Below are 72,089 nucleotides of genomic sequence, written 5' to 3'. Positions count from 1 at the left end.
GCAAGATATAAGTGAAGATCACAACGGCAGTAAAGATAATGAGGTGAAACAACAGCCAAGCAGGATATATCAACAACTTTGTCTCCAACTTTCCTCTGAAAAAGTTTGTGCCGATTTTTTTGTTTTTTTTTCTTCTCTCTTTTTTTTCCTCACACTTTTTTTCTTTCTCTCCTTTTTTTTTTCTCTGACTTTTTTTCTCCTTTTTTTTCTCTCGTTTTTTTTTCTCTCTTTTTTTCTCCCTCTTTCCAAAACAAACTAGATAAGATGCAGATTGGATCAAGTGAAGATGTGAACGATCTCAACTATTATTATGACAATGAATGGTGGGTAGCACGTGGTGGAAATTGATGGATGGGTGGTGGACAGCGGAAGAGATAATGATGCAGCGGTGGCGTGACTAAGGTGAACAGAACTCGAAACTCTAAACGAACTAGACACTAAGACCAGCAACTCGACACGACGATGCAACCGATAATTCAACTATGCAAGCAATGAAAAGAAAATTGCAAAGGCTCAGACTGGCTTGGACCAAGGATGAATAGATCTAACTCTTTTTTGTGGCTTTTTCTTGGACAATAGGTAATAAAATAAATCTAATCTAGGAAAACTGGAAATTCTCACCGAGCAACCTGAAAACTGATACCACTTGGTAGAGGTGAGGGTGTCCCGATCTTTCGATGAGATGATAACTATCGATTTGGTGGACACGACTTTGATACCACTTGATAGAGGCAAAGGTGTCCCGATGTTTCGATGAGATGGTGGCTATCGTTTTCTGTGGGAGTCGACCTTGACGATCCGACTACGAACGTGCGAGATGTCGCGCCTTAGCAATCGCTAAACCAACTTCCGAGGGGTTATTGACCACGCCGGAGCACGATCAACCTGACCACGAGGGCCTGTTTCCTGCGAGCAAACGAAGAACAAGCAAGAAACTGAGATTGCAATCTGGATATTGCGAATATAAGATGAAAGCTTTATTGATCAAGGTGGGGTTCTGTGACGTCTTGGTCTGGTCGTTGGACACAAACGAAGTACGCGAAGTTGCAGCTATGGCGAACTTTTAATCTAAACAAAACCCAAGGAAAAAGCTACTAGATGGATCTGCTTATATAGGAGCAAGGGGTGGCGGCCAAGGAGGTGGGAGGACGTCCCAAGGCAGCCTAAAACTAACCCTAGGTCGTACAAGGCTCATGGGCCCAAGTGGAGGTGATGCAACACCTTCGGGCTTGTAGTTTGACTCGGATTCTGCTGCAACGTCAGATTGTTTCGTCCGTAACTCAACGCTCTGGACGAATTTGAAGGTGAGTCCAATTGGGTTGGAAAGAGCACGAAATCTAGTTTCCAACAAAAAAAGAATCACCCAATTCGGAGTCCGTATGAAAAAGTTGTTGGCGTTTTGAGTCAGGTATGTCTGTGCAGTCCGAATCTGAATCCAGAACGTGAGAGACTTGGACTCTATCTTCTCTTGGCCCAAAAGTGACGTGAGAGGACTTTTTGAACACAACCTAAACTTCTCCTTTTCCCTTATCTTCATATGTGGATTGTACAAATGTCCCATACACCTGCAATTAGACAAAACACAAAAGTGTGTGAAGTATTTTTTGTTCTGGATAACATAAATAGATTATTGAATAGTTTGCATTAGAAATCACCTGACAAATATGCATGTATGCAATATTTTTGGTCGTATCCAAGGTATTCATGTCCTCATCAAGTAAGCATGAACATTGTTACTGCCTTGTTTTAATTGCTCGAATTTGCAACGCAATTCACGACGATAGTAAGGAGGAAAAAATTGTTGTCTCATTACAGCTTTCAAAACTTTCCAAGTTGTGGGTTGGTTATCAATGTTTTTCTTACAATGTATACTCCACCAAACAGAAGCAAAACAGTAAATGCTCTAATGGTAGCTCGTACTCTCTCAAGTTCAGAAAAATCATGGTGACTAAAAACTTGTTCTACTTCAAGCTCCCAAGCTAGATAAATAGCAGGATTAAATCTACCCTCAAATGATGGTAAAGAGATAACCTGACCATATGCTTGTGTGTGTTGTCCCAACTCTCGTGATGGTGAAGATGTGTCCGTCGTCCAAGAACTTCTATCTCTGGAACCTGTCATGATTAGTAGACACAAGAACCAAAATTCGAGAATAATGTTCCTATGAACTACTAGGATGTGGTTGTAAAGTGCTCACAGTAAATCAAATATCAATATCTTACAAGTTCTTACCATGCAGCAGGTGGTGAGAGGCAACTAGCGGTGTCAAATAACTCCGAAGATTGTGTAAAGCGACTGCCAGGGGAAGATGCGTATACACGATGTAGAAATATGTGGAGCTGGGTTGGCTATATATGGTAGCAAAAGATTAGCAATAATCAATCCAGAGATACAATGTTGAATAAACGCTCAACGACGGTATTGTGCTGATCCTAGGCTAGACCGAACTAGTGACGCGAGCCTAGAACACTAATGAGGTCACGTCGTAGCACAACTAGCATCAATGAAGGATACTAAGTAGCTCTGGACAGCAAGATATAAGTGAAGATCACAACGGCAGTAAAGATAATGATGTGAAACAACAGCCAAGCTGTTTTACTGAACAGTGCACAAAACAGATTCCAATCCGAATTCAACTACGAGATTGAGTCTAAAAAGATCCGAATTTTGTTTTTTTTTCTCTTTTTTTTCCTCACACTTTTTTTTTCTTTCTCTCCTTTTTTTCTCTGACTTTTTTTTCTCTTTTTTTTCTCTCGTTTTTTCTCTCTTTTTTTCTCCCTCTTTCCAAAACAAACTAGATAAGATGCAGATTGGATCAAGTGAAGATGTGAACGATCTCAACTATTATTATGACAATGAACGGTGGGTAGCACGTGGTGGAAATTGATGGATGGGTGGTGGACAGCGGAAGAGATAATGATGCAGCGGTGGCGTGACTAATGTGAACAGAACTCGAAACTCTAAACGAACTAGACACTAAGACCAGCAACTCAACACGACGATACAACCGATAATTCAACTATGCAAGCAATGAAAAGAAAATTGCAAAGGCTCAGACTGGCTTGGACCAAGGATGAATAGATCTAACTCTTTTTTGTGGCTTTTTCTTGGACAATAGGTAAGAAAATAAATCTAGTCTAGGAAAACTGGAAATTCTCACCGAGCAACCTGAAAACTGATACCACTTGATAGAGGCGAGGGTCCCGATCTTTCGATGAGATGATAACCATTGATTTGGTGGAGACGACTTTGACGATCCGACTACAAACGTGCATGACGTTGCGCCTTAGCAATCGCTAAACCAATCTCCTGAGGTTACCGACGATGCCGGAAGCACGGTCAGCCTGACCACGAAGGTCTATTCCTGCAAGCAATCGAAGAACGAGCAAGAATATGATAAAGCAATCTGAATATTGCAAATATATATGAGGTATTGATAATGGTGGGGATCCGTAAGCGGTCTTGGTCTGGTCGTTGGACACAAACGAAGTACACGAAGTTGCAATGGCTAACTTTTAACTAAACAAATCCCAAGGAAAAAGCTACTAGATGGATCTACTTATATAGATGCAAGGGGTGGCGGCCAAGGAGGTGGGAGGACGTCCCAAGGCAGCCTAAAACTAACCCTAGGTCGTACAAGGCTCATGGGCCCAAGTGGAGGTGATGCAACACCTTTGGGCTTATAGTTTGACTCGGATTCTGCTGCAACGTCAGATTGTTTCGTCCGTAAATCAACGCTCCGAACGAATTTGAAGGTGAATCCAATTGGGTTGGAAAGAGCACGAAATCTAGTTTCCAACAAAAAAAGAATCATCCAATTCGGAGTCCGTATGAAAAAGTTGTTGGCGTTTTGAGTCAGGTATGTCTGTGCAGTCCGAATCTGAATCCAGAACGTGAAAGACTTGGACTCTATCTTCTCTTGGCCCAAAAGTGACGTGAGAGGACTTTTTGAACACAACATAAACTTCTCCTTTTCCCTTATATTCATATGTGGATTATACAAATGTTCCATACACCTGCAATTAGACAAAACACAAAAGTGTGTGAAGTATTTTTGTTCCGGATAACATAAATAGATTATTGAATAGTTTGCATTAGAAATCACCTGAAAAATATGCATGTATGCAATATTTTTGGTCGTATCCAAGGTAGTCATGTCCTCATCATCCTCCCCTTTTTGAAAACAAAGCCGTCCTCGGCGTTGCTTAATCTGAAATGTGGCTAACAAAAGAGACAAGGTGTACATGTTGTATATGTATATGTCATCCAGTTTAACTTCCTTTGATTTTTGCACGTATGACACATGTATACATGAGTAACTTTCATAGTTCATAAAAACTAAAGCCAAAAACTTATCACAAGAAGTAGAAGGCATGAAAATATTAGAACTCGGTTTGCACATATAAGTGAAGCTCTTATTCATTTCAAAAGATTCGCAATGTTCATCATTAAACCATCCCAACTTTGGTGAATAAACCTTACTTGCATCAAATTTACATGCTACGACATGCTTAAATAAGCAAACATGCAATAAGTCATTGGACACAGAATCACCACCAAGATTGGAGGCCATATCAAAATGATTAAACATTAGTTCTTTTGCATCAACAGTTAATTCAATGGGTGCACTCAAAATTATTGATATTTCAGTTGTTTGATCACATGACGCATTCATGACAGTAACAAGATTCTCTAAAATAGGTGGTGTGCTCAAATCAATAGGTAACTCAATACATGACGCATTCAAGTTAACTAGACATGCATCATTCTCATGTGAAGTTATATCATCAATACCTTTACTGTTACCTTGTGGCAAAGATGTAGCTGATGTAGGTATGGACGTTGACAATGTACCATACCCTTGAGATGATGCCGCGCTCATAATCTGAGGTGCAATGATGGAGGAACCCACCGGCGGTGGTGAGTATGAACTGGAATAGTAGTTGTCGTAGTCACCTAATGCATCCTCCTGTATCTGTCTCTCAAAGGTACAGGCACGGACACACATACCAGTAATGCAACGAGGAATATACTGAAATCTTGCCTGAATATTATGGTTCAAACCACCAAAAAATCTATTCATTGTATCATTCTCAGATTCTTCTATGTCACAATGATGCATATAAGATTTGAACTCTTGGTAGTAAGCATGAACAGTGTTGTTGCCTTGTTTAAATTGTTCAAATTTGCGAAGCAATTCACGACGATAATAAGGAGGGAAAAATTGTTGTCTCATTACAGCTTTCAAAACTTTCCAAGTTGTGGGTTGGTTATCAATGTTTTTCTTACAATGTACACTCCACCAAACAGAAGCAAAACCAGTAAATGCTCTAATGGTAGCTCGTACTCTCTCAAGTTCAGAAAAATCATGGTGACTAAAAACTTGTTCTACTTCAAGCTCCCAAGCTAGATAAATAGCAGGATTAAATCTACCCTCAAATGATGGTAAAGAGATAACCTGACCATATGCTTGTGTGTGTTGTCCCAACTCTCCTGATGGTGAAGGTGTGTCCGTCGTCCAAGAACTTCTATCTCTGGAACCTGTCATGATTAGTAGAAACAAGAACCAAAATTCGAGAATAATGTTCCTATGAACTACTAGGATGTGGTTGTAAAGTGCTCACAGTAAAGCAAATATCAATATCTTACAAGTTCTTACCATGCAGCAGGTGGTGACAGGCAACCAGCGGTGTCAAATAACTCCGAAGATTGTGTAAAGCGATTGCCAGGGGAACATGCGTATACACGGTGTAGAAATATGTGGAGCTGGGTTGGCTATATATGGTAGCAAAAGATTAGCAATAATCAATTCAGAGATGCAATGCTGAATAAACGCTCAACGACGGTACTGTGCTGGTCCTAGGCTAGACCGAACTAGAGACGTGAGCCTAGAACACTAATGAGGTCACGTCGTAGCACAACCAGCATCAATGAAGGATACTAAGTAGCTCTGGACAGCAAGATATAAGTGAAGATCACAACGGCAGTAAAGATAATGATGTGAAACAACAGCCAAGCTGTTTTACTGAACAGTGCACAAAACAGATTGCAATCCGAATTCAACTACGAGATTGAGTCTAAAAAGATCCGAATTTTGTTTTTTTTCTCTTTTTTTTCCTCACACTTTTTTTTCTTTCTCTCCTTTTTTTCTCTGACTTTTTTTTCTCTTTTTTTCCTCTCGTTTTTTTTCTCTCTTTTTTTTCTCCCTCTTTCCAAAACAAACTAGATAAGATGCAGATTAGATCAAGTGAAGATGTGAATGATCTCAACTATTATTATGACAATGAATGGTGGGTAGCACGTGGTGGAAATTGATGGATGGGTGGTGGACAGCGGAAGAGATAATGATGCAGCGGTGGCGTGACTAATGTGAACAGAACTCGAAACTCTAAACGAACTAGACACTAAGACCAGCAACTCGACACGACGATGCAACCGATAATTCAACTATGCAAGCAATGAAAAGAAAATTGCAAAGGCTCAGACTGGCTTGGACCAAGGATGAATAGACCTAACTCTTTTTTGTGGCTTTTTCTTGGACAATAGGTAAGAAAATAAATCTAATCTAGGAAAACTGGAAATTCTCACCGAGCAACCTGAAAACTGATACCACTTGATAGAGACGAGGGTCCCGATCTTTCGATGAGATGATAACTATCGATTTGGTGGAGACGACTTTGACGATCCGACTACAAACGTGCACGACGTTGCGCCTTAGCAATCGCTAAACCAATCTTCTGAGGTTACTGACGATGCTGGAAGCACGGTCAGCCTGACCACGAAGGTCTATTCCTGCAAGCAATCAAAGAACGAGCAAGAATATGATAAAGCAATCTGAATATTGCAAATATATATGAAGTATTGATAATCGTGGGGATCCGGGAGCGGTCTTGGTCTGGTCGTTGGACACAAACGAAGTACACGAAGTTGCAATGGCTAACTTTTAACTAAACAAATCCCAAGGAAAAAGCTACTAGATGGATCTAATTATATAGATGCAAGGGGTGGCGGCCAAGGAGGTGGGAGGACGTCCCAAGGCAGCCTAAAACTAACCCTAGGTCGTACAAGGCTCATGGGCCCAAGTGGAGGTGATGCAACACCTTTGGGCTTATAGTTTGACTCGGATTCTGCTGCAACGTCAGATTGTTTCGTCCGTAAATCAACGCTCCGGACGAATTTGAAGGTGAATCCAATTGGGTTGGAAAGATCACGAAATCTAGTTTCCAACAAAAAAAGAATCACCCAATTCGGAGTCCGTATGAAAAAGTTGTTAGCGTTTTGAATCAGGTATGTCTTTGCAGTCCGAATCTGAATCCAGAACGTGAAAGACTTGGACTCTATCTTCTCTTGGCCCAAAAATGACGTGAGAGGACTTTTTGAACACAACATAAACTTCTCCTTTTCCCTTATCTTCATATGTGGATTATACAAATGTCCCATACACCTGCAATTAGACAAAACACAAAAGTGTGTGAAGTATTTTTGTTCCGGATAACATAAATAGATTATTGAATAGTTTGCATTAGAAATCACCTAAAAAATATGCATGTATGCAATATTTTTGGTCGTATCCAAGGTAGTCATGTCCTCATCAAGAGTGGTTACTATCAAATCAGCATACAAGAGGGTGATGAATGGAAAACCGCCTTCAAAACCAAGTTTGGTTTGTATGAGTGGTTAGTCATGCCTATGGGTCTCTCGGAAGCACCGGGCACTTTTATGCGTCTTATGAATCATGTCTTTCGCCCTTACATTGGTATATTTGTTGTGGTTTACTTCGATGACATTCTTGTGTTGAGCAAATCTCTCAAAGAGCATGTCACCCATGTCCGCACCATTTTGCAAACTCTTAGAAAAGAGCGCCTCTATGCTAATATGGAGAAATGCCTTTTTGGTGTTGATAAACTTGTTTTCTTGGGTTTTGTTGTTTCCTCTAAGGGTGTTCATGTTGATGAGTCCAAGATCAATGCTATTAAGACTTGGCCACAACCAACCAACTTGCATCAAGTGCGTAGTTTTCTTGGCCTTGCGGGTTTCTATCGTCGCTTTGTGAAGGATTTTAGCACCATTGCTTCGCCTTTACATGCTTTGAGCAAGAAGAATGCGCCTTTTGTTTGGGGACCATCCCAAGATACTGCATTCAATGAGCTTAAGAATTTGCTTACTCATGCTCCCGTGCTTGCTTTACCCAACTTCGACAAGCCTTTTGAGATTCATTGCGATGCTAGTGGTAATGGCATAGGAGGTGTGCTAACGCAAGAGAAGCGCCCCATAGCTTATTTTAGTGAGAAACTTTCCGGAGCACAACTCAATTATCCCATCTATGACAAAGAGCTAGATGCTTTAGTGTGAGTCTTGCATGAATGGGAACATTACCTTCGTCCCCATGAGTTTATCATTCATACCGATCATAAGACTCTCAAGTATCTTAAGGGACAAACCGAGTTGAACAAGCGTCATGCTAAATGGAGTGAATTTATTGAGTCTTTTCCTTATGTCATCAAGTACATCAAGGGTAAAGAAAATGTTGTAGCAGATGCTCTTTCCCGCATATGCATGCTTGTGACTCAACTTGAATGGGATGTCATTGGTTTTGAGCATATCAAAGACTTGTATGAGCATGACCCTACTTTTGCTACTCCTTATGCCAAGTGTTTGATGCATACTTCTTGGGAACGCTATTACATCAAAGATGGATATCTTATGAGAGCTACCAAAATTTGCATCCCCGAGTCTTCTCTTTGTTTGTTGCTTTTGCAGGAATCTCATGGAGGAGGCTTAATGGGACACTTTGGACAAGACAAGATGTTCGCCACGCTCTTGAAGAACTACTTTTGGCTAAAGATGTTCCACGACGTCAATCACTTCACCAACCGTTTCTCTACATGTCGCAAAGCTAAGTCAAAAGCTCAATCTCATGGCCTCTATATGCCTCTCCCCATTCCATTCCAACCATGGGAAGATATTAGCATGGACTTTGTGCTTGGTTTGCCTAGGACTAGAAATGGGAAGGATTCAGTATTTGTCGTTGTGGACCGTTTCTCTAAAATGGCACATTTCATTCCTTGCAACAAGATAGACGATGCTTCACATGATGCTAATATCTTTTGTAGGGAAATATTGCATCTACATGGAGTGCCAAAGATAATTGTCTCGGACCGCGACGTCAAGTTCCTAAGCTTCTTTTGGAAGACCCTATGCGCCAAGCTCGGAATCGAGCTACTCTTCTCCACGGCATACCATCCTCAAACCGATGGCCAAACGGAGGTGACCAACCGCACACTCTCCGCTCTACTTCGAGTACTCATCAAGAAGAACATCAAGGAGTGGGAGGAGTGCCTACCTATCGCCGAGTTCGCCTACAACCGAGCAAGACACTCAACAACTGGCAAGTCCCCCTTCGAGGTCGTCTACGGATTCAACCCATTGTCACCATTGGACATTCTTCCTCTACCACTCCAAGAGCGCATCAATTTGGACGCAAGTGCACGAGCGACCCATCTCAAGAAGGTGCATGAAGATACAAGAAACACTATCGGGCGCCAAGTACAACGCCTTGCGACCAAGCTCAACGTCAACAAGCACCCTATGATATTCAACATTGGAGACCTCGTGTGGCTAGACCTTCGCAAGGACCGCTTTCCCCAAGAACGCAAGTCCAAACTTCGACCACGCGCGGATGGACCCTTCAAGGTGCTTACACGGTACAACAACAACGCATACAAGATCGGCATCCCTCGCGACAAGTACTCCGTGGGCGACACCTTCAACCCCAAAGATCTTTCTCCATACCATGGTGATGAAGAATTTGATCCGAGGACGGATCTTCCCCAAGGGAGGGGAGATGATGTGGAGCATCCCATGATCATCCACATGGACGCACCTACACCTCCAACGACACCACTTGGACCAATGACACGAGCCCGAGCCAAGGCTATCGAAGATAAGGTGAACTCACTCCTCTCCGAACTTCCACTTTCTATGCATGAGACATGGCTACTACCTAAGTCCGAGGTGTTGTGCATGATTAGGTACCAAGAGAACCCTCCCGAAGATGTGCACGAAGATGTACAAGTCCCCAAGTTCATTGATGAAGAGAACCAATGGAAGGAGTCAAGAACATCTCCCAGGCCCCGGACATCCGGCCAAGACCCCGGACATCTGGCCCATGGAGCTCCTCCCACCACAACAGCTCTGCCGCCAGAAGCTACAGGCCCCGGACATCCGGCCTCGACAGCCCGGACATCCGTCCTCTCCCGAGCCCCCGGACATCCGGTCACCAGCCCGGAAATCCGGCCCCTCCGAACCCGAGAGCAACAAATGCCATCACTCCAGCCCGGACATCCGGCATCGCCTGAAAGCACGGATATCCGGCCCGACCAGCCCAGACATCCGGCCTCCCCTATCTGCGCACAGTGAAGGGCCGAGGCCCATGTATCCCTTCTCCCCCTAGACTATATATACTCCACCTCGCCCAACTTTCTAGGGTTAGCATTGGTTTAGCTCATTTTGGAGATAGATCATTGCTCATCCACATCGGATCTACTCCATGAGAGAGATCGCGGCCTCTACGGAGAAGATCCCTTTGGATTCAAGACCTCCTTGCGGAGAAGATCATCAAGACCCCCTCTTGGGCGGCCCCATCAAGACCTCCTCACGGAGAAGACCGTTACCTTTTGTATCATCCATTGTTGATTGTGGATCGTGTATCTTCTCTTATGTACTCGAGGATCTAGCACATGTGTGACTATTTCTTGTTGGTTGAGTGATTCTCTCGTGTTTCCCCTCGTGATTTCCCTCGTTCCCCCCCTGTTCCTCGTGTTCTTTGCGGGATCCGCTCCTTTCGTGAAAGATCGGCCACTAGGGTTCCACCTTACATCAGTTCATTCGAGTTCATGTGCGAGTCAAGTAGGAAAGATGTCACCTTGGTTTCCACGGCGCGTGTTCGAGCTCTTGTCATAGGTCCGCGTGGGGCTCGATGTGTTGGTATGGAATCCATGGGGTTGATGGAAGGATGCTTCTCATCATCTTCCCCCCCCCCTTGGGAGAGATCCATCCACAGATCGTGATCTTCATCACCATGGTACTTGGCCAAGTCTTTCACGTTGAAGATGTCGCTTGCGTTGTACTTGTCGCGTGTGATGTCAATCTTGTAAGCGTTGTCGTTGTAGCGCGCTAGCACCTTGAAAGGTCCATCGGCCCGTGGTAGTTGCTTTGACTTGCGCTCGTTGGGGAAATGGTCCTTGCAAAAGTGAAGCCATACAAGATCGCCCGGTTGGAACACCGTTGGTGTCTTGTTGATGTTGAGCTTTGTGGCGATGTGGTGTACTTGACGCTCGATTGTTGCCCTTGTATCTTCATGCATCTTCTTGAGAAAACTTGCCCTTGCACTTTCATCCATGTTTGTGTGTTCTTGGAGCGGAAGAGGTAGAATGTCCAATGGGGACAATGGGTTGAAGCCATAGACAAACTCGAAGGGGGACTTGCCGGTAGTGATCTGTCGGGCTTGATTGTAGGCGTACTCGGTGATGGGTAAGCACTCCTCCCACTCCTTGATGTTCTTCTTGATTAACACACGTAGGAGAGTAGATAGCATCCGGTTAGTAGCTTTCATTTGGCCATCGGTTTGAGGATGATATGCCGTTGAGAATAGAAGCTTGATGCCGAGCTTGGCGCAAATGATCTTCCAAAAGTAGCATAAGAACTTGACGTCCCGATCCAGACAATGGTCCTTGGCACTCCATGCAACCTCAAGATATCCCTACAAAAAAGATTAGCAACATGTGAAGCATCGTCTATCTTGTTGCATGGTATGAAATGTGCCATTTTTGAAAATCGGTCCACAACAACAAAAATGAAATCCTTTCCGTTTCTAGTTCGAGGCAAACCAAGCACGAAATCCACACTCATATCTTCCCATGATTGATATGGAATTGGAAGTGGCATATGTACACCATGAGATTGGGCTTTGGACTTAGCTTTGCGTCAAGTAGAACATTTGTTGGTGAAGCGTGCCACGTCGTGGAACATCTTTGGTCAAAAGTACTTGAAGGACAGTGTGGCAAAGTGTAACGCTCCGAGACCGATGTGCCAGGTGTCCTCCAGTTATTCGCTGGTGTTGCCGTGTCATTGCTTGCGTGTCATGCATTGCATACCATGTCATCATGTGCATTTCATTTGCATACATGTTCGTCTCATGCATCCGAGCATTTTCCCTGTTGTCCATTTTGCATTCCGGCGCTCCGTTCTCCTCCGGTGGTCATTCTACCTTTCTTTCATGTGTGGGGGTTAAACATTTCCGGATTGGACCGAGACTTGCCAAGCGGCCTTGGTTTACTACCGGTAGACCGCCTGTCAAGTTTCGTACTATTTGGACTTCGTTTGATACTCCAACGGTTAACCGAGGCACCAAGAAGGCCTCATGTGTGTTGCAGCCCAACACCCTTCCAAAGTGGCCCAAAACCCACCTAAACCTCCTCCATCATCTCGGTCGTTCGATCACGATCGCGTGGCCGAAAACCGCACCTTATTTGGACTCTCCTAGATCCCTCTACCTATATATATGTGATCCCCTCCCCAAAAATCGCGGATCAAACCCTAGCCTCCCTCTTCCTCGTGCCGCCGGACATGTCCGCCCGGGGACCGGACGTGTCCGCCCTCACCCTAAGCCAATCGTGCCTCACCACCTCACCCCGCCGCCCTCTCTCTCCTCCAGCCCCGCCGCCGGCCCGCGCGGCCCAGATCGGGCCCGCGAGGCCCATCTCCTCGCGCCGCCGCCCGGTTGCATCTCCGGCACCGCGACCCTTCGTCCGAGCCGCCTCCCGCACCGCTCCGGCCGCCATCATGCGCCGCCGCGCCTCACCACCATCCCGCCGACGCCGCCCTTCACCGGCATGGCCCCGCCGGCCGCCGCCATGCCTCCGACGCCGGCGCCGCCCTCCGCCGCTTCCCCAGCGTTCTCCGCCCACCGGAGCTCCGCGCCACCGCGTCCTCGTCGTCGGCCATCGCCGGAGTTCACCGCCCGCGTCGCCGGCGTGCACACCGGCCAGATCTACCCCGGTGGATGAGATCCACCGGGAGATGAACCAAACGGCCCCGTCCAGATCTGGATCCCTCCGTCCCGCACCACCTCGTCCGCCCGTTGACTTTTCCGGAGGTATAATTTCACTAAGTCCCCGAAATTTCCATGTTTCATATGCTCATCTTCATCGTGCCATAACTTTGCATCCGTAGGTCCGTTTTGGGCATATAGCATATCAAAATGTTCATCTCAGAGAGCACATCATTTCATCTCATTGCATCATTTTCATTTGAGTTCATCTTGATGCCCGAAATGCTATTGGAAGAATGCTATTTGAGTTAATTGTCAGATCTGCTGCTCCAATTAGATATTTGTCATTTTTGCCATGATTATTGTGTGCATGATATGCCCTTGAGCTCTACATATGTTTTGTTAAGTCCTTTGTCATCTTTCCAGAGGTGCCATCCATGTATTTTTGTGATATGTGTGTTGACTAGCACAAGCTTGCAAAGTGGTGCATTCGTTAATACTGATTTCAGGGACTTAGCATTTCCACAAAGTCCTTGATCTGTTTGTCTCAATATGCCATATGTTCATGTTGTTTCCTAGTGATCCGTGCCTCTTTTGAGGATGATCAGTAAGGATGTTTTGTTAATCTTGTAGTGATCTATCCATCCATGTCCTTTTTTGCAAGTATAGAGCAACCTAGCTTGAGCCAACCGAGCTCTACTTTTGCTATTTCGTGAATCTGGGCAGATTGTCTACTTAGCGATTTTGCCGAGGATGTTGTAGTTGATCCGTGCATGCTATGTTATTGTTCTTGCCATGTCTAGCTTGTATAATGTGTATTCTTAATGGGTGTATGCTTAGATTGTCATGACTTGCTCTATAGTGAGTGCATCGAGCTCGTAAACATGCCTACTTGACATCTGTTTTCAGCATGCTCCAGTTTTCACTAAGTCTGGGAACTGATTATGCTTTTGCCATGTTCACATGCTTGCAATTGTATTTTCTGATCCCTTTTGGCTCAAGGTCACTAAGGGACTTTTGTTAAGCTCTTTGAGTAGCTCCATGCCATGCCTTGCTTTGCCATGTTAAGTTTCCGTAGCATATAGTTTTCTTGCTTCAAAGTGTGCTACCTGATCTGAAATTCCAGACAAGTGTTAATTTCACTACGTCTGAAATCTGTTTGTCAAATGCATTTTTGCCATGCTTGTTTGAACCTGTTAATGGATGATTTGGCCGTAGCTCAGTGTTCATCTTTCGTTAAGCATCATGAATGGATCCCTGCCATGTATTTTGTTGCCATGTTTGAGTGCTGTAGCATATTTAACTTGTTGCATTTAGTTGGCTACTTGCTGTAAATCGCAGACCGGTGTCATATTTGAATCGCTTGCCATTTCCAAACCGTAACTCCGATTCCGGTGATCTTTATATCGATTTCAACCGAAATCACCTCACCTTTCCAGTGGCACTCTTGGTTTTCCAAGTTGAGGCCAGGTTCATTCATTCCTTGTCAAATCATGCATATGCATCGCATACCGCATCCCGCATATCATACCATGTTCATGCGTTGGTTGTTTACTATGTTGTGTGTTTCTTTTCCGGTGTTGCTTCTTCGGGTTGGTTCCTTAACGTCGTGATTGTGAGGACCCGTTCGTCTACGTCCGTTTGTCTTCTTCATGGACTCGTTCTTCTTCCTTGCGGGATCTCAGGCAAGATGATCATACCCTCGAAATCACTTCTATCTTTGCTTGCTAGTTGCTCGCTCTTTTGCTATGCCTATGCTGCGATACCTACCACTTGCTTATCATGCCTCCCATATTGTTGAACCAAGCCTCTAACCCACCTTATCCTAGCAAACCGTTGATTGGCTATGTTACCGCTTTGCTCAGCCCCTCTTATAGCGTTGTTAGTTGCAGGTGAAGATTGAAGTTTGTTCCTTGTTGGAACATGGCTATGTTGTTCCTTGCTGGAACATGTTTACTTGTTGGGATATCACAATATATCTTATTTAATTAATGCATCTATATACTTGGTAAAGGGTGGAAGGCTCGGCCTTATGCCTGGTGTTTTGTTCCACTCTTGCCGCCCTAGTTTCCGTCATATCGGTGTTATGTTCCTGGATTTTTGCGTTCCTTACGCGGTTGGGCTATAATGGGAACCCCTTGACAGTTCGCCTTGAATAAAACTCCTCTAGCAATGCCCAACCTTGGTTTTACCATTTGCACTAACAACCTACCACCTACCCTTGGGTTCTGCAAACTCAAGGGTCATCTTGATAAAGGCAAATGTGTCCCGATGTTTCGATGAGATGGTGGCTATCGTTTTCTGTGGGAGTCGACCTTGACGATCCGACTACGAACGTGCGAGACGTCGCGCCTTAGCAATCGCTAAACCAACTTCCGAGGGGTTATTGACCACGCCGGAGCACGATCAACCTGACCACGAGGGCCTGTTTCCTGCGAGCAAACGAAGAACAAGCAAGAAACTGAGATTGCAATCGGGATATTGCGAATATAAGATGAAAGCTTTATTGATCAAGGTGGGGTTCTGTGACGTCTTGGTCTGGTCGTTGGACACAAACGAAGTACGAGAAGTTGCAGCTATGGCGAACTTTTAATCTAAACAAAACCCAAAGTCTAAACGACGCCCTAAGGGCTGTATATATGGAGGAAGAGAGGGGAATTTCGTGGCCCTTGAGGGTGGGGTCCGAAACCAACCCTAACTCTTGTTTCCCCACACATACGGACTCTAAAAATAGCCTATACTTAAGTATTTCGAAATTACATGGGCCTGGCCCATTAATAAGGTGATGCAGCACCTAGCATAGCGTATGGACGAATATTATGAAGTGGCATCTTGTATATTTCGTCCATGGCTTCATGCACTCCTTATGGCGGCTTCAAAGTCCTGAAATCATCACTTGTAACTCCGTTCTTGATCCCCTTGCGCATGCCATCAACTCCATGCGTGTTCTTGCTCCAATGTTCATCCTTCTCCAAGCTAGGCCCTTGATTTGAAAGCAAAACAAATGTATCCAATTTAGGCAGCATCATAATCTCATGAATATTAGAATCATTACCAAGAAACGAAAGTACCTGGTAATTTAATTGGCGTGCGCGAGCTCTAGTAATTGGTCCAGTATATGTAACAGTAGGGGCTGTGGGTGTAACAATGGTATTGATGTCCTCATCACATCTTTATTCTAACCCCCCTGGGCCAGTGCTCCTCTGAGTGTTGGTCCGAACCGAGCTGCCTGCGGGGCCACCTCGGGGAAACTTGAGGGTTGGTTTTACTCGTAACTAGTCTCATCTGAGTGTGCCCTGAGAACGAGATATGTGCAGCTCCTATCGGGATTTGTCGGCACATTCGGGCGGTGTTGCTGGATTTGTTTTAACTTGTCGAAGTGTCTTGTAGAACCGGGATACCGAGTCTGATCGGAATGTCTCGGGAGAAGGTCTATTCCTTCGTTGACCGTGAGAGCTGGTCATGGGCTAAGTTGGGACACCCCTGCAGGGATTTGAACTTTTGAAAGCCGTGCCCATGGTTATGGGCAGATGGGAATTTGTTAATGTCCGGTTGTAGAAAACCTGAAGTTGACCTTAATTAAAATGAATCAACCGTGTGTGTAACCGTGATGGTCTCTTTCCGGCGGAGTCCGAGAAGTGAACACGGTGTTGGAGTTATGCTTGACGTAGGTTGTTCTAGGATCACTTCTTGATCATAGTTTCTCGATCGTGCTTTGCCTTCTCTTCTCGCTCTCATTTGCATATGTTAGCCACCATATATGCTAGTCGCTTGCTGCAGCTCCACCTCATACCTTTACCTTACCCATAAGCTTAAATAGTCTTGATCGCGAGGGTGCGAGATTGCTGAGTCCCCCGTGACTCACAGATACTTCCAAAACCAGCTTGCAGGTGTCGATGAGTCCACGCAGATGACGCAACCAAGCTCAGGAGGAGCTCGATGAAGATCTTGTTCTTGGTGTTGTTTCGTTCTAGTTGATCAGTAGTGGAGCCCAGTTGGGGTCGATCGGGGACCGTGTCGCGTTTGGGGTTCTTCTTTTATTTTGGTTCCATAGTTGGACCTTGATTGTATTTGGATGTTGTAATGCTTTATTCATGTAATTGTGTGAAGTGGCGAATGTAAGCCAACTATGTATCTCTTTCCCTTATGTATTACATGGGTTGTGTGAAGATTACCTCACTTGCGACATTGCTTTCAATGCGGTTATGCCTCTAAGTCGTGCTTCGACACGTGGGAGATATAGCCGCATCGAGGGCGTTACACAAAGGTTTTGTCATGTCCGAAATGTCCCATGAGTCCACCTCCATGAGCCTCTTGCAAAAGCAACAAATGAAGAGAAGACTCGGGTATACAAAGTTTGTTAGCACGCATAAGATAGGCATCTTTGAGATAAAAGTTCTCCCAACAAGTATGAGTAAGACATTTGGCATAAGTGCAAAAGAAGGATCATTCGTATAAAGATCTTTAATATGCTGAAAGCCAATAACATTTAACTCAAGTTGAGTAACAAGTGTGCATACGTGGGAAAGAGCATCCGCCACAACATTTTCTTTGCCCTTAATGTACTTGATCACATAAGGAAAAGACTCAATAAATTCACTCCATTTAGCATGCCATTTATTCAACTTAGTTTGACCTTTTAGGTACTTAAGTGTCTCAAGATCGGTATGTATGAAAAATTCATGTGGGCGAAGATAATGCTCCCAAACATGTAATACACACACTAAAGCATATAATTCTTTGTCATATATAGGATAGTTAATTTGAGCACAAGAAAGTGTTTCGCTAAGATATGCAACGGCTCGCTTTCTTGCATCCAAACTCCACAATCCCATTACCGCTAGCATCACAATGAACCTCAAATGTTTTGGTGAAATCGGGTAATGCATGAATTGGGTCATGTTTAAGGAAAGATTTGAGCTCATCAAATGTGGTAGATTGAGATGGTCCCCAAACAAAAGGTGCACTTTTCTTACTCAAAGCAGGCAACAGTGTGGCAATAGTGCTAAAGTCTTTCACAAAGCGACGATAAAACCCCGCTAGACTAAGGAAACTACGCACTTGTTGCAAATTGGTGGGTTGGAGTGATAGAGGCAAAGGTGTCTCATCTTTCGATGAGAGGGTGGCTATCGTTTATGGTGGAGTAGACTTTGACGATCCAACTACGACCGTGCGAGGACGTCGCGCCTTAGCAATCGCTAAACCAACTCCGAGAGGACCATGCCGGAGCACGATCAACCTGACCACAAGGGTCTATTTCCTGCAAGCAAATGAAGAACAAGGAAAAAACTAAAATTGCAATCTGGATATTGCGAATAAAAGAGGAAGCTTTATTGATCATGTGGGGTTCTGTGACGCCTTGGTCTGGTTATTGAACGCAAACGAAGTACGCGAAGTTGCAGCTATGGCGAACTTTTTATCTAAAAAAAACCCAAAGTCTAAACGACGCCCTAAGGGTTGTATATATGGAGGAAGAGGCGGGATTTCGTGGCCATTGGAGGAGGGGTCTGAAACCAACCCTAACTCTTGTTTCCCCACACATACTGAGTCTAAAAACAGCCTATACTTGAGTATTTCGAAATTACATGGGCCTGGCCCAATAATAAGGTGACGCATCACCTAGAATAGCCTCTGGACGAAATTTATGAAGTGGCATTTTGTATATTTCGTCCAAGGCTTCATGCACTCCTTATGGTGGCTTCAAAGTCCTGAAATCATCACTAGTAACTGATGAGGACATCAATACCATTGTTACACCCACAAGCCCTACTGCTATACATACTAGACCAATTACTAGAGCTCGCGCACGCCAATTAAATTATCAGGTACTTGCGTTTCTTGGTAATGATTCTAATGTTCATGAGAATATGATGCTGCCTAAATTGGATACATTTGTTTTGCTTACAAATGAAGGGCCTAACTTGGAGAAGGATGAACATTGGAGCAAGAACAAGCATGGACATGATGGCATGCGCAAGGGAAACAAGAACGGAGTTTCAAGTGATGATTTCAGGACTTTAAAGCCACCATAATGAGTGCACGAAGCCTTGGACGAAATATACAAGATGCCACTTCATAATTTTCGTCCAGAGGCTACACTAGGTACTGCGTCACTTTGTTATTGGGCCAGCCCATGTATTTTCGAAATACTTAAGTATAGGCAGTTTTTAGAGTCCGTATGTGTGGGGAAACAAGAGTTAGGGTTTGTTTCGGACCCCTTCTCCAAGGGCCACAAAATTCCTCCCTCTCTCCTCCATATATACAACCCTTAAGGCATCGTTTAGACTTTGGGTTTTGTTTAGATCAAAAGTTCGCCATATCTGCAACTTCGCGTACTTCGTTTGTGTTCAATGACCAGACCAAGACGTCGCAGAACCCCACCTTGACCAATAAAGCTTTCATCTTATATTCACAATATCCAGATTGCAATCTCAGTTTCTTGCTTGTTCTTTGTTTGCTCGCAGGAAACAGACCCTCGTGGTCAGGTTGATCATGCTCCAGCGTGGTCAATAACCCCTCGGAAGTTGGTTTAGGGATTGCCAAGGCGCGACATCTCGCACGTTCATAGTCGGATCGTCAAGGTCGACTCCCACAGAAAACGATAGCTGCCATCTCATCGAAATACCGGGACACCTTTGCCTCTATCAAGTGGTATTAGATTTTCAGGTTGCTCGGTGAGATTTTAATGTTTTTCATAGTTTAGATCGAGTCTGTTCTTCATACCTACAATCCATGAAAAAGCCACAAAAAGATTAGGGTTAGTTCATCATATCCGAACCAATCTGAGCCTTTGCATAATCTTTTTAGGGTTTTGCATTGTTGAGTTTGCGGTTGCATCGTCGTGTCTAGTTGCTGGTCTTAGTGTCTAGTCCTTTAGAGTTTCGAGTTCGGTTCACAAGTAGTCATGCCACCGCCGCATCATTATCATCACCACTACCATATACCACCATCATCGTCACCGCTGCCATGTACCACCATCGTCATCACCGCTGCCATATACCACCATCGTCATCGCCGCTGCCATATACCACCATCGTCATCGCCGCTGCCATATACTACATATCCACCGCCATCACGATAACCCAAGTCCACCTCCATCACAGATTTGCCACCAGTATGTGTTCCACCGCCCTACATATATTCGCCATCAGTCCAAGTTCTACCAGATTCATCTCCGCCACCAGTCCGAGTCCAGTATTTGTTGCCTTGCTTTCGAGTTCTAGATCACGCGATACTTCAAGTCGTGATAGAGTAGGACTCCCAAGATTCCGTGCTACCCGCAGTAGAAAAAATAGTTCCAGGTTCAAAAAATAATAATTTCTAGCTAGGCAGTTTTTAGACCACTTGTAGACTTTTTCGAAAAAAATTGTTGCAGAGGAAAAAAGAGGAAAAAAGTGAAAAACAATCAGAGCATGCTCCTCTCTTGTTTTCCATGCAGCGTCGTGATTTTGTTAGTGTTCTAGGCTCGCGTCTCTAGCACGGTCTAGCCTAGGACCAGCACAGTACTGTCGTTGAGCATTTATTCAACTTTGCATCTCTGAATTGATTATTTCTAACCCTTTTGGCTACCATATTATAAGCCTTCCCAGCTCCACATACATCTACGTCGTGCGTTTGACTCTCCCTGGTAATCGCTCTATCCAAGCTTTGAGAGTTTTGACTATGACGGTTGCGGATCACCGCCTGCTGCTGGGTAAGAACTGGTAAGAATTTGAGATTTGCTTGACGGATTTGTGACACCCACCACCACTTCTTGTTAGTAGTCTGTAGGATCATATTCTTGTGTGTTTCTATTGCTGCTAACCATGGCAGGATCACAAGCCGACGAGACTGAATGGGAGAACATGACGAATAAGGAGTTGCATGATAAGTTTCAGCAAATGATGAGTGGACAGGTGGAAGATGTGCTAAATAGATTTGAGGAGGCCATGGAGAAGATAGATGGCATTGAGAAGGCGTTCGAAACAAAGCTCGATAACAAGTTTAATGAATTGCTCGCGCGTTTTCCACCGCCCGCTGCACCTGTCGCACCTCTACAACAACAACACCATGGTCTTCCAAATCAAGTGGGACGAGCAAAGCGCATTCCAATTGAGCCTGGTCAAACTTCTGTTGCTATTGTACCTACTGTTGGTGCTTCTATAGCTGCTGCTGCTACTGCAGAGGTGGAGGACCATTACGAGGATGAGGTCGATCAAAATCAGAACTACATGAGACCACCAGCACTACAACCACCAGGTCGTCCACATGCAAATAATGGCAATGGTAGGGCTCCCCCTCAGGTACGAGATCATGACCATCTCCCTAAACTGAAATTGAATATTCCACCATTTGACGGTAGATATGTTCCTGATATATATCTTACTTGGGAGTTAGAAATTGAACAACGATTTACATGTTCACAATATCCTGAGGAGAGACGTGTTCCTGCTGCTGTTTGTGCTTTCACTAGCTTTGCATGTGTTTGGTGGTCTGAACATTGTAGATTATATCCTATTCCAGCTACTTGGGCTGCTTTGAAAACTGCTATGCGTACTCGTTGGGTTCCACCATATTATCAACATGAATTACTTCAAAAATTGTAGTGTTTAAGACAAGGAAAAAATTCTGTAGAAGAATATTATCAGGAATTACAAACTGGCATGATTAGATGTGGTATTGTTGAGGAGAATGAAGCTATGCTTTCATGTTTTATGGGTGGATTAAATAGAGAGATTCAGACCATTCTAGAGTATAAGGAGTATACTAATATCACTCGTTTATTCCATCTTGATTGTAAAGCTGAACGTGAAGTGTAGGATCGACAGGCAATGGTGCAAAGTAACTTTTCTGCAGGTCGATCTTCATCATGGACACCACGTGCATCCTCTACTTAGACTGGACCAGCCCCTCCATCAGGTGCCACCTCCATCCGTGATACAAGAAAGCAGGCACAACCACCACTATCTGTCAAGAGCACACCTGCTGGGCCTACGCAGAGCTCTTCTTCTTCCATGGCATCAACAGGGCACATAAGTGATATTATTTGTCGTCGTTGTAAGGGAAGAGGACATTTTGCGAGAGAATGCACATCTCAGCGTGTGATGATTGTTACTGAGGATGGTGGGTATGAGTCCACTAGTGACTATGATGAGGAGACTTTGGCTCTTATTACACATGAAGAACACGGTGGAGATGATTCTGATCATGAGACGCAATACATGGCTGCTGAAGATGCTGACAGGTATGAATGTTTAGTTGCTCAACGTGTTTTGAGTGTGCAGGTTACACAAGCTGAGCAAAATCAGATGCATAATTTGTTCCTTACAAAGGGAGTTGTGAAGGAACGTTCTGTTCGCGTGATCATAGATGGAGGGAGCTTCAATAACTTGGCTAGCATGGAGATGGTGGAGAAGCTATCTCTCACCACAAGACCACATCCACATCCTTACTACATCCAATGGTTCAACAACAGCGGCAAGGTTAAGGTAACACGTACTGTTCGTGTGCATTTTAGTATCTCTACATATGCTGATTATGTTGACTGTGATGTGGTACCTATGCAAGCATGTTCCTTATTACTTGGTAGACCGTGGCAATTTGATAAAAATTCTGTACACCATGGTAGAAACAATCAGTATACTCTTGTTCATAAGGATAAAAATATTACTTTGCTTTCTATGACTCCTGATTCCATTTTGAAAGATGATATTAATAGAGGTAATAAAGCAAAATAGGAGAAAAATAAGAGTGAAAATCAGATTGTGGCAAAAGAATTTGAGAAACAAATGAAGCCTAATAATAATCCATCTAGTGTTGTTTGTGAAATTAAATTAAAAAGTGCATGTTTACTTGCCATATTGATGATCTAGATTTTAGCAAATCTGTTTGTTATGCTTTTGTGTAAAAGAAGCATTATTTTCATTCAAGGACGTGCCTTCCTCTTTGCCTCCTGCTGTCACTAACATTTTGTAGGAGTTCGCTGACGTCTTTCCACAGGACGTGCCACTGGGATTACCACCTACTCGAGGGATTGCGCATCAAATTGACTTAATTCCCGGTGCATCATTACCCAACCGTGCAACATACCGTACCAATCCAGAGGAGACGAAGGAGATTATGCGTCAAGTACAAGATGCTCGACAAAGTTTATATACGCGAATCCCTTAGTCCTTGTGTTGTTCCTATCATTTTAGTGTCGAAAAAGGATGGTACGTCGCGTATGTGTGTTGATTGTAGAGGCATTAATAATATAACTATTCGTTATCGTCATCCTATTCCTAGGCTACATGATATGCTTGATGAATTGAGTGGCTCTACAATATTCTCCAAAGTTGATTTGCATAGTGGATACCATCAAATTCGTATGAAATTGGGAGATGAATGGAAAACAACATTTAAAACTAAGTTTGGATTATATGAGTGGTTAGTCATGCATTTTGGGTTAACTAATATACCTAGTACTTTTATGAGATTAATGAACGAAGTTTTACGTGCTTTCATTGGACGATTTGTGGTAGTTTACTTTGATGACATATTGATTTATAGTAAATCTTTGGAGGACCATTTGGAACATTTACGTGCTGTTTTTATTGCTCTACGTGATGCACGTTTGTTTGGTAACGTTGGAAAGTGCACCTTTTGCACCGACTAAGTATCTTTTCTTGGCTGTGTTGTTACTCCACAGGGAATTGAAGTTGATAAAGCCAAGATTGAAGCTATTAAGAGTTCGCCGAAGCCCAAAACGGTCACACAAGTGAGGAGTTTCCTTGGCCTCGCTGGTTTCTATAGGCGTTTTGTGAGAGATTTCAGCACCATTGTTGCACCTCTCAACGAGCTTACAAACAAGGATGTGCCTTTTGTTTGGGGTACCGCACAGGAAGAAGCCTTCACGGTATTGAAAGATAAATTGGCACATGCTCCTTTACTCCAACTTCCTGATTTTAATAAGACTTCTGAGCTTGAATGTGATGCTAGTGGAATTGGATTAGGAGGTGTGTTATTACAAGATGGAAAACCTGTTGCATACTTTTCTGAAAAATTGAGTGGGCCTAGTCTGAACTATTCTACTTATGATAAAGAATTATATGCTCTTGTTCGGACCTTAGAAACATGGCAACATTATTTATGGCCCAAGGAATTTGTTATACATTCTGATCATGAATCTTTGAAACACATTAAAAGTCAAGCAAAACTGAACCGTAGACATGCTAAATGGGTTGAATTCATTGAGACTTTCCCTTATGTCATTAAACACAAGAAGGGTAAAGAAAATGTTATTGCTGATGCCTTGTCTCGTCGTTATACTATGCTTTCACAACTTGACTTTAAAATATTTGGTTTGGAGACCATCAAGGATCAATATGTTAATGATGCTGAATTTAAAGATGTATTGCAGAATTGTAAGGAAGGGAGAACTTGGAACAAGTTCGTTCTTAACGATGGATTTGTGTTTCGTGCTAACAAGCTATGCATTCCAGCTAGCTCCGTTCGTCTTTTGTTATTGCAGGAGGCGCATGGAGGAGGATTAATGGGACACTTTGGCGTCAAGAAGACGGAGGATATACTTGCTACACATTTCTTTTGGCCAAAGATGAGACGGGATGTTGAGCGTTTTGTTGCTCGCTGCACTACCTGTCAAAGAGCTAAGTCACGACTCAATCCTCATGGTTTATATATGCCTTTGCCTGTACCTAGTGTTCCTTGGGAGGATATATCTATGGACTTTGTTTTAGGTTTACCTCGAACAAAGAAGGGGAGGGATAGCATATTTGTTGTCGTGGATAGGTTCTCGAAAATGGCACACTTTATACCATGTCATAAAAGTGATGATGCTGTTAATGTTGCTGATTTGTTCTTTCGTGAAATTATTCGCTTACATGGTGTGCCAAATACTATTGTTTCAGATCGTGACACTAAATTTCTTAGCCACTTTTGGAGATGTTTATGGGCTAAGTTGGGGACTAAGCTGCTTTTTAGTACTACTTGTCACCCCCAAACTGATGGACAAACTGAAGTAGTCAATAGAACATTGTCAACTATGCTTAGGGCTGTTTTGAAGAATAACAAGAAAATGTGGGAAGAATGCTTGCCTCATATTGAATTTGCTTATAATCGTTCATTGCATTCTACTACTAAGATGTGCCCTTTTGAAATTGTGTATGGTTTCCTACCTCGTGCACCTATTGATTTGTTGCCTCTTCCATCTTCGGAGAAGGTTAATTTTGATGCTAAAGAACGTTCTGAATTGATTTTAAAAATGCATGAGTTAACTAAGGAAAACATTGAGCGTATGAATGCTAAATATAAACTTGCTGGAGATAAGGGTAGAAAACATGTTGTGTTTGCACCTGGAGATCTTGTTTGGTTACATTTGCGTAAAGATAGATTTCCTAATCTGCGCAAATCAAAGCTAATGCCACGTGCTGATGGTCCTTTTAAGGTTTTAGAGAAAATAAATGATAATGCATATAAACTTGAGCTACCTGCAGATTTTGGGGTTAGTCCCACTTTTAACATTGCAGATTTGAAGCCTTATTTGGGTGAGGAAGATGAGCTTCCGTCGAGGACGACTTCATTTCAAGAAGGGGAGGATGATGAGGACATCAATACCATTGTTACACCCACAGCCCCTACTGTTACATATACTGGACCAATTACTAGAGCTCGCGCACGCCAATTAAATTACCAGGTACTTTCGTTTCTTGGTAATGATTCTAATGTTCATGAGATTATGATGCTGCCTAAATTGGATACATTTGTTTTGCTTACAAATGAAGGTCCTAGCTTGGAGAAGGATGAACATTGGAGCAAGAACACGAATGGAGTTGATGGCATGCGCAAGGGGATCAAGAACGGAGTTACAAGTGATGATTTCAGGACTTTGAAGCCGCCATAAGGAGTGCATGAAGCCTTGGACGAAATATACAAGATGCCACTTCATAATATTCGTCCATAGGCTATTCTAGGTGCTGCGTCACCTTATTAATGGGCCAGGCCCATGTAATTTCGAAATACTTAAGTATAGGCTATTTTTAGAGTCCGTATGTGTGGGGAAACAAGAGTTAGGGTTGGTTTCGGACCCCACCCTCAAGGGCCACGAAATTCCCCTCTCTTCCTCCATATATACAGCCCTTAGGGCGTCGTTTAGACTTGGGTTTTGTTTAGATTAAAAGTTCGCCATAGCTGCAACTTCGCGTACTTCGTTTGTGTCCAACGACCAGACCAAGACGTCACAGAACCCCACCTTGATCAATAAAGCTTTCATCTTATATTCGCAATATCCAGATTGCAATCTCAGCTTCTTGCTTGTTCTTCGTTTGCTCGCAGGAAACAGTCCCTCGTGGTCAGGTTGATCGTGCTCCGGCGTGGTCAATAACCCCTCGGAAGTTGGTTTAGCGATTGCTAAGGCGCGACGTCTCGCACGTTCGTAGTCGGATCGTCAAGGTCGACTCCCACAGAAAACGATAGCCACCATCTCATCGAAACATCGGGACACCTTTGCCTCTATCACATACTTGCTACACATTTCTTTTGGCCAAAGACGAGACGGGATGTTGAGCGTTTTGTTGCTCGCTGCACTACATGTCAAAAAGCTAAGTCACAACTCAATCCTCATGGTTTTTATATGCCTTTGCCTGTACCTAGTGTTCCTTGGGAGGATATATCTATGGACTTTGTTTTAGGTTTACCTCGAACAAAGAAGGGGAGGGATAGCATATTTGTTGTCGTGGATAGGTTCTCGAAAATGGCACACTTTATACCATGTCATAAAAGCGATGATGTTGTTAATGTTGCTGATTTGTTCTTTCGTGAAATATTCGCTTGCATGGTGTGCCAAATACTATTGTTTCAGATCGTGATACTAAATTTCTTAGCCACTTTTGGAGATGTTTATGGGCTAAGTTGGGGACTAAACTGCTTTTTAGTACTACTTGTCACCCCCAAACTGATGGACAAACTGAAGTAGTCAATAGAACAGTGTCTACTATGCTTAGGGCTGTTTTGAAGAATAATAAGAAAATGTGGGAAGAATGCTTTCCTCGTATTGAATTTGCTTATAATCGTTCATTGCATTCTACTACTAAGATGTGCCCTTTTGAAATTGTGTATGGTTTCCTACCTCGTGCACCTGTTGATTTGTTGCCTCCTCCATCTTCGGAGAAGGTTAATTTTGATGCTAAAGAACGTGCTGAATTGATTTTAAAAATGCATGAGTTAACTAAGGAAAACATTGAGCGTACGAATACTAAATATAAACTTGCTGGAGATAAGGGTAGAAAACATGTTGTGTTTGCACTTGGAGATCTTGTTTGGTTACATTTGTGTACGGATATATTTCCTAATTTGCGCAAATCAAAGCTAATGCCACGTGCTGCTGGTCCTTTTAAGGTGTTATAGAAAATAAATGATAATGCATATAAACTTGAGCTGCCTGCAGATTTTGGGTTAGTCCCACTTTTAACATTGCAGATTTGAAGCCTTATTTGGGTGAGGAGGATGAGCTTTCGTCGAGGACGACTTCATTTGAAGAAGGGGAGGATGATGAGGACATCAATACCATTGTTACACCCACAGCCCCCGCTGCTATACATACTGGACCAATTACTAGAGCTCGCGCACGCCAATTGAATTATCAGGTACTTTCATTTCTTGGTAACGATTCTAATGTTCATGAGAATATGATGCTGCCGAAATTGGATACATTTGTTTTGCTTACAAATGAAGGGTCTAGTTTGGACAAGAAAGATGAACCTTGGAGCTAGTTCAAGCATGGTGATGATGGCATGCGCAAGGGGCTCAAGAACGGAGTTACAAGTGATGATTTCAGGACTTTGAAGCCACCATAAGGAGTGCATGAAGCCTTGGACAAAATATACAAGACGCCACTTCATAAATTTTGTCCATAGCCTATTCTAGGTGCTGCGTCACCTTATTATTGGGCCAGCCCATGTATATTCGAAATACTTAAGTATAGGCTGTTTTTAGAGTCGTATGTGTGGGGAAACAAGAGTTAGGGTTGGTTTCGGACCCCTCCTTGATAGGGGCGAGATGTCCTAATCTTTCGATGAGATGATAACTATCGATTTGGTGGAGACGACTTTGAAGATCCGACTACAAACATGCACTACGTTGCGCCTTAGCAATCGCTAAACCAACTCCGAGAGATTATTGACCACGTCGGAGCACGATCAACCTGACCACGAAGGTCTATTCCTGCAAGCAATCAAAGAACAAGCAAGAATATGATAAAGCAATCTGAATATTGCGAATATATATATGAAGTATTGATAATGGTGGGGATCCATAAGCGGTCTTGGTATGGTCGTTGGACACAAATGAAGTACACGAAGTTGCAATGGCTAACTTTTAACTAAACAAATCCCCAAAGTCTAAACGACGCCCTAAAGGTTGTATATATGGAGGAAGAGGGGTGATTTCGTGGCCCTTGGAGGAGGGGTCCAACACCAACCCCAACCCTTGTTTCCCCACACATACAGACTCTAAAAACAGCATATACTTAAGTATTTCGAAAATACATGGGCCTGGCCCAATAATAAGGTGACGCAGCACCTAAAATAGCCTCTAGACGAAATTTATGAAGTGGCATCTTGTATATTTCGTCCAAGGCTTCATGCACTCCTTATGGTGGCTTCAAAGTCTGGAAATCATCACTTGTAACTCCGTTCTTGATCCCCTTGCGTATGCCATCATCTCCATGCTTGAACTTGCTCCAAGGTTCATCTTTCTTGTCCAAGCTAGGCCCTTCATTTGTAAGCAAAACATATGTATCCAATTTAAGCTGTATCATATTCTCATGAACATTAGAATCGTTACCAAGAAACGAAAGTACCTGATAATTCAATTAGCGTGCGCGAGCTTTAGTAATTGGTCCAGTATGTATAGTAGTAGGGGCTGTGGGTGTAACAATGGTATTGATGTCCTCATCATGTTCCCTTCACACGCACCTTCATCTCCGTGCTTGACGATGATCCAATGTGCATCCTTCTTGTCCGTGCTAGACCCTTCAATTGCAAGCAACACAAATGTATCTAAGTTAGGCAGCATCATATTCTCATGAACAGTAGAAACATTACCAAGAAACAAAAGTACCTGATAATTTAATTGGCATATGCAAGCTCTAGCAATTGTTCCAAGAGGTAAAACAGCAGGGGATATTGGTGTAACTGTGGTAGCCATGACCTCATCACTCCTCCAAGGGCCACGAAATTCCCCCCTCTTCCTCCATATATACAGCCCTTAGGGCGTCGTTTGGACTTTGGGTTTTGTTTAGATTAAAGTTCGCCATAGCTGCAACTTCGCGTACTTCGTTTGTGTTCAACAACTAGACAAAGGCGTCACAGAACCCCACCTTGATCAATAAAGCTTCCATCTTATATTCGCAATATCCAGATTGCAATCTTAGTTTCTTGCTTGTTCTTCATTTGCCTGCAGGAAACAGACCTTCGTGGTCATGATAGGGGCAAAGGTGTCCCGATGTTTCGATGAGATGGTGTCTATCGTTTTCTGTGGGAGTCGACCTTGACAATCCGACTACGAACGTGCGAGACGTCGCGCCTTAGCAATCGCTAAACCAACTTCCGAGGGGTTATTGACCACGCCGGAGCACGATCAACCTGACCACGAGGGCCTGTTTCCTGCGAGCAAACGAAGAACAAGCAAGAAACTGAGATTGCAATCTGGATATTGCGAATATAAGATGAAAGCTTTATTGATCAAGGTGGGGTCCTGTGACGTCTTGGTCTGGTCGTTGGACACAAACGAAGTACGCGAAGTTGCAGCTATGGCGAACTTTTAATCTAAACAAAACCCAAAGTCTAAACGACGCCCTAAGGGCTGTATATATGGAGGAAGAGAGGGGAATTTCGTGGCCCTTGAGGGTGGGGTCCGAAACCAACCCTAACTCTTGTTTCCCCACACATACGGACTCTAAAAATAGCCTATACTTAAGTATTTCGAAATTACATGGGCCTGGCCCATTAATAAGGTGACGCAGCACCTAGAATAGCCTATGGACGAATATTATGAAGTGGCATCTTGTATATTTCGTCCATGGCTTCATGCACTCCTTATGGCGGCTTCAAAGTCCTGAAATCATCACTTGTAACTCCGTTCTTGATCCCCTTGCGCATGCCATCAACTTCATGCGTGTTCTTGCTCCAATGTTCATCCTTCTCCAAGCTAGGCCCTTCATTTGAAAGCAAAACAAATGTATCCAATTTAGGCAGCATCATAATCTCATGAACATTAGAATCATTACCAAGAAACGAAAGTACCTGGTAATTTAATTGGCGTGCGCGAGCTCTAGTAATTGGTCCAGTATATGTAACAGTAGGGGCTGTGGGTGTAACAATGGTATTGATGTCCTCATCATCCTCCCCTTCTTGAAATGAAGTCGTCCTCGACGGAAGCTCATCTTCCTCACCCAGATAAGGCTTCAAATCTGCAATATTAAAAGTGGGACTAACCCCAAAATCTGCAGGTAGCTCAAGTTTATATGCATTATCATTTATTTTCTCTAAAACCTTAAAAGGACCGTCAGCACGTGGCATTAGCTTTGATTTGCGCAGATTAGGAAATCTATCTTTACGCAAATGTAACCAAACAAGATCTCCAGGTGCAAACACAACATGTTTTCTACCCTTATCTCCAGCAAGTTTATATTTAGCATTCATACGCTCAATGTTTTCCTTAGTTAACTCATGCATTTTTAAAATCAATTCAGAACGTTCTTTAGCATCAAAATTAACCTTCTCCGAAGATGGAAGAGGCAACAAATCAATAGGTGCACGAGGTAGGAAACCATACACAATTTCAAAAGGGCACATCTTAGTAGTAGAATGCAATGAACGATTATAAGCAAATTCAATATGAGGCAAGCATTCTTCCCACATTTTCTTGTTATTCTTCAAAACAGCCCTAAGCATAGTAGACAATGTTCTATTGACTACTTCAGTTTGTCCATCAGTTTGGGGGTGACAAGTAGTACTAAAAAGCAGCTTAGTCCCCAACTTAGCCCATAAACATCTCCAAAAGTGGCTAAGAAATTTAGTATCACGATCTGAAACAATAGTATTTGGCACACCATGTAAGCGAATAATTTCACGAAAGAACAAATCAGCAACATTAACAGCATCATCGCTTTTATGACATGGTATAAAGTGTGCCATTTTCGAGAACCTATCCACGACAACAAATATGCTATCCCTCCCCTTCTTTGTTCGAGGTAAACCTAAAACAAAGTCCATAGATATATCCTCCCAAGGAACACTAGGTACAGGCAAAGGCATATATAAACCATGAGGATTGAGTCGTGACTTAGCTCTTTGACATGTAGTGCAGCGAGCAACAAAACGCTCAACATCCCGTCTCATCTTTGGCCAAAAGAAATGTGTAGCAAGTATATCCTCCGTCTTCTTGACGCCAAAGTGTCCCATTAATCCTCCTCCATGCGCCTCCTGCAATAACAAAAGACGAACGGAGCTAGCTGGAATGCATAGCTTGTTAGCACGAAACACAAATCCATCGTTAAGAACGAACTTGTTCCAAGTTCTCCCTTCCTTACAATTCTGCAATACATCTTTAAATTCAGCATCATTAACATATTGATCCTTGATGGTCTCCAAACCAAATATTTTAAAGTCAAGTTGTGAAAGCATAGTATAACGACGAGACAAGGCATCAGCAATAACATTTTCTTTACCCTTCTTGTGTTTAATGACATAAGGTAAAGTCTCAATGAATTCAACCCATTTAGCATGTCTACGGTTCAGTTTTGCTTGACTTTTAATATGTTTCAAAGATTCATGATCAGAATGTATAACAAATTCCTTGGGCCATAAATAATGTTGCCATGTTGCTAAGGTCCGAACAAGAGCATATAATTCTTTATCATAAGTAGAATAGTTCAGACTAGGCCCACTCAATTTTTCAGAAAAGTATGCAACAGGTTTTCCATCTTGTAATAACACACCTCCTAATCCAATTCCACTAGCATCACATTCAAGCTCAAAAGTCTTATTGAAATTAGGAAGTTGGAGTAAAGGAGCATGTGTTAACTTATCTTTCAATACCGTGAAGGCTTCTTCCTGTGCGGTACCCCAAACAAAAGGTACATCCTTCTTTGTAAGCTCGTTGAGAGGTGCAGCAATGGTGCTGAAATCTCTCACAAAACGCCTATAGAAACCAGCGAGGCCAAGGAAACTCCTCACTTGTGTGACCGTTTTGGGCTGCGGCCAACTCTCAATAGCTTCAATCTTGGCTTTATCAACTTCAATTCCCTGTGGAGTAACAACATAGCCAAGAAAAGATACTCGGTCGGTGCAAAAGGTGCACTTTCCAAGGTTACCAAACAAACGTGCATCACGTAGAGCAATAAAAACAGCACGTAAATGTTCCAAATGTTCCTCCAAAGATTTGCTATAAATCAATATGTCATCAAAGTAAACTACCACAAATCGTCCAATGAAAGCACGTAAAACTTCGTTCATTAACCTCATGAAAGTACTAGGTGCATTAGTTAACCCAAAAGGCATGACTAACCACTCATATAATCCAAACTTAGTTTTAAATGTTGTTTTCCATTCATCTCCCAATTTCATATGAATTTCATGGTATCCACTACGCAAATCAACTTTGGAGAATATTGTAGAGCCACTCAATTCACCAAGCATATCATCTAGCCTAGGAATAGGATGACGATAACGAATAGTAATATTATTAATGCCTCTACAATCAACACACATACGCGATGTACCATCCTTTTCCGGCACTAGAATAATAGGAACTGCACAAGGACTAAGGGATTCTCGTATATAACCTTTGTCGAGCAGCTCCTGGACTTGATGTATAATCTCCTTCGCCTCCTCTAGATTGGTATGGTATGGTGCACGGTTGGGTAGCGATGCACCGGGAATTAAGTCAATCCGATGCTCAATCCCACGAATAGGTGGTAATCCCAGTGGCACGTCTTGTGGAAAGACGTCAGCGAACTCCTACAAAATGTTAGTAACAGCAGGAGGCAAAGAGGAAGGCATGTCCTCAAATGAAAATAATGCCTCTTTGCACACAAAAGCATAGCAAACAGATAGAGGCAAAGGTGTCCCGTCTTTCGATGAGAGGGTGGCTATCATTTATGGTGGAGTAGACTTTGACAATCCGACTATGACCGTGCGAGGATGTCGCGCCTTAGCAATCGCTAAACCAACTCTGAGAGGTTATTGACCATGCCGGAGCACGATCAACCTGACCACGAGGGTCTATTTCCTGCAAGCAAACGAAGAACAAGCAAGAAACTGAAATTGCAAACTGAATATTGCGAATAAAAGAGGAAAGCTTTATTGATCAAGTGGGGTTCCGTGACGCCTTGGTATGGTCGTTGAACACAAACGAAGTACGCAAAGTTGCAGCTATGGCAAAAAATTTATCTAAACAAAACCCGAAGTCTAAGCAACGCCGTAAGGGCTGTATATATGGAGGAAGAGGGGGGATTCCGTAGCCCTTGGAGGAGGGGTCCGAAAACAACCCTAACTCTTGTTTCCCCACACATACGGACTCTAAAAACAGCCTATACTTAAGTATTTCGAAATTACATGGGCCTGGCCCAATAATAAGGTGACACGGCACCTAGAATAGCCTCTAGACGAAATTTATGAAGTGGCATATTGTATATTTCGTCTAAGGCTTCATGCACTCCTTATGGTGGCTTCAAAGTCTTGAAATCATCACTTTTAACTCCGTTCTTGTTCCCCTTGCGCATGCGATCATCTCCGTGCTTGGTCTTGCTCAAGTGTTCATCCCTCTTATCCATGCCAGGCCCTTCATTTGTAAGCAAACAAATGTATCCAATTTAGGCAGCATCATATTCTCATGAAATTTAGAATTATTACCAAGAAACGAAAGTACCTGATAATTTAATTGGCGTGCGCGAGCTCTAGTAATTGGTCCAGTATATGTAGCAGTAGGGGCTGTTGGTGTAACAATGGTATTGATGTCCTCATCATCATGGAGCCAAGTTTAATTGCTTTGGTTTTGGACTCATCAATATGGACACCCTTGGAAGACACAACAAAGCCCAAGAAAACTATTTTGTCAACACCAAAAGTGCATTTATCCATATTTGCATAGAGACGCTCTTTTCTAAGAGTTTGCAAAACGGCCCTAAGATGATTCACATGTTCTTTGAGGGATTTGCTAAACACAAGAATGTCGTCAAAGTAGAACGCAACAAACACACCAATGTAAGGACGAAGCACATAATGCATAAGACGCATGAAAGTACGAGGTGCTTCCGATAAACCCATAGGCATAACTAACCACTCATACAACCCAAACTTTGTTTTGAAAAAGGTTTTCCATTCATCGCCTTCTTGTATGCGGATTTGATAGTAACCACCTTTAAGACCAATTTTTGAGAAAATAGCGGCACCACTAAGCTCGTCTAACATATCATCGAGGCATGGAATGGGATGCCTATAGCGAACGGTGATAGAATTGATAGGTCTACAATCGGAATACATGCAAAAGCTACCGTCTCTTTTTGGCACAAGACTGACCGATACGGAACAAGGAGTCAAACTTTCACACACATGTCCATCGTCTATGAGATGTTGTACTAGCCTTTGTGTTTCTTTGGTTTCTTCGGGGTTCACGTGGTATGGTGCCTTGTTAGGAAGGGGTGCGGAATGGATGAGGTCGATCCGATGTTTGATGCCACATAGAGGAGGAAGACCGGGAGGTAGCTCTCAGGGAAGACATCCTCGAATTCCTGCAACAAATTGGACAACCCAATAGGAAGAGGATTAGGAGTGTTAGTCTTTGCCACCTCATCTTTGCATATTAGGACAAAGTGGATGACACTCGATGGGTTCTCACACACTTCTCTCATCTCTCTTTTTGTGGCTAGGATGATTAAGTTTTTCTCTCGTGGCGAAGAGTCGCTCAATTTTGGCTTGTGGTGCTCACTTTCTTTTTGGTGGTTCACTCTCTCACTAGTCTCTCCTCGATGTTAACCTAGGTAACAGGAGACATGGACACGATGTTAACCTAGGTTCGGGCCCTCTTGATGGAGGTAATACCCTACGTCCTACTTGATTACCTTGGATGAATATGGAGTTTACAAGAGTTCATCTACCTCGAGATCGTAATGGCTAAACCCTAGATGTCTAGGCTGTATGATTATGATTGCCTCTACGGACTAAACCCTCCGGTTTATATAGACATCGGAGGGACCTAGGGTTGTACAGATTCAGTTTACAGAGGAAGTAATTTTCATGTCCGAACGCCAAGCTTGCCTTCCACGTAAAGGAGAGTCCCATTCGGACACGGGAGGAAGTCTTCTATCTTGTATCTTCATGGCCCATTAGTCCGGCCCACGTCATATAGCCCGGACGCCCGAGGACCCCTTAATCCAGGACTCCCTCAGTAGCCCCCGAACCAGGCTTCAATGACGATGTGTCCGGGGCGAAATTGTCTTCGGCATTGCAAGGCGGGTTCCTCCTCCGAATACTTCAAAGCATCTGCCCCGAAGAGTTATACTCGGATTTTCATTTAATGTCATATCATTCAGCTTCTGCTCCTCCGTTGCTCTTGCTTCCACGTGTCGAGCGAATACAAAAGGTCAAAGTACTTTTTTGCACATAAAACCCCGGCGATATAAAAAGGCGTCTATTTAAAGGGATTGGATCTCAGATGCCATTCCACACCAGGCAGAAAATCCTTAGAGCTCGCTAGGAGAAACCATTCAAACATGGCTAGCGCTCCCAGTTCCTCCTCCCGCCCTCATGGCTCCAAAAAGGTGATTGGGAGAGATGTTCAGTATCGCACGACCAGCTGGTTAAGCTCCAAATGCAGGGATTCCTTCCCCCCGCGGATCTAGTCCCCGTTCGAGTAGGATTAACATCTTTCACTAGCAAAGCCTTGGCGGAAAATTTCCCCAATCCAACCAGGAGGGAACGAGTGTGCTTCGTCTCTTTTTTATTAAGAGGCGTTGGATTTCCAATCCACCCTTTCCTCCGAGGTCTCCTGGAGTACTACGGCCTCCAACTTGACAATCTTACGCCGGCCTCTATCCTGCACATTGCGGGTTTTGTTGCTCTTTGCGAGCTATTCCTGGGCTGCGATGCCCATTTTGAGTTATGGAGGAAGATTTTCTGCCTCGTCCCTCGCTCCCAAAAGGGGTCTATATTCGAGGTGGGCGGCGCTGAGATATGGTGTATAGCTGGGACCGGAAACCTATCCGGCACGCCGAAGAAGGCGTCCAAAGAGTGGCCGTCGGAGTGGTTTTATATTGAAGATGTCGCTCTCCCCGACCCAGTCCGAATGGGCCTTCCCGAATTTTCCAGCGCTCCATTGAGGAAACACCACAGCTGGTGCCCTCGGAGCCTTGAGGAAGATAGCACGGAAGTTCAACAATTAATGGGCAAGACAAGGACACTCACCCAGTCCGGATTATCAATAATCAAGGTAATGGCAACTTCCATAGCATGAGGTGTTCAGCCACTCCAATTCAGAGGGCTCCCTATGTGGCATTACAACGGGTAAGACGGCGCCTCACGCTGCGGACGAAAGGGCTCGGACACCCCTGCCGCCCTGGCCACAATATTGGCTGATCTGTACAAAGGGGAGAAAGAGGAATTTACTCGTCTTAAGTGCCAAGAGGGATTCTCCATGTACAATCCCCCTAACTGGGTAAGTTTTACTCCCACCACCTTACTCAATCCTCTCCTTGAGTCATGTTTAATTGACATTAACCCGTCCATTCTTGACAGGAATGGCGGAAGGTTATCGCGGGGATCCATAGCCCCGCTCCACAGCCAGAGAACCACAACCGGGACCTCGATCCCGGATTCAAAGAGGATCCAAACATATTTGTAGAGCTCAAGGAGGGAGTCTTCTACCAGGCGAGCTATGATGGCACATAAGTGGCCATCATGGCTGACTATTCTGGCCTCCTTCATGCCTCATATGTAAGTAGTCAGGAGACATCTCCTCCGAAAGAGCTTCCTTATTATGCCTCACCCACCGCACTGTCTCGTGCTCCAAAGGGGAGGCGCTCAGCGTGCCATGCTACACAAGAAGTGTCTCATAAGAAACTGGCGCCTGCGCCGGGCGGATCTTCGAAGAGGAAGGCAAATGACAACCCGGCCGAGCCTTCATCAAAGAGGTATGGCTTTGAATACGCCCCGTGGCAGTCACATCGAACTGTGACATTGTCCGCTGTGTTTTATCCGGAAGAGTGTTCGCCGGACTATGTTCGGGGATCCTGCTGGTCGTGCCTCCACTAATCAGGTTCCAAACCTTGCCTCTAGGGTGGGGGCTGACACGGGAGTGACGCCGGATTTTCCTCCTTTAGGGGATTCAGATGATGTATCCGTCACGAACTCTGAAGTAGAGAGCGCCATGAATCATCGGTGACGGAGGGCCACTCTTCGTGACCCCGGCTTTACTAAAGAGGCGTTCGATGCCTTCAGCTCGGCTGATGTGTACAACCAAGCTGCTTGGGATGGGCTTGCCGGAGCCACTGACCAGCATTTGAAAGATAGGCGGGTAAGTATGCATTGTACAGAACTGGTAATCATACACCAGTAGCCCCCGAGACTTGAAGCACTTGAAACGACTGATTTAAGGATTATTGTATAATCAGGCACTCACGGAGAAGAACAACATTTTGTCTCATGAGCTGGAAAACTGTCGGACCTAGCTAGCTGTTTCTATCGCCGAACTAGAGAAATCCAAGGAGGCATCACCTCGTAATGTTCTCCTCCGTCTAGAAAAAATATTAATCATATACCTGTAATATTAACACTGTTGTATTTCCCATGGCAGGATCGTTAGATCAACTGAAAGAGGAACTGAAGGTCACACAGGCGGGTAAACATCAGGCCAAAAAGCAATTGGCCGCTGGCGAGCGCGTGTTGACACGGACCAGGGATGATAAGTACAAGCTGCAGGATTCCAACACCCTACTGGGCGAAGAGCTAAAAGACGTGCGAGCCCAGCTAGTGTACGCCGTAAAAGAGAACATGAAGCTACAGGGCGGCATATTCAATATGCTTTTGAACTTACCTTTGTGTAGTGTGGTAAAAAATGAGTTAACAGATTTATGTCTGCAGGTATGCTGACTGGCCAGCCGAAGAGGAAATGTCCGGAGCTCAAGGCGATCTGCTGTCACAAGTGCATGAGCAAGCTCGAAAAGTGATGCAGAGTGTTGCCAAGGCTTTATGGCCGTCCGCATTCCCTTCAGGAATTATGGAGGAGCTTGTGAAGCTATTCAAGGGAGCTCGGCGCCGCTTTGGATTATGGAAGATATCGGCTTGCCGGGAAGGCGCACGAGAGGCCTGGGCCATGGTGAAAACGTGTTACACCGGACTTGATCCGAATCATATGGCCTGGGTCGGACCTCGGGGGTCAGATGGACAAGAGATTCCTGTGAGCTTGGTATATGACCAAGTAAAGATAGCCGCCAAGTTTTCACAACGGGATTGTAAGCTAGACAACATGTTAGACGGTATAGAGGAAGAAGCTTTTGAGTCCAAGTGACTATGTACTTCAATTGACAAATTTGTCCCTAGCCGAATTGTAGAACAATTGTCATGGCCGACCTTTTCGCTTCGACCTCCGGTCCCGAAGGTGTGGAGTGTTTTCGAATACCGGACCGGCGATAAATACCGGGGCATGCGTGGAAACCAGGCGTAGGGGTCATAGTTGCTTGAACAGACAAGTTGTATTTGGCTAGCTATGTTATATTACTTATTGATTGTAAGAAACATCTTCCAGAGAAAATAGTTCCGTTAAGGGTTCCTTTCCCTGGGTGAACATGCATTAGTGTGCATGCCCAAATTATGACTCCAAAAAATCACAGTATATATAATATCTGGGGTTCCGTGGTGCAACAAAGGTAAAACTCCTTTAGTCCGCCGACCGATTATTCCCTTAAGAACACTAGCTTTTGGCTTCACCTAGTCTGAGGTACAAGTCCGGATGACCCGGTTGTAACAATCGCAGAGGTGCTCCCTTTATGCCCTAGCCAAACAAACGGGAATGTAGGGCATAAGCACAGGAGCCAGGCAACCTAGCTTGGCAAAAACTTAAGTCATAAAGGTGCATATAATGGCGAAGAAAAGGTATATATGATAAAAGGACACATATGTGGTGAGCTTGATGCTTGAAAATGATAATAAGCTTCTGTAAAAGAAGCCCCCATGATGTAGGGTAGAGGCCCTAATTGCCCGATCTTTCACGAAAGGAGCGGATCCCGTGAAAATCACGAAGAACACGGGGGAAGAATGGAGAGAAATCACAAGGGGAAACACTCAAGAACAAGTCCAATCACACATCCACTAGACAATCAAACACACAAGATCCACAAGGGACATGAACAACAAAGGGAAAGATACAAGGTAAGGTTCATCTCCAGGAGGAGGTCTTGAAGGGGGTCGCCCAAGAGGGGGGTCTTGAATCCGCTTGGAGGATCTTCTCCGATGGAGGCTCGAATCTCTGTGGAGAAGGTAACCAAGTGGATGAGCAAAGCTCTCACACAAAACATGAGCTAAATCTCTGCTAGCCCTAGAAAGGAGGTGGAGGAGGTCTATTTATAGTCCAAGCCACGAAGGGGTAAGTGAGGGGGCGGAAAGGGTACATGGGCCTCGGCCCAAAATGTTGCATGCAGGCAAGGCCCGAATGATCCAGAAGGGGGTCCGGATGATCCGGCCATCGCCCGGATGATCCGGGAGGGGGCACGGATGATCCGGCTTCACATGAGGCCTTCGGGTGTCTTCTATTGCGAGTTATCCGGATGATCCGAAGGGGGACCCGGATGATCCGGCTGAGCCCGGATGATCCGGACGGAGGCCCGGACGTCCGGCCTGACTCCAGCAGCCGCTCCATCTTCTTCTTCTCCTTTCTTCCGTCATCTCTTCCACGCTTCCCTCGCGGATGCTGTAGACGTACACTTGCACTCGCACTCCTCCTCGACATCTGTGATGTTCCGACAATACCTATGCATGCACACGGAAGGAGCGTCAAGTAGTATACCATCCTCGAGAGGGTCAAGTGAGCACGTGTAAAGGAGATGATTCACCTTTGTGTGTGTGAAGTAGATGTCGCACGTGTGACTTGCCAAATGGACTTTTGACATGGTGATGTCCGTAGGATGCTCCGCATCATCCCCTCCCCCTTGGGAAAGATCCGACCTCGGATCGAAATCCAAATCACCATGGGAAAGAGATGGCGTCGCCGTGTAGAATTGGTCGATCACCAAGTTCTCGTCACCTTGAAGCTCGAAATGGGCACTCTCCAAGGTCGCACTGTCTAGGGATTCCTTCAAAAGGAGCAAGGACAGCAAACACTTGGAAAAACAAATGCGGTTAGCGTGAGTGCAAAACCAAGCATTCAAGCGGTGATTCACCCAACAAGTGTCATCATCATGCAAAGCATATGGTGTGACAAAGGATTGTGACATAGCATGTAAGTATATGAATTGAGCACAAGCAACGATATCATGTGTAGAAGCATGTAAATGTGAGGTAGAGATGCGAATATGTTTGACAAGAGAATAGGCATCTACCTCAAGTTCATAGCAAGCATGCATAAAGCGCTCAACAAACGGTCTATGGTAAGCAAAGGAAGCATTCACCACACCAAATAAAATGAAGTGTCTAAACACTTGAGTCAAGTGCAAGACAATCCAAGCATAACGTGCATAGGGTGTAGAGAAAATAGTGTGGCACTCAACACAATAGAAAGAGAAATTGTTCATCATGTGTGAGGCAATCAATTCAAGCATGTAGCAATCAATGGGACATGTATATGTAAAGAAGTGACATTGTTGCAACCAAACATGTGATAGGAACAAGTAATGCAAGAATTGGATTCAACACACAAAGCATATATATCATGATGCATGGAACGGTGAAAATGACAAGTCGAAGCAAGACCTCTAACAAGTGTGCAATCAAGTGGTCCAAGATGACCAAGAAGTCTCATGGTGCAAGCAACACAAGTAGTATGATCCGCAATATCCATGCTCAAGAAAGATGTCACCTTGAAGGCATGTCCTTGTTCATTCTTCACAATACCGAAACACAAGCAAGTGCGATGTAGAATCGTCGTGGTAGAAGGTGGTTCGCTCTCAAGAGCTCGAATGGTCAACTCACGTGATGTGGAAGTCGACGCAAAGTCCAAGTATCCTACACATGCACACAACAAAAGAAAACAAAGAACGTATGTGCATGGTAGATAAACATATCATCCATCATGATGGTTCTCTTCTTTTGCACATAACCATTAGTAGCACAAGTGCATGAACAATATGATGCAACAAGGCAATATTCATGGCACGAGGTACATGGTGCAAAGAGGTAAGGCAAGCATGCTTCATAATAAATATGTCAAAATCTCCACATATATGTGAGAATGCTATGGGAGCAATCTCATGAGCAAGACTATAATAATTGTTGCACTCAATACATGGCAAATCATCTAGCATGAGAGATGCAACACATGGAGATATATGACAAGAAACAATAACAATCATGTGCAAAGCATGTAAATGGTTGTCATCAACCGCATGTAATGAGCAAGTATGAATCATGGGTGATGCAACAAGGCAAGCAATCATAGTAATCAAGTCATGCAAGCTAGTAGTGCGAATATGCAACATACTAGAAGAATTCATGGCAATCATGTCATGATAGAGGCGAGGGTCCCGATCTTTCGATGAGATGATAACTATCGATTTGGTGGAGACAACTTTGACGATCCGACTACAAACGTGCACGACGTTGCGCCTTAGCAATCGCTAAACCAATCTCCTGAGGTTACTGACGATGCCGGAAGCACGGTCAGCCTGACCACGAAGGTCTATTCCTGCAAGCAATCGAAGAACTAGCAAGAATATGATAAAGCAATCTGAATATTGCAAATATATATGAGGTATTGATAATGGTGGGGATCCGTAAGCGGTCTTGGTCTGGTCGTTGGACACAAACGAAGTACACGAAGTTGCAATGGCTAACTTTTAACTAAACAAATCCCAAGGAAAAAGCTACTAGATGGATCTACTTATATAGGAGCAAGGGGTGGCGGCCAAGGAGGTGGGAGGACGTCCCAAGGCAGCCTAAAACTAACCCTAGGTCGTACAAGGCTCATGGGCCCAAGTGGAGGTGATGCAACACCTTTGGGCTTGTAGTTTGACTCGGATTCTGCTGCAACGTCAGATTGTTTCGTCCGTAACTCAACGCTCCAGATGAATTTGAAGGTGAATCCAATTGGGTTGGAAAGAGCACGAAATCTAGTTTCCAACAAAAAAAATCACCCAATTCGGAGTCCGTATGAAAAAGTTGTTGGCGTTTTGAGTCAGGTATGTCTGTGCAGTCCGAATCTGAATCCAGAACGTGAGAGACTTGGACTCTATCTTCTCTTGGCCCAAAAGTGACGTGAGAGGACTTTTTGAACACAACCTAAACTTCTCCTTTTCCCTTGTCTTCATATGTGGATTGTACAAATGTCCCATACACCTGTAATTAGACAAAACACAAAAGTGTGTGAAGTATTTTTGTTCTGGATAACATAAATAGATTATTGAATAGTTTGCATTAGAAATCACCTGACAAATATGCATGTATGAAATATTTTTGGTCGTATCCAAGGTAGTCATGTCCTCATCATCCTCCCCTTTTTGAAAATAAAGCCGTCCTCGGCATTGCTTAATCTGAAATGTGGCTAACAAAAGAGACAAGGTGTACATGTTGTATATGTATATGTCATCCATTTTAACTTCCCTTGATTTTTGCACATATGTCACATGTATACATGAGTAACTTTCATTGTTCATAAAATCTAAAGCCAAAAAATTATCACAGGAAGTAGAAGGCATGAAAATATTGGAACTCAGTTTGCACATATAAGTGAAGCTCTTATTCTCTTCAAAAGATTGGCAATGTTCATCATTAAACCATCCTAACTTTGATGAATAAACCTTACTTGCATCAAATTTACATGCTACAACATGCTTAAATAAGCAAACATGCAATAAGTCATTGGACACAGAATCATCATCAAGATTAGAGGTCATATCAAAATGATTAAACATTGGTTGTTTTGCATCAACAGTTAATTCAATGGGTGCACTCAAAATTGTTGATATTTCAGTTGTTTGATCACATGACGCATTCATGACAGTAACAAGAGTCTCTAAAATAGGTGGTGTGCTCAAATCAACAGGTAACTCAACACATGATGCATTCAAGTTAACTAGGCATGCTTCATTCTCATGTGAAGTTATATCATCAATACCTTTACTGTTACCTCGCAAAGATGTAGCTGGTGTAGGTACGGACGTTGACAATGTACCATACTCTTGAGATGATATTGCGCTCACAATCCGAGGTGGGGCTGCTCTAGTAGGTGCAATAGTGGAGTAACCAACCGGCGATGGTGAGCATGAACTGGAATAGTAGTTGTTGTAGTCACCCAATGCATCCTCCTGTATCTGTCTCTCAAAGGTACAAGCACAGACATACATACCAGTAATGCAACGAGGAATATACCGAAATCTTGCCTGAATATCATGGTTCAAACCACCAAAAAATCTATTCATTGTATCATCCTGAGATTCTTCTATGTCACAATGATGCATATAAGATTTGAACTCTTGGTAGTAAGCATGAACATTGTTACTGCCTTGTTTTAATTGCTCCAATTTGCAACGCAATTCACGGCGATAGTAAGGAGGAAAAAATTGTTGTCTCATTACAGCTTTCAAAACTTTCCAAGTTGTGGGTTGGTTATCAATGTTTTTCTTACAATGTACACTCCACCAAACAGAAGCAAAACCAGTAAATGCTCTAATGGTAGCTCGTACTCTCTCAAGTTCAGAAAAATCATGGTGACTAAAAACTTGTTCTACTTCAAGCTCCCAAGCTAGATAAATAGCAGGATTAAATCTACCCTCAAATGATGGTAAAGAGATAACCTGACCATATGCTTGTGTGTGTTGTCCCAACTCTCGTGATGGTGAAGATGTGTCCGTCGTCCAAGAACTTCTACCTCTGGAACCTGTCATGACTAGTAGAAACAAGAACCAAAATTCGAGAATAATGTTCCTATGAACTACTAGGATGTGGTTGTAAAGTGCTCACAGTAAAGCAAATATCAATATCTTACAAGTTCTTACCATGCGGCAGGTGGTGACAGGCAACCAGCGGTGTCAAATAACTCCGAAGATTGTGTAAAGCGATTGCCAGGGGAACGTGCGTATACACGGTGTAGAAATATGTGGAGCTGGGTTGGCTATATATGGTAGCAAAAGATTAGCAATAATCAATTCAGAGATGCAATGTTGAATAAACGCTCAATGACGGTATTGTGCTGGTCCTAGGCTAGACCGAACTAGAGACGCGAGCCTAGAACACTAATGAGGTCACGTCGTAGCACAACCAGCATCAATGAAGGATACTAACTAGCTCTGGACAGCAAGATATAAGTGAAGATCACAACGGCAGTAAAGATAATGATGTGAAACAACAGCCAAGCTGTTTTACTGAACAGTGCACAAAACAGATTCCAATCCGAATTCAACTACGAGATTGAGTCTAAAAAGATCCGAATTTTGTTTTTTTCTCTTTTTTTTCCTCACACTTATTTTTTCTTTCTCTCCTTTTTTTCTCTGACTTTTTTTTCTCTTTTTTTTCTCTCGTTTTTTTTCTCTCTTTTTTTCTCCCTCTTTCCAAAACAAACTAGATAAGATGCAGATTGGATCAAGTGAAGATGTGAACGATCTCAACTATTATTATGACAATGAATGGTGGGTAGCACGTGGTGGAAATTGATGGATGGGTGGTGGACAGCGGAAGAGATAATGATGCAGCGGTGGCGTGACTAATGTGAACAGAACTCGAAACTCTAAACGAACTAGACACTAAGACCAGCAACTCGACACGACGATGCAACCGATAATTCAACTATGCAAGCAATGAAAAGAAAATTGCAAAGGCTCAGACTGGCTTGGACCAAGGATGAATAGATCTAACTCTTTTTTGTGGCTTTTTCTTGGACAATAGGTAAGAAAATAAATCTAATCTAGGAAAACTGGAAATTCTCACCGAGCAACCTAAAAACTGATACCACTTGATAGAGGCGAGGGTCCCGATCTTTCGATGAGATGATAACTATCGATTTGGTGGAGACGACTTTGACGATCCGACTACAAACGTGCACGACGTTGCGCCTTAGCAATCGCTAAACCAATCTCCTGAGGTTACTGACGATGCCGGAAGCACGGTCAGCCTGACCACGAAGGTCTATTCCTGCAAGCAATCGAAGAACGAGCAAGAATATGATAAAGCAATCTGAATATTGCAAATATATATGAGGTATTGATAATGGTGGGGATCCGTAAGCGGTCTTGGTCTGGTCGTTGGACACAAACGAAGTACACGAAGTTGCAATGGCTAACTTTTAACTAAACAAATCCCAAGGAAAAAGCTACTAGATGGATCTACTTATATAGGAGCAAGGGGTGGCGGCCAAGGAGGTGGGAGGACGTCCCAAGGCAGCCTAAAACTAACCCTAGGTCGTACAAGGCTCATGGGCCCAAGTGGAGGTGATGCAACACCTTTGGGCTTGTAGTTTGACTCGGATTCTGCTGCAACGTCAGATTGTTTCGTCCGTAACTCAACGCTCCAGATGAATTTGAAGGTGAATCCAATTGGGTTGGAAAGAGCACGAAATCTAGTTTCCAACAAAAAAAAATCACCCAATTCGGAGTCCGTATGAAAAAGTTGTTGGCGTTTTGAGTCAGGTATGTCTGTGCAGTCCGAATCTGAATCCAGAACGTGAGAGACTTGGACTCTATCTTCTCTTGGCCCAAAAGTGACGTGAGAGGACTTTTTGAACACAACCTAAACTTCTCCTTTTCCCTTGTCTTCATATGTGGATTGTACAAATGTCCCATACACCTGTAATTAGACAAAACACAAAAGTGTGTGAAGTATTTTTGTTCTGGATAACATAAATAGATTATTGAATAGTTTGCATTAGAAATCACCTGACAAATATGCATATATGAAATATTTTTGGTCGTATCCAAGGTAGTCATGTCCTCATCATGTCATGTGAGCAAATAATAGACATAGACAATGCACATGACATATCGCAAGCACGAACACAAAGCAAGATCATAGTATCATCATAGGCATGGGGCTCAAAGCAAACATGGCAATAACAAGTGATATCTCCACCAAGCTTGCAAATACACATACAAGTACTAGAATCAATCATCATGTGTAATGCAAAGCATGGGTCACAAATGCATGGCAAAGGCATAGTAATGAGCATATCATGCAAAGTGAACATGGCAAGATGGGCATCGAATATGTAATGAACAATAACCCATAGCCAAGTGAGGGTCGTGTAGAAGAAATGCGCGAAGTCTTTGCGCGAAGAGAGTGGCGGGAAAGACAATCCATGGGATCCCAAATCATCATTGCTCTCTAGAGTTCGTTTTGTCAACTCGTGGGATTGCGAGGTTGACAAGAATTCATGGGTACCTACACAGAAGAGACACAAACGAAAGAAATTATGTGTGTGGTAAATGTACACATCATCCATCATGATGTGTATGTGCACGTGAGAGATACCACAAGATAAGCATCGCTCAAAGAAATTTGATGCATGGTATAAGAACTTGTCATCCATCATGAAAGAATAGTTATTGTGTATGACACGATGGGGATGCAAATTGAGCATACAAGTATAAGGGTCATGCAATGGGTGGGAGTGATCAAAATCTCCTAAAATGTATGAGGAAACTATGAGGGTCTCCTCATGTGCAATATTTGAAACATCATATGGAGAAAATGGACAACATCCAAAACAATGCATATCCGAAGCTAGGTGGTCATGGCATGGCATATGAGATAAATGATGCAAAGGGAGCATATCAATAACATCGCAAGAAAAACAAATGCCAATAACCATGGGCTTGTCATCTATGCCATAAGTGCAAATTGGGTTAATCTTAATTGCATATGCATAGTCACTATGAAGAGATTGCAAATATGACATGTGGTCGATCTCATGCATAGCATATGACAAGTCAAGCGGATTGGCAAACATGTTGTGACGGAGAGAATTAGCATAAGAAATCCTATGTAACATGGCATCACAACTAATAGACTCCACATGGCAATCATCATACTCATCATAAATTGGTAAATCGTCGCATGGGGAAGTCACACTAGCATGAAGCATGGAAATAGGTTGATCAACATCATGCAAGCAATCAACGTCAAGAATGTCCACTAGTGGGACGAGAGCATCACCTTCACCTATGTTACCTTGTTCATTCCACTCAAGTGGTGTAGGTGAGGTGGGAAAGACCAGATGGTGGTCATCTACATCTTGATGGAACCATGTGGGGGTGCATCACATTCCACCATGGCCATCGTCTTGTCCAAAGGGAGGACGAAGTCATCGAGAATCGGCGCGTCATCATATAAGGGACCTAGCACCAAATGAGAAGACACAATAGAGGTAGAGGTCAAGTCGTTAGTGTTGAAAGTGGCCTCACATGACCTATCAACTATCTCACTCTCTCTATGTGGTGGTTCACTCACTCCCTCAAAATATGTGCACTCAAACTCACATATGGTGGAGTCACTCATCTCACTCAAGTGGTGGGGGTTGTGGCTCTCCTCACATGGGAATTGTGGCAACACATCATATATGGAGCTAGTGGTGAAGTCACTCTCACTCTCAATATGGTGGCTAAAGTCACTCAAGTCATCACATGTCGCCGTGGTCGAAGGGAAAATCCCATGCTCAACCATCTCGTTGTTGTCGCCATGGATGAAGGCCGAAGATGGCACATCATCACTCTCGCCTCCTAAGATGGAAGCATCATCCTTGCTCGCCACCATGTCGATCGCCTCTAAAGCTTGGTCGTTGAAGGTCTCCGTAGTTGAACTCGTCGCTGCACGGTCTTGAAAAAGAGTCATGGAGGACTCGGCAATAGGAATGCCACAAAGAGATATGGTGGCGAAGTCGAACTTGGGAGCATCATCTTGGAGCTCATCGGGCTTGGACATCATGGTGGTACTAGCCTCATGCTCGTTCTCATGGAGCTTGGTCATCGCGAAGTGAGCTTGGGGTGGACAAGCTTTGACCTTCATGAGGTCTTATTCCGCCTTGAGAGCACCAATGTAGTAGTCGTCGAGGGACTTGTAGTTGTCGAGGAAGATCGTCTTGGAGATGTCGTTGTGCAATCCCATCATGAAGTGGAACTTCATCGAAATGGGGTCGTCCACGCCGGCTCGTCGCAAGGCTTTCTTCATCTCCTTGAAGTACTCGTCGATGGACTTGGATCCTTGGGTGGTGTTCTCCAATTGGCGTAGAAGTTGTTCCATGTAGGTTGGAGGCACGAACTCTCGCCGCATAGCTCTCTTCGTCTTGGGCCAAGTCATGTCGTAGGTCTCCGAAGGTGTGTGAAGCCAGCATGTCGACGCGTAGTCATGGAAGTTTCTTGTGGCGTACTTCACTTGATCTTCGGGAGGAACTTGATGTAGCTTGAGGTAGTCGTCCATTAGGCGCTCCCACTCGAGATACTCCTCGGGTTCTTGAGTCCCATAGAAAGGAATCTTGAGGTCGGTGTCGAGGTCATAGTAGCTCGTGGAAGTCGCGGACTTGAGCTTGGGGAGCTTCTCTTGAGCGTAGTCTTGGGCTGCTTGTTGGCAAAGATGCCGGATGTCCAAAGGCGAAGATGCCTTGAAGTCGCTTGGCGAAGATGCCAACCTTCACGTTCTTGTTGGTGTTGGTGTCGATGCCGATGTGATCTTGCCGAAGATGGTAGCTCGGAATCACGTGCACTTGAGCGTCTTCTCGAAGATGAGATAGATCGCTTGTATGACTTGATGAGGGCTTTGATGTCCTCCATTTGAGCTTGCATCTTGGCGTCGTTGGAGTTGTTCGTGGCATCGAACTCGTCGTTGTTGTTGTAGACCGAAGGTGAAATGCCTTGCCTATCCATCACAAGACTCAAGTAGAGGTGAGTAGGAAATGAGATAAACAATACCAAGTTACCTTTTCCCAAAGTTGAGGATGTATCCCGTTTCACTCAATGTGAGATGAAAGAATAGTGGAATTGGTACCGGACTTGTTCACTCACACCTATCAAGTAAAGCTTATGGAGTAGCTTGGTGAGGATAGTGGCACAAAAATTTAATGCAAAATGTTAGCAAGAGTCAATAATGTTGAAAGAGATTCACAAATTCGCAAGTGAAACAAGTAGACCAATAGAAAAGAATGGCACATGGAAACGCACACGTGGATAGATAAATGGGGTCGTGCAACCAAGGGATGAGCACAAAATGTGGAATCCACGGAAAACGCTCGTGTTGCACAACTCAAGAGAGACGCTAGCACGATTTCTCAATAGGCGGATATGACACTTGTGCACAACCTATAAGATGCAAAGATATGTCAACTTCTCCCAGGTATGCTATCATGTATGGTGTTCCCGGTGTTTGATCCAACATGATCGGATATGAAAATCTTATGTGCAATGTGGGATGATGCTATGGCACTTGCTTACAAGCTCTTTGCTCTCTCTCTCTCTCTTTTCTTAAAAGCTTATTCTTTTTTTTGATATGACCACAATGCGAAATGCACAAACCAAGATAGCAATTGTGTATATGCGGGAACAATCTTGTGACACAAGGGATGATATGATGATACCAATATGATATGGTATGTATGAAATGGAAGGGTGGATCACTAATGTGCACAAGTAACGTTGCCGGCAATACTCAAATGGCTAGTCTCGATAGGCAAGTGACGCAAAATGGGCTAGGGGTTAACAATGCAATTGCAAGGGGAATATACAATGGTGTCGTCGAGGTTACCATCCGTGGCGATGATGAGAGACGGTGTTGTCGATGTTGACTAGTTCCTAATTAGCCGAAACACCTTAGGAAACGGAAAACCCACAACTCAAAATCTCAAGGACAAAAGTCAAATGGTGGTAGCGGAAAGCGGTGGTGTTGCACTAGGCAATGCAGAAGTGGAGGTTATGGTGGTGGACTATACACGGTGTCAGAGTTGAAAGCACGGTCCCTAAGTAGCCTAAACACCTTAGGCGACATAACTCACAACACAAACAAAATTGGGTTAAGTTGAGGTGGCAGAAGTGTATGGTGGGCAAGGTTATGCGGAAGTGGTGGTGGTGGTCGATGAAGAAGCAACCGTCCCTAAGTAGCCGAAACACCTTAGGAGACTCAAGTCACAACTCAAACAACCACATATACAATGGGGATCAAAATGTGTTAGGTTCCGGAAGTTGGTGGTGGTAGTGCAGATGATATGGTGGAGGGGCCTAGGCAAACATGCCAAATTTCAGAAAATTTGATGGACTAAAATGATGGTGGTGTTATTTTTGTGAGAAGGGGAATGTCAAGAGCTTCAAAACGAGCTAAAGAACGTAAAAAACGGACTCCGGATGAATTAGATATGGCCAAGACAAAAATTCAGCCGAGTCAGTGTCAGGGTTACCCGGACATCCAGGAGTAGGTCCGGATGATCTGGGTTTGTCAACCGGATTTCTGTCATGTGGGGCGTCCGGACATCCGGGAGATGGTCCAGCTGATCCGGGTGGATCCGGATGATCCGGGCAGGTCAAACTGCTCGGAATTTCCTCTTGGGGACGAATGTTTGGGCGGAAATTGGATGATTTCGAGGTCAAAATTGATGAGATTTCGTGGATGGAAGGTGGGGAAACTTGAGGAATGCTAGATCCACTCAAAACAAAGCAAATCTATGGATCAAAATCAACAAAACATCATCAAAACCAACAAATCACAAAAAAATTGGGGCTATTTTTGGTGGGGATTTTCGAATTTAGGACAAAATCAAGCAAAAGAAGGCTAGAAAAAGAGGGGTAGGGGCTCCAAATTCGTGATCAACCTTGCTCTGATCCAAGATGATGTAGGGTAGAGGCCCTAATCGCCCGATCTTTCACGAAAGGAGCGGATCCGACGAAAATCACGAAGAACACAGGGGAAGAACGGAGAGAAATCACAAGGGGAAACACTCAAGAACAAGTCCAATCACACATCCACTAGACAATCAAACACACAAGATCCACAAGGTATATGAACAACAAAGGGAAAGATACAAGGTAAGGTTCATCTCCATGAGGAGGTCTTGAAGGGGGCCGCCCAAGAGGGGGGGTCTTGAATCCGCTTGGAGAATCTTCTCCGGTGGAGGCTCGAACCTCTGTGGAGAAGGTAACCAAGTGGATGAGCAAAGCTCTCACACAAACATGAGCTAAACCTTTGCTAGCCCTAGAAAGGAGGTGGAGGAGGTCTATTTATAGTCTAAGCCACGAAGGGGTAAGTGAGGGGGCGGAAAGGGTACATGGGCCTCGGCCCGAAACGTTGCACGCAGGCAAGGCCCGGATGATCCGACCATCGTCCGGATGATCCGGAAGGGGGCCCGGATGATCCGGCTTCACATGAGGCCTTCGGGTGTCTTCTGTTGCGAGTTATCCGGATGATCCGGAGGGGGACCCGGATGATCCGGCTGAGCCCGGATGATCCGGACGGAGGCCCGGACGTCCGGCCTGACTCCAGCAGTCGCTCCATCTTCTTCTTCTCCTTTCTCCCGTCTTCTCTTCCACGCTTCCCTCACTGATGGTGTAGACGTACACTTACGCTCGCACTCCTCCTCGACATCCGTGATGTTCCGACAATACCTATGCATGCACACGGAAGGAGTGTCAAGTAGTATACCATCCTCGAGAGGGTCAAGTGAGCACGTGTAAAGGAGATGATTCGCTTTTGTGTGTGTGAAGTAGATGTCGCACGTGTCACTTGCCAAATGGACTTTTGACGTGGTGATGTCCATAGGATGCTCCGCATCACCCCAAGTATTATGGGCGTATACATTTAAGGATGTGTACCTCATAAGTGTGCAGTCTAGCCGCACAGGAGCTATAAAGCTAAAAAAAATTTAAAGAGAGAGAAAATGAAAAGAGGAGAAAAAGAAAATGAAAAATGAGTCCGGCTCTAGGCATAGAATCTTCGGAGTCTGGGTATTCCATGGGTTCGCCTCTAAGCGATTATCCGATGCATCACGAAGACGGTACGCACCTCCAGTGAGAACTTCATCTATAATGAAGGGACCTTCCCACTTGGGCTTGAGTTTGTCCTTTTTCTTTTCTGGCAAGCGTAGAACGAGTTAACCAACATTATAAGTCTTGGCCCGCATTTCTGTGCTTTGGTATCTGCGAGCTTGTTGTTGATAGAATGCGGAACGGGCTTTTGTAACATCGCGCTCCTCCTTCAGGGCATCTAGACTGTCCTGTCGATCAAGCTCGGCTTCTCTCTCTTCATACATGCGCACTCGAGGTGAGTCATGAATGATGTCGCAGGGCAAAACATCCTCCGCGCCATACACCATCAAGAATGGTGTGTAACCGGTAGTGCGATTGGGCGTGCTCCGCAGCCCCCAGCGTATGGAGTCGAGCTCCTCGACCTAGTGTTGGTCTGACTCTTTTAAAGACCGTACTAGTCTAGGCTTCATGCCGCTCATGATATGACCATTAGCTCGTTTGACTTGACCGTTTGTTTTGGGGTGATAGACGGAGGCATAATCGAGCTTGATGCCCAGGTTAGCACACCATGTTTTCACTTCATCGGCTGTAAAGTTGGAGCCGTTATCGGTGATGATGCTGTGTGGGACACCATAACGGTATACGACACCGGATATAAAGTCTATCACTGGTCCGACTTCAGCCATTTTAACTGTTTTGGCCTCTATCCCCTTAGTGAATTTATCTACCATGACCAGCAGATATTTTTCTTATGGCTTCCCCCTTTAAGGGGTCCAACCATATCAAGCCCCCAGACCACGGAAGGCCAAGTAATGGGGATTGTTTGTAAGGCGGTAGGCGGCATATGGCTTTGATTGCCGAAAAGCTGGCATCCCACACAACGTTGGACAATGTCCTGTGCATCTGCTCGGGCCGTTGGCCAGAAGAAACCAGTACGGAAGGCCTTGCTTACATGAGCCCGAGCCACGACGTGGTGTCTGATAGAGGCGAGGGTGTCCCGATCTTTCGATGAGATGATAACTATCGATTTGGTGGAGACGACTTTGACGATCCGACTACAAACGTGCACGATGTTGCGCCTTAGCAATCGCTAAACCAATCTCCTGAGGTTACTGACGATACTGGAAGCACGGTCAGCCTGACCACGAAGGTCTATTCCTGCAAGCAATCGAAGAACGAGCAAGAATATGATAAAGCAATCTGAATATTGCAAATATATATGAGGTATTGATAATGGTGGGGATCCGTAAGCGGTCTTGGTCTGGTCGTTGGACACAAACGAAGTACACGAAGTTGCAATGGCTAACTTTTAACTAAACAAATCCCAATGTCTAAACGACGCCCTAAGGGCTGTATATATGGAGGAAGAGAGGGGAATTTCGTGGCCCTTGAGGGTGGGATCCGAAACCAACCCTAACTCTTGTTTCCCCACACATACGGACTCTAAAAATAGCCTATACTTAAGTATTTCGAAATTACATGGGCCTGGCCCATTAATAAGGTGACGCAGCACCTAGAATAGCCTATGGACGAATATTATGAAGTGGCATCTTGTATATTTCGTCCATGGCTTCATGCACTCCTTATGGCGGCTTCAAAGTCCTGAAATCATCACTTGTAACTCCGTTCTTGATCCCCTTGCGCATGCCATCAACTTCATGCGTGTTCTTGCTCCAATGTTCATCCTTCTCCAAGCTAGGCCCTTCATTTGAAAGCAAAACAAATGTATCCAATTTAGGCAGCATCATAATCTCATGAACATTAGAATCATTACCAAGAAACGAAAGTACCTGGTAATTTAATTGGCGTGCGCGAGCTCTAGTAATTGGTCCAGTATATGTAACAGTAGGGGCTGTGGGTGTAACAATGGTATTGATGTCCTCATCATCCTCCCCTTCTTGAAATGAAGTCGTCCTCGACGGAAGCTCATATTCCTCACCCAAATAAGGCTTCAAATCTGCAATATTAAAAGTGGGACTAACCCCAAAATCTGCAGGTAGCTCAAGTTTATATGCATTATCATTTATTTTCTCTAAAACCTTAAAAGGACCATCAGCACGTGGCATTAGCTTTGATTTGCGTAGATTAGGAAATCTATCTTTACGCAAATGTAACCAAACAAGATCTCCAGGTGCAAACACAACATGTTTTCTACCCTTATCTCCAGCAAGTTTATATTTAGCATTCATACGCTCAATGTTTTCCTTAGTTAACTCATGCATTTTTAAAATCAATTCAGAACGTTCTTTAGCATCAAAATTAACCTTCTCCGAAGATGGAAGAGGCAACAAATCAATAGGTGCACGAGGTAGGAAACCATACACAATTTCAAAAGGGCACATCTTAGTAGTAGAATGCAATGAACGATTATAAGCAAATTCAATATGAGGCAAGCATTCTTCCCACATTTTCTTGTTATTCTTCAAAACAGCCCTAAGCATAGTAGACAATGTTCTATTGACTACTTCAGTTTGTCCATCAGTTTGGGGGTGACAAGTAGTACTAAAAAGCAGCTTAGTCCCCAACTTAGCCCATAAACATCTCCAAAAGTGGCTAAGAAATTTAGTATCACGATCTGAAACAATAGTATTTGGCACACCATGTAAGCGAATAATTTCACGAAAGAACAAATCAGCAACATTAATAGCATCATTGCTTTTATGACATGGTATAAAGTGTGCCATTTTCGAGAACCTATCCACGACAACAAATATGCTATCCCTCCCCTTCTTTGTTCTAGGTAAACCTAAAACAAAGTCCATAGATATATCCTCCCAAGGAACACTAGGTACTGGCAAAGGCATATATAAACCATGAGGATTGAGTCGTGACTTAGCTCTTTGACATGTAGTGCAGCGAGCAACAAAACGCTCAACATCCCGTCTCATCTTTGGCCAAAAGAAATGTGTAGCAAGTATATCCTCCGTCTTTTTGACGCCAAAGTGTCCCATTAATCCTCCTCCATGCGCCTCCTGCAACAACAAAAGACGAACGGAGCTAGCTGGAATGCATAGCTTGTTAGCACGAAACACAAATCCATCGTTAAGAACGAACTTGTTCCAAGTTCTCCCTTCCTTACAATTCTGCAATACATCTTTAAATTCAGCATCATTAACATATTGATCCTTGATGGTCTCCAAACCAAATATTTTAAAGTCAAGTTGTGAAAGCAAAGTATAACGAGGAGACAAGGCATAAGCAATAACATTTTCTTTACCCTTCTTGTGTTTAATCACATAAGGGAAAGTCTCAATGAATTCAACCCATTTAGCATGTCGACGGTTCAGTTTTGCTTGACTTTTAATGTGTTTCAAAGATTCATGATCAGAATGTATAACAAATTCCTTGGGCCATAAATAATGTTGCCATGTTTCTAAGGTCCGAACAAGAGCATATAATTCTTTATCATAAGTAGAATAGTTCAGACTAGGCCCACTCAATTTTTCAGAAAAGTATGCAACAGGTTTTCCATCTTGTAATAACACACCTCCTAATCCAATTCCACTAGCATCACATTCAAGCTCAAAAGTCTTATTGAAATTAGGAAGTTGGAGTAAAGGAGCATGTGTCAACTTATCTTTCAATACCGTGAAGGCTTCTTCCTGTGCGGTACCCCAAAGAAAAGGTACATCCTTCTTTGTAAGCTCGTTGAGAGGTGCAGCAATGGTGCTGAAATCTCTCACAAAACGCCTATAAAAACCAGCGAGGCCAAGGAAACTCCTCACTTGTGTGACCGTTTTGGGCTGCGGCCAACTCTCAATAGCTTCAATCTTGGCTTTATCAACTTCAATTCCCTGTGGAGTAACAACATAGCCAAGAAAAGATACTCGGTCGGTGCAAAAGGTGCACTTTCCAAGGTTACCAAACAAACGTGCATCACGTAGAGCAATAAAAACAGCACGTAAATGTTCCAAATGTTCCTCCAAAGATTTGCTATAAATCAATATGTCATCAAAGTAAACTACCACAAATCGTCCAATGAAAGCACGTAAAACTTCGTTCATTAACCTCATGAAAGTACTAGGTGCATTAGTTAACCCAAAAGGCATGACTAACCACTCATATAATCCAAACTTAGTTTTAAATGCTGTTTTCCATTCATCTCCCAATTTCATACGAATTTGATGGTAACCACTACGCAAATCAACTTTGGAGAATATTGTAGAGCCACTCAATTCATCAAGCATATCATCTAGCCTAGGAATAGGATGACGATAACGAATAGTAATATTATTAATGCCTCTACAATCAACGCACATACGCGACGTACCATCCTTTTTCGGCACTAAAATGATAGGAACAGCACAAGGACTAAGGGATTCGCATATATAACCTTTGTCGAGCAGTTCTTGTACTTGACGCATAATCTCCTTCGTCTCCTCTGGATTGGTATGGTATGGTGCCCGGTTGGGTAATGATGCACCGGGAATTAAGTCAATTTGATGCTCAATCCCGCGAATAGGTGGTAATCCCGGTGGCACGTCTTGTGGAAAGACGTCGGCGAACTCCTGCAAAATGTTAGTGACAGCAGGAGGCAAAGAGGAAGGCACATCCTCGAATGAAAATAATGCCTCTTTGCACACAAAAGCATAGCAAACAGATTTGCTAAAATCTAGATCATCAATATCAGATTTGGTGGCAAGTAAACATGCTCTTTTCAATTTAATTTCAGAAGCAACACTAGATTGTTTATTATTATTAGGCTGCATTTGTTGCTCAAATTCTTTTGCCACAATCTGATTTTCACTCTTAGTTTTCTCCTGTTTTGCTTTATTAGCTCTATTAATATCATCTTTCAAAATGGAATCAGGAGTCATAGGAAGCAAAGTAATATTTTTATCCTTATGAACAAGAGTATACTGATTGTTTCTACCATGGTGAATAGAATTTTTATCAAATTGCCATGGTCTACCAAGTAATAAGGAACATGCTTGCATCGGTACCACATCACAATCAACATAATCAGCATATGTAGAGATACTAAAATGCACACGAACAGTACGTGTTACCTTAACCTTGCCGCTGTTGTTGAACCACTGGATGTAGTAAGGATGTGGATGTGGTCTTGTGGTGAGAGATAGCTTCTCCACCATCTCCATGCTAGCCAAGTTGTTGCAACTCCCTCCATCTATGATCACGCGAACAGAACGTTCCTTCACAACTCCCTTTGTATGGAACAAATTATGCCTCTGATTTTGCTCAGCTTGTGTAACCTGCACACTCAAAACACGTTGAGCAACTAAACATTCATACCTGTCAGCATCTTCAGGAGCCATGTATTGCGTCTCATGATCAGAATCATCTCCACCGTGTTCGTCACGTGTAATAAGAGCCAAAGTCTCCTCATCATAGTCACTAGCGGACTCATACCCACCATCCTCAGTAACAATCATCACACGCTTAGATGGGCATTCTCTCGCATAATGACCTCCACCCTTGCAACGTCGACAAATAATATCATGTGTTTGCCCTGTTGATGCCATGGATGAAGAAGAGCTCTTTGCAGGCCCAGAAGGTGTGCTCTTGGCAGATAGTGGTGATTGTGCCTGCTTTATTGTATCACGGTTGGAGGTGGCAGCCGACGGAGGCGCCGGTGAAGCAGAACGTGTGGAAGTAGATGATGCACGTGGTGTCCATGAAGAAGGTCGACCTGCAGAAAAGTTAGTCCGCGCCAATGCCTGTCGATCCTGCACTTCACGTTCAGCTTTACAAGCAAGATGGAATAAACGAGTGATATTAGTATACTCCTTATACTCTAGAATCGTCTGAATCTCTCTATTTAATCCACCCATAAAACGTGCAAGCATAGCTTCATTCTCCTCAACAATACCACATCTAATCATGCCAGTTTGTAATTCCTGATAATATTCTTCTACAGAATTTTTTCCCTGTCTTAAGCGCTGCAATTTTTGAAGTAATTCACGTTGATAATATGGTGGAACCCAACGAGTACGCATAGCAGTTTTCAAAGCAGCCCAAGTAGCAGGAATGGGATATAATCTACAATGCTCAGACCACCAAACACATGCAAAACTAGTGAATGCACAAACAGCAGCAGGAACACGTCTCTCCTCGGGATATTGTAAACATGTAAATCGTTGTTCAGTTTCTAACTCCCAAGTAAGATATATATCAGGAACATATCTACCCTCAAATGGTGGAATATTCAATTTTAGTTTAGGGAGATGGTCATGATCTCGTACCTGAGGGTGAGCCCTACCATTGCCATTATTTGCATGTGGACGACCTGATGGTTGCTGTGCTGGTGGTGGCACGTAGTTCTGATTTTGATCAACCTCATCCTCGTAATCGCCAGCAAAATCATCCTCCTCCGCATCAGCAGCAGGAGCCACAGAAGTAGCAACAGCAGCACCAACAGTTTGGCCAGGTGCAAGAGGGAGACGGCTCGCTCGGCGGAGGGCTGTTTCACGATGTGTAGGTAGTCGTCGTTGTTGTTGTTGTAGAGGTGCGTTAGGTGCAGCCGGTGGTGGTGGTGGAAGACACGCGAGCAATTCATTAAACCTGTCATCGAGCTTTGTTTCGAACGTCTTCTCCATGTCATCTATCTTCTCCATGGCCTCTTCAAATCTGTTTAGCACATCCTGCACCTGTCCATTCATCATTTGCTGAAATTTATCATGCAACTCCTGATTCGTCATGTTCTCCCAGTCAGTCTCGTCGGCTTGTGATCCTGCCATGGTTAGCAACAAAAGAAAACACACAAGAATATGATCCTACAGAATACTAACAAGAGGTGGTGGTGGCGGGTGTCACAAATCCGTCAAGCAAATCTCAAATTCTTACCAGTTCTTACCCAGCAGCAGGCGGTGATCGGCAACCGTTGTAGTCAAAACTCTCAAAAGCTTGGATAGAGCGATTGCCAGGGAGAGTCAAACGCACGACGTAGAGATATGTGGAGCTGGGAAGGCTTATAGTATGGTAGCAAAAAGGGTCAGCAATAATCAATTCAGAGATGCAAAGTTGAATAAACGCTCAACGATGGTACTGTGCTGGTCCTAGGCTAGACCGTGCTAGAGACGCGAGCCTAGAACACTAACAAAATCACGGCGCTGCACGTAAATAAGGGAAAAGCACATTCTGGAACTTTTTTTTTCGCTTTTTTTTTGCGCTCCTCTTTTTTTTTTGCGCTCCTCTTTTTTTTTTGCGCTCCTCTTTTTTTTTTGCGAAAAATTACTATAATGGCGAGTGTCTCAAAACTCTTCCCTCGTCAAACTGACAGGATGGGCACGAAATTTTTTTTTTCACTTTTTTTTCGGAAATCAGGGCAGCGACGACGAAAAAGTGCGACAAAAAATCACTATGATGGCACGTGGCTCAAAAGACTCAGAAAAGCCTAAAAATAGGATAGGGAAAAAATATTTTTGCCCGTGAAAATTTTGGCCTAAAAACTGCCCGGGGGTCTCCAGACTCTTTTTTTTTCGAGACCTACGCAGGCAAGGAAACACGAATCGGAATTGAGATTGATCTCAAAAACAAACCTAATATGAGAAGAACTCGGATTGGTGGTGGATATATGGTGGTGGTATATGGCAGCGGTGGTGGTATATGGTAGCGGTGGTGGTATATGGATAGAGATTGATGGTGGTATATGGATACGGATTGGTGGTGGTATATGGATATGGATTCAGAGCGGTGGCGGATAAGCAAAAGTGGTAGATGGGCGATGATGATGGTGCGGCGACGGCGTGACAACTTGTGACCAGAACTCGAAACTCTAAAAGACTAGACTCTAAGACCAGCAACTTGACACGACGATGCAACCGCAAATTCAACAAAGCAAAAACCCTAAAAAGATTATGCAAAGGCTCAGATTGGTTCGGATATGATGAACTAACCCTAATTTTTTGTGTGTGGCTGTTTCGTGGACTGTAGGTATGAAGAACAGACTCGATCTAATCTACGAAAAACTGTAAAATCTCACCGAGCAACCTGGAAATCTGATACCACTTGATAGAGGCGAGGGTGTCCCGATCTTTCGATGAGATGATAACTATCGATTTGGTGGAGATGACTTTGACGATCCGACTACAAACGTGCACGACGTTGCGCCTTAGCAATCGCTAAACCAATCTCCTGAGGTTACTGACGATACTGGAAGCACGGTCAGCCTGACCACGAAGGTCTATTCCTGCAAGCAATCGAAGAACGAGCAAGAATATGATAAAGCAATCTGAATATTGCAAATATATATGAGGTATTGATAATGGTGGGGATCCGTAAGCGGTCTTGGTCTGGTCGTTGGACACAAACGAAGTACACGAAGTTGCAATGGCTAACTTTTAACTAAACAAATCCCAATGTCTAAACGACGCCCTAAGGGCTGTATATATGGAGGAAGAGAGGGGAATTTCGTGGCCCTTGAGGGTGGGGTCCGAAACCAACCCTAACTCTTGTTTCCCCACACATACGGACTCTAAAAATAGCCTATACTTAAGTATTTCGAAATTACATGGGCCTGGCCCATTAATAAGGTGACGCAGCACCTAGAATAGCCTATGGACGAATATTATAAAGTGGCATCTTGTATATTTCGTCCATGGCTTCATGCACTCCTTATGGCGGCTTCAAAGTCCTGAAATCATCACTTGTAACTCCGTTCTTGATCCCCTTGCGCATGCCATCAACTTCATGCGTGTTCTTGCTCCAATGTTCATCCTTCTCCAAGCTAGGCCCTTCATTTGAAAGCAAAACAAATGTATCCAATTTAGGCAGCATCATAATCTCATGAACATTAGAATCATTACCAAGAAACGAAAGTACCTGGTAATTTAATTGGCGTGCGCGAGCTCTAGTAATTGGTCCAGTATATGTAACAGTAGGGGCTGTGGGTGTAATAATGGTATTGATGTCCTCATCAGTGTCCGCCAAGACCAACATGGATTTCGGCCAGGAGCTGCCGTCCTTCGTCTTTGGAGATACATCTTTGAAGTATTCTGGTCACGCTCTTCTTGTAGAGCTATCCTTCATGAACCTTGTAGGCTTTCGAACGCCGAACGATGCATCGAGCCTCATTTTGATCCTCGGGCAGCTCTCGCCTATTAAGGTATGCCAAGAAGGGTTCAATCCATGGGGCAATTACTGCCATTATTAGATGGGCCAATGGCATTATTTTGGTGGCTGATGTCACATCCCTAGTTCTGGTATGATCCTAGGCTTGCTTGTGCATCATGTTTAAATTTCAAATGAAGTTGAAATGGTAATGTTTCAAACCCTAGCACCAAAGCAAATTCAAATAGGTTCAAATTAAAAATGGAATTTCAATGAACCCAAAATGCTTTTCAGAAATGTTCATGGTCTTTGGAAAATGTTGGAAACAACAACCAGAGGTGATGCACATTTTTGCTAAACATTTTGGATTTTTGAATGAACCCACATGTATTTGAATTGGAGCTGTTTAAAATAATATAAATATTTTAAAGGCTCCAAAAATGTTGGAATTTGGTGAGGGCCTCTGGTATATTATAACTAGTGGTCACAAGGGATCTCAACATTTTTATAATTGTGATGGTATTTATTTTTATGTCAAAAACAAATGTCAGAAATAGAAAAGGAAAACAAAAAAGGGAAAAACTCTTACCTGGCTTACCTCGCACCCCCAGCCGGCCCAGGAAAGGCCCAGCCCACTGACCTCTGCCAGCCACCACTTACCTCCCGCCAGGAGGACGCCGAGCGCGTGGCCAACGCACGCTAGCGCACACCCGGCCACCTCCTGCTTGCCGCCTCCCTCTAGACGCCCTTGGAGACACCACGCAGCCTCCCCGACCCCCTCTCACTCTCCCCCGTGCTTCTCCTCTCCTCTGTCACCCTCTCTCGCACGCACCCGAGCGCAGCCGACGCCACCGCTCGCCGTTGCCGCGGCCACTGCCTCCCCTCGTCCCTCCGTTGTGTCTACGCGCTCTGCCGCTGTGGGCTACGCCTCCTCGACGAGACGCACGGCGCCGGACGCCCTGGAACGCCGCCATCGCCATCATCTTCAACCTCGGTTGCCGCCGTTCTTCGTCGTCGATCCGACGCCGTCATGTCGCCCCCGAGCCCGACGACCAGCTCCTGCGACTCCCAGTGAGCACCTGCTCCAAATCCCTCTCCTTCCCGCATCGATTTCAAGCTCTAACTAGCGCCGCCACCGAGCCCGAGAACTCATCACCGCCGGCCATGGCGCCGCTGCGGCCACAGCTGCCGTCACTTGCGTCCGAGCTCATCAGCGCGCTCAGCGCACCCATAGGAGCACGATGCACTCACCATCTCCTCCCCTAGTGCTCCGTAGCTCCGTTTCCACCGATGGCCGAACCATGGCCGCCGCAAACCTCGTCGCTGGCGTCGATTCCGGCGACCATCTGGTCCAGCTCCACCACCCACACGCGGCTCAGCCCCAGCTCTCCATAGAACCCAACCACGCCCCAAACTGTGGTCTGTAGCGCGATCCCAACGCGCACCGCCGCGTTCGGACTCACCGGCGGCTAAACACTGGCGACCGCTGACCCTTGATCGGCGTGGGTTGACCCCACAGCCCAGTTTGACCTTCCCCCTCTCTCTCACTGACTTGTGGGCCCCGCCCGACTAATTACTTTAGTTAGCTTTAATTAACTAGCTAGATTAGCTACTATGGTCAATGACTAGTGGGCCCTGCCCAGTTAGTTAGGACTAACTAACTTAGTTAGTTGACTGGGTCACTGACCAGTGGGACCCACTGGTCAGGTTTGACCTGGTTAGCCCCATTGACTCGCTTACGTCATGCTGACGTAGAGCTGACGCAATAATTGACTCTGGAATTATTTTAACTCAGGAAATTCCAGAATTTTGCCTAAACTTCAAAAATTCATGATAATTCAACCGTAGCTCAGAATGAAATAATTTATATATGAAAAATTATTAGAAAAATGCAAGGAATCCATTTATGCCAGTTACATGCATGAAAAACCAACTTATACATGCTGTGTAAGTGAAAACATAATATGGGCATTTTAAATGCTTCATTTTGAATTGCATTTGAATCTTTGATTCAAATGGGCTTCAACCAACTTGGTAGCATCTTGCATTAACCCAAACACTAGCATTTGCACATGCCATGTTCATGCATCATTTTGTTGCACTTGTTTGTGTGTTGATCGCCGGCACCGTTTTGTCTCGATGGGTTCCACTCCGGAAGGTGTTCCCGAGTACCTGTCAGAGGAGCCGTAGCCCTTCGTCGTTCTACCAGGCAAGCAAACCCCCTTGAGCATTTCGATAAATCCCCCCTCTCACTCCTGCTCCTTATACTGCATTAGGACAACAACGATTCAACTGCTACTTTTCTGCTGCGGTAGCTGAACCCATTCCTCTGCATGACCTGTCATTGCCACGGTAAATAGTTGAAACCCACTAGCATGAGTAGGAGTTGCTTGAGCCTTGATGTGCCTGCTCATCCATGCTTGTTATCTTTATGCCAGCTATGCTTAGAGTTGTGTCAGGTCGGATTCATCGGGAATGAATTGGAGTGGTGAACATGTCCTACCGATAAAGGCTAAGTGTGTGCACATGTTTGGTAAAGGTAGCGATGAGAGGCCATGTAGGAGTACATTGATGAGGACATCAATACCATTGTTACACCCACAGCCCCTACTGTTACATATACTGGACCAATTACTAGAGCTCGCGCACGCCAATTAAATTACCAGGTACTTTCGTTTCTTGGTAATGATTCTAATGTTCATGAGATTATGATGCTGCCTAAATTGGATACATTTGTTTTGCTTTCAAATGAAGGGCCTAGCTTGGAGAAGGATGAACATTGGAGCAAGAACCCGCATGGAGTTGATGGCATGCGCAAGGGGATCAAGAACGGAGTTACAAGTGATGATTTCAGGACTTTGAAGCCGCCATAAGGAGTGCATGAAGCCGTGGACGAAATATACAAGATGCCACTTCATAATATTCGTCCATAGGCTATTCTAGGTGCCGCGTCACCTTATTAATGGGCCAGGCCCATGTAATTTCGAAATACTTAAGTATAGGCTATTTTTAGAGTCCGTATGTGTGGGGAAACAAGAGTTAGGGTTGGTTTCGGACCCCACCCTCAAGGGCCACGAAATTCCCCTCTCTTCCTCCATATATACAGCCCTTAGGGCGTCGTTTAGACTTTGGGTTTTGTTTAGATTAAAAGTTCGCCATAGCTGCAACTTCTCGTACTTCGTTTGTGTCCCACGACCAGACCAAGACGTCACAGAACCCCACCTTGATCAATAAAGCTTTCATCTTATATTCGCAATATCCCGATTGCAATCTCAGTTTCTTGCTTGTTCTTCGTTTGCTCGCAGGAAACAGACCCTCGTGGTCAGGTTGATCGTGCTCCGGCGTGGTCAATAACCCTCGGAAGTTGGTTTAGCGATTGCTAAGGCGCGACGTCTCGCACGTTCGTAGTCGGATCGTCAAGGTCGACTCCCACAGAAAACGATAGCCACCATCTCATCGAAACATCGGGACACCTTTGCCTCTATCAAGTGGTATCAGATTTCCAGGTTGCTCGGTGAGATTTTTACAGTTTTTTGTAGATTAGATCGAGTCTGTTCTTCATACCTACAGTCCACGAAAAAGCCACAAAAAAAAATTAGGGTTAGTTCATCATATCCGAACCAATCTGAGCCTTTGCATAATCTTTTTAGGGTTTTTGCTTTGTTGAATTTGCGGTTGCATCGTCGTGTCAAGTTGCTGGTCTTAGAGTCTAGTCCTTTAGAGTTTCGAGTTCTGGTCATAAGTTGTCACGCCGCCGCCGCACCATCGTCAACGCCCATCTACCACTTTTGCTTATCCGCCACCGCTCTGAATCCATATCCATATACCACCACCAATCCGTATCCATATACCACCACCAATCTGTATCCATATACCACCACCGCTGCCATATACCACAACCATATATCCACCACCAATCCGAGTTCTTCTCATATTAGGTTTGTTCTTGAGATCAATCTCAATTCCGATTCGTGTTTCCTTGCCTGCGTAGGTCTCGGGAAAAAAAAAGAGTCTGGAGACCCCCGGGCAGTTTTTAGGCCAAAATTTTCACGGGCAAAAATATTTTTTCCCTATCCTATTTTTAGGCTTTTCTGAGTCTTTTGAGCCACGTGCCATCATAGTGATTTTTTGTCGCACTTTTTCGTCGTCGCTGCCCTGATTTCCGAAAAAAAAAGTGAAAAAAAAAATTTCGTGCCCATCCTATCAGTTTGACGAGGGAAGAGTTTTGAGACACTCGCCATTATAGTAACTTTTCGCAAAAAAAAAAGAGGAGCGCATAAAAAAAAGAGGAGCGCAAAAAAAAAGAGGAGCGCAAAAAAAAGCGAAAAAAAAAGTTCCAGAGTGTGCTTTTCCCTTATTTACGTGCAGCGCCGTGATTTTGTTAGTGTTCTAGGCTCGCGTCTCTAGCACGGTCTAGCCTAGGACCAGCACAGTACCGTCGTTGAGCATTTATTCAACTTTGCATCTCTGAATTGATTATTGCTGACCCTTTTTGCTACCATACTATAAGCCTTCCCAGCTCCACATACATCTACGTCGTGCGTTTGACTCTCCCTGGCAATCGCTCTATCCATGCTTTTGAGAGTTTTGACTACAACGGTTGCCGATCACCGCCTGCTGCTGGGTAAGAACTGGTAAGAATTTGAGATTTGCTTGACGGATTTGTGACACCCGCCACCACCACCTCTTGTTAGTATTCTGTAGGATCATATTCTTGTGTGTTTTCTATTGTTGCTAACCATGGCAGGATCACAAGCCGACGAGACTGACTGGGAGAACATGACGAATCAAGAGTTGCATGATAAATTTCAGCACATGATGAATGGACAGGTGCAGGATGTGCTAAACAGATTTGAAGAGGCCATGGAGAAGATAGATGACATGGAGAAGACGTTCGAAACAAAGCTCGATAACAGGTTTAATGAATTGCTCGCGCGTCTTCCACCACCACCACCGGCTGCACCTAACGCACCTCTACAACAACAACAATGACGACTACCTACACATCGTGAAACAGCCCTCCGCCGAGCGAGACGTCTCCCTCTTGCACCTGGCCAAACTGTTGGTGCTGCTGTTGCTACTTTTGTGGCTCCTGCTGCTGATGCGGAGGAGGATGATTTTGCTGGCGATTACGAGGATGAGGTTGATCAAAATCAGAACTACGTGCCACCACCAGCACAGCAACCATCAGGTCGTCCACATGCAAATAATGGCAATGGTAGGGCTCACCCTCAGGTACGAGATCATGACCATCTCCCTAAACTAAAATTGAATATTCCACCATTTGAGGGTAGATATGTTCCTGATATATATCTTACTTGGGAGTTAGAAACTGAACAACGATTTACATGTTTACAATATCCCGAGGAGAGACGTGTTCCTGCTGCTGTTTGTGCATTCACTAGTTTTGCATGTGTTTGGTGGTCTGAGCATTGTAGATTATATCCCATTCCTGCTACTTGGGCTGCTTTGAAAACAGCTATGCGTACTCGTTGGGTTCCACCATATTATCAACGTGAATTACTTCAAAAATTGCAGCGCTTAAGACAGGGAAAAAATTCTGTAGAAGAATATTATCAGGAATTAATAACTGGCATGATTAGATGTGGTATTGTTGAGGAGAATGAAGCTATGCTTGCACGTTTTATGGGTGGATTAAATAGAGAGATTCAGACGATTCTAGAGTATAAGGAGTATACTAATATCACTCGTTTATTCCATCTTGCTTGTAAAGCTGAACGTGAAGTGCAGGATCGACAGGCATTGGCGCGGACTAACTTTTTTGCAGGTCGACCTTCTTCATGGACACCACGTGCATCATCTACTTCCACACGTTCTGCTACACCGGCGCCTCCGTCGGCTGCCACCTCCAACCGTGATACAATAAAGCAGGCACAATCACCACTATCTGCCAAGAGCACACCTTCTGGGCCTGCAAAGAGCTCTTCTTCATCCATGGCATCAACAGGGCAAACACATGATATTATTTGTCGATGTTGCAAGGGTGGAGGTCATTATGCGAGAGAATGCCCATCTAAGCGTGTGATGATTGTTACTGAGGATGGTGGGTATGAGTCCGCTAGTGACTATGATGAGGAGACTTTGGCTCTTATTACACGTGACGAACACGGTGGAGACGTTTTTGATCATGAGACGCAATACATGGCTCGTGAAGATGCTGACAGGTATGAATGTTTAGTTGCTCAACGTGTTTTGAGTGTGCAGGTTACACAAGCTGAGCAAACTCAGAGGCATAATTTGTTCCATACAAAGGGAGTTGTGAAGGAACGTTCTGTTCGCGTGATCATAGATGGAGGGAGTTGCAACAACTTGGCTAGCATCGAGATGGTGGAGAAGCTATCTCTCACCACAAGACCACATCCACATCCTTACTACATCCAATGGTTCAACAACAGCGGCAAGGTTAAGGTAACACGTACTGTTCGTGTGCATTTTAGTATCTCTACATATGCTGATTATGTTGATTGTGATGTCGTACCTATGCAAGCATGTTCCTTATTACTTGGTAGACCATGGCAATTTGATAAAAATTCTATTCACCATGGTAGAAACAATCAGTATACTCTTGTTCATAAGGATAAAAATATTACTTTGCTTCCTATGACTCCTGATTCCATTTTGAAAGATGATATTAATAGAGCTAATAAAGCAAAACAGGAGAAAACTAAGAGTGAAAATCAGATTGTGGCAAAAGAATTTGAGCAACAAATGCAGCCTAATAATAATAAACAATGTAGTGTTGCTTCTGAAATTAAATTGAAAAGTGCATGTTTACTTGCCACCAAATCTGATATTGATGATCTAGATTTTAGCAAATCTGTTTGCTATGCTTTTGTGTGCAAAGAGGCATTATTTTCATTCGAGGACGTGCCTTCCTCTTTGCCTCCTGCTGTCACTAACATTTTGCAGGAGTTCGCCGACGTCTTTCCACAAGACGTGCCACCGGGATTACCACCTATTCGCGGGATTGAGCATCAAATTGACTTAATTCCCGGTGCATCATTACCCAACCGTGCACCATACCGTACCAATCCAGAGGAGATGAAGGAGATTATGCGTCAAGTACAAGAACTGCTCGACAAAGGTTATATACGCGAATCCCTTAGTCCTTGTGCTGTTCCTATCATTTTAGTGCCGAAAAAGGATGGTACGTCGCGTATGTGCGTTGATTGTAGAGGCATTAATAATATTACTATTCGTTATCGTCATCCTATTCCTAGGTTAGATGATATGCTTGATGAATTGAGTGGCTCTACAATATTCTCCAAAGTTGATTTGCGTAGTGGTTACCATCAAATTCGTATGAAATTGGGAGATGAATGGAAAACAGCATTTAAAACTAAGTTTGGATTATATGAGTGGTTAGTCATGCCTTTTGGGTTAACTAATGCACCTAGTACTTTCATGAGGTTAATGAACGAAGTTTTACGTGCTTTCATTGGACGATTTGTGGTAGTTTACTTTGATGACATATTGATTTATAGCAAATCTTTGGAGGAACATTTGGAACATTTACGTGCTGTTTTTATTGCTCTACGTGATGCACGTTTGTTTGGTAACCTTGGAAAGTGCACCTTTTGCACCGACCGAGTATCTTTTCTTGGCTATGTTGTTACTCCACAGGGAATTGAAGTTGATAAAGCCAAGATTGAAGCTATTGAGAGTTGGCCGCAGCCCAAAACGGTCACACAAGTGAGGAGTTTCCTTGGCCTCGCCGGTTTCTATAGGCGTTTTGTGAGAGATTTCAGCACCATTGCCGCACCTCTCAACGAGCTTACAAAGAAGGATGTACATTTTGTTTGGGGTACTGCACAGGAAGAAGCCTTCACGGTATTGAAAGATAAGTTGACACATGCTCCTTTACTCCAACTTCCTAATTTCAATAAGACTTTTGAGCTTGAATGTGATGCTAGTGGAATTGGATTAGGAGGTGTGTTATTACAAGATGGAAAACCTGTTGCATACTTTTCTGAAAAATTGAGTGGGCCTAGTCTGAACTATTCTACTTATGATAAAGAATTATATGCTCTTGTTCGGACCTTAGAAACATGGCAACATTATTTATGGCCCAAGGAATTTGTTATACATTCTGATCATGAATCTTTGAAACACATTAAAAGTCAAGCAAAACTGAACCGTCGACATGCTAAATGGGTTGAATTCATTGAGACTTTCCCTTATGTGATTAAACACAAGAAGGGTAAAGAAAATGTTATTGCTTATGCCTTGTCTCCTCGTTATACTTTGCTTTCACAACTTGACTTTAAAATATTTGGTTTGGAGACCATCAAGGATCAATATGTTAATGATGCTGAATTTAAAGATGTATTGCAGAATTGTAAGGAAGGGAGAACTTGGAACAAGTTCGTTCTTAACGATGGATTTGTGTTTCGTGCTAACAAGCTATGCATTCCAGCTAGCTCCGTTCATCTTTTGTTGTTGCAGGAGGCGCATGGAGGAGGATTAATGGGACACTTTGGCGTCAAAAAGACGGAGGATATACTTGCTACACATTTCTTTTGGCCAAAGATGAGACGGGATGTTGAGCATTTTGTTGCTCGCTGCACTACATGTCAAAGAGCTAAGTCACGACTCAATCCTCATGGTTTATATATGCCTTTGCCAGTACCTAGTGTTCCTTGGGAGGATATATCTATGGACTTTGTTTTAGGTTTACCTAGAACAAAGAAGGGGAGGGATAGCATATTTGTTGTCGTGGATAGGTTCTCGAAAATGGCACACTTTATACCATGTCATAAAAGCGATGATGCTGTTAATGTTGCTGATTTGTTCTTTCGTGAAATTATTCGCTTACATGGTGTGCCAAATACTATTGTTTCAGATCGTGATACTAAATTTCTTAGCCACTTTTGGAGATGTTTATGGGCTAAGTTGGGGACTAAGCTGCTTTTTAGTACTACTTGTCACCCCCAAACTGATGGACAAACTGAAGTAGTCAATAGAACATTGTCTACTATGCTTAGGGCTGTTTTGAAGAATAACAAGAAAATGTGGGAAGAATGCTTGCCTCATATTGAATTTGCTTATAATCGTTCATTGCATTCTACTACTAAGATGTGCCCTTTTGAAATTGTGTATGGTTTCCTACCTCGTGCACCTATTGATTTGTTGCCTCTTCCATCTTCGGAGAAGGTTAATTTTGATGCTAAAGAACGTTCTGAATTGATTTTAAAAATGCATGAGTTAACTAAGGAAAACATTGAGCGTATGAATGCTAAATATAAACTTGCTGGAGATAAGGGTAGAAAACATGTTGTGTTTGCACCTGGAGATCTTGTTTGGTTACATTTGCGTAAAGATAGATTTCCTAATCTGCGCAAATCAAAGCTAATGCCACGTGCTGATGGTCCTTTTAAGGTTTTAGAGAAAATAAATGATAATGCATATAAACTTGAGCTACCTGCAGATTTTGGGGTTAGTCCCACTTTTAACATTGCAGATTTGAAGCCTTATTTGGGTGAGGAAGATGAGCTTCCGTCGAGGACGACTTCATTTCAAGAAGGGGAGGATGATGAGGACATCAATACCATTGTTACACCCACAGCCCCTACTGTTACATATACTGGACCAATTACTAGAGCTCGCGCACGCCAATTAAATTACCAGGTACTTTCGTTTCTTGGTAATGATTCTAATGTTCATGAGATTATGATGCTGCCTAAATTGGATACATTTGTTTTGCTTTCAAATGAAGGGCCTAGCTTGGAGAAGGATTAACATTGGAGCAAGAACCCGCATGGAGTTGATGGCATGCGCAAGGGGATCAAGAACGGAGTTACAAGTGATGATTTCAGGACTTTGAAGCGGCCATAAGGAGTGCATGAAGCCATGGACGAAATATACAAGATGCCACTTCATAATATTCGTCCATAGGCTATTCTAGGTGTTGCGTCACCTTATTAATGGGCCAGGCCCATGTAATTTCGAAATACTTAAGTATAGGCTATTTTTAGAGTCCGTATGTGTGGGGAAACAAGAGTTAGGGTTGGTTTCGGACCCCACCCTCAAGGGCCACGAAATTCCCCTCTCTTCCTCCATATATACAGCCCTTAGGGCGTCGTTTAGACTTCGGGTTTTGTTTAGATTAAAAGTTCGCCATAGCTGCAACTTCTCGTACTTCGTTTGTGTCCAACGACCAGACCAAGACGTCACAGAACCCCACCTAGATCAATAAAGCTTTCATCTTATATTCGCAATATCCCGATTGCAATCCCAGTTTCTTGCTTGTTCTTCGTTTGCTCGCAGAAAACAGACCCTCGTGGTCAAGTTGATCGTGCTCCGGCGTGGTCAATAACCCCTCGGAAGTTGGTTTAGCGATTGCTAAGGCGCGACGTCTCGCACGTTCGTAGTCGGATCGTCAAGGTCGACTCCCACAGAAAATGATAGCCACCATCTCATCGAAACATCGGGACACCTTTGCCTCTATCATACATGGTGGGTTGTCTCATTTGAACCGTGCCTAAGCACTGAGTTCTGTGTATGTTATCCAAGTCCAGTTACTACCACACATTGGGTTCCGGTTATCCGGCCCCTCTCGGCTTATTAACCCACTTGATCTTTGTCCAGGAGTTGCAACTAGTTTCCGACGTTTCTAGGTAGTGCTACTTGTCTACCAGGTGGTGTCCGATGGGACGGGCTTGGGACAGACTAGGCACTGTGGCACGGTGTACCAAGTGGCACCCGGATGGTGGGCTTGGGAACCCTGCACACATCGTTTGGGGCCGTACTGGAGACTTCAGCCGGAACTCCTTGTAGATGGAACTCGAATAGGCGATAAACCTGGACAAGAGACTTGTGTGGTTAGTCAGGTCGTGGCCGACACCCTCGCCCGGCTTCCGCTTGAAGGTTGCCGAGGTACATGACGTGTACAGGGCGATAAGT

This window comes from Triticum urartu, chromosome 1A, assembly GCF_056163025.1.
Source record: "Triticum urartu cultivar PI428250 chromosome 1A, HENAU_Tu73, whole genome shotgun sequence".
Taxonomy (NCBI): Eukaryota; Viridiplantae; Streptophyta; class Magnoliopsida; order Poales; family Poaceae; genus Triticum; species Triticum urartu.
The sequence above is the reverse complement of the archived record's forward strand: the minus strand, read 5'-3'. Positions refer to the sequence as shown.